Source organism: Malus domestica, chromosome 10 (assembly GCF_042453785.1).
Source record: "Malus domestica chromosome 10, GDT2T_hap1".
NCBI lineage: Eukaryota > Viridiplantae > Streptophyta > Magnoliopsida > Rosales > Rosaceae > Malus > Malus domestica.
This window is the reverse complement of record NC_091670.1, coordinates 3,692,497-3,764,585: the sequence shown is the minus strand read 5'-3', so window position 1 is coordinate 3,764,585 and position 72,089 is coordinate 3,692,497. Positions and strand designations below refer to the sequence as shown.

General features: G+C 38.4%; 5 protein-coding genes and 1 non-coding gene across 6 annotated transcripts; 3 read left to right on the top strand and 3 right to left on the bottom strand.

Moving 5' to 3' along the window:
- Positions 1-35,699: 35,699 nt before the first annotated feature.
- Positions 35,700-35,771, bottom strand: TRNAH-GUG (transfer RNA histidin (anticodon GUG)). The gene has a single exon. It is a non-coding gene; the product is annotated as a tRNA-His (tRNA).
- An 891-nt stretch (positions 35,772-36,662) lies between these two features.
- On the top strand, positions 36,663-37,241 carry LOC103444705 (egg cell-secreted protein 1.1-like). Its single transcript, XM_008383658.4, has one exon. The coding sequence runs from the start codon at positions 36,694-36,696 to the stop codon at positions 37,153-37,155; it is 462 nt and encodes a 153-aa protein (XP_008381880.1). The 5' UTR covers positions 36,663-36,693; the 3' UTR covers positions 37,156-37,241.
- Positions 37,242-39,974: 2,733 nt separating this feature from the next.
- LOC139188501 (putative pentatricopeptide repeat-containing protein At3g01580) lies at positions 39,975-40,573 on the top strand. The gene is made up of 2 exons (XM_070806080.1): positions 39,975-40,145; positions 40,190-40,573. Exons 1-2 carry the CDS (start codon positions 39,975-39,977, stop codon positions 40,571-40,573), a joined length of 555 nt encoding a protein of 184 aa, XP_070662181.1.
- Positions 40,574-48,630: 8,057 nt separating this feature from the next.
- Positions 48,631-50,261, top strand: LOC103444660 (small ribosomal subunit protein uS11m). Its single transcript, XM_070806054.1, has 3 exons — positions 48,631-48,712; positions 49,048-49,183; positions 49,461-50,261. Exons 2-3 carry the CDS (start codon positions 49,063-49,065, stop codon positions 49,979-49,981), a joined length of 642 nt encoding a protein of 213 aa, XP_070662155.1. The 5' UTR covers positions 48,631-48,712; positions 49,048-49,062; the 3' UTR covers positions 49,982-50,261.
- A 926-nt stretch (positions 50,262-51,187) lies between these two features.
- Positions 51,188-59,220, bottom strand: LOC139188878 (cell wall protein DAN4-like). Its single transcript, XM_070806913.1, has 2 exons — positions 52,655-59,220; positions 51,188-52,098 (listed from the first exon to the last, which is right to left on the bottom strand). The coding sequence occupies exon 1, from the start codon at positions 58,471-58,473 to the stop codon at positions 56,734-56,736; it is 1,740 nt and encodes a 579-aa protein (XP_070663014.1). The 5' UTR covers positions 58,474-59,220; the 3' UTR covers positions 51,188-52,098; positions 52,655-56,733.
- Positions 59,221-60,199: 979 nt separating this feature from the next.
- Positions 60,200-61,155, bottom strand: LOC103444703 (uncharacterized). The gene has a single exon (XM_029109362.2). It carries the CDS (start codon positions 61,051-61,053, stop codon positions 60,412-60,414), a length of 642 nt encoding a protein of 213 aa, XP_028965195.1. The 5' UTR covers positions 61,054-61,155; the 3' UTR covers positions 60,200-60,411.
- Between the last annotated feature and the right edge of the window lie 10,934 nt (positions 61,156-72,089).

Below are 72,089 nucleotides of genomic sequence, written 5' to 3'. Positions count from 1 at the left end.
CTTATTCTTCAATTTCCACCTATGATTGATGGGTTTTTTACCTTATGTTTCACAAGAACACCCACGTAGGCTCCGAGGGGTGCACGATGATGAATCTGCCATTCTTGCAATGATTTCTTTCAATTGTTACCACCAATAGCCCTCCATTGAGCTCAGGAACAATACACAATCATTGGTTGGAGCGTTGGAGTTGATTTGAGGATAAATCAAGATCACCCAAATTCTAGGGTTCCAAAAGGTTCTTGGTGATTTGGAGCTTTTCCCGGCCACAAGTATAAAACTTGCTCTACTTGTTAAGATCTTCATTTTTATGAAGTTTGAGAATTTTTAGAAATAGTTGATTTTTCCGGCAAGTCGGGACGACCGACCAGCCATGTACGGTGACACGTGGGCCAAGGCATCCCCTGACCTTCCTAGGCTAAATTTGATTCTCCAATTTCGTATGTGAAGTATGACTGATAAATTTTCATCGTTTGAACCTAGTTCCATTAAGGTCTGCAGGTAAGTTCAGGTGAGTTATTATGTGATTGAAATGGTTGAATTATATAAGCATGCATATATACATTTAGAGCTCATCATTGTTGTACCCTTGTGTTAGTGCTCCCGGCCCGGGCCAGAGGCACAGCCTTCACGTGATTGTTCATCTCCTGCACCGCACGCTCGCCTTGGATCCAAGTTAGGTAATAGCCTGTTGTACAGGTCACATTAGGCGACTCCGACTCGTAAGTGACCCGATTAAGTGACTCTGATTCGTGTGCTAGCATAGACTGATGGGCAATAGGTCCCGTCGTACAGGTAACATCAGGTGACTTCGACTGGCATGTTAGTTTATACTGATTTCACACCTGGCTTACATTTATTATTATTGAGATATTGTGGCATGGCATGCTTCCATTTTTACTGCATCTATGCATTCATTTTTCGTACCTATGTAGTATTATTTTTTGGAAACTATACAGGTTTTATGGTAAGAGGTTATAACATTTTTAAAAGGTTTTTATTAAAACTTTATTTTCAGGCCCACTCATCCTTGTTTTTCTCGCTTCCAGGTTCTAGTAGTAGAGTTTTCGTACCTACAATGATTATCGACAATTCTTGGGGTAGACGATTATCATCAATGGTATAATTCTCACCTTATTTTACTGTACTGTACTTATGCTATGTCATCACGTGTGAAATGGGTTCATACTCACTCGCTGCGCACTCTTGTACTTAGGCACTTTTAGGTTTAAATTTATAGGGTTTTAGATCTTATACCCTTCGATTTGGAGAGCAACTCTAATGATTAGTCACGAATGAAGCTTTTCGCAATATGTGTTCGTCTCTACGTATATTTCCATTGTTTCATTGCAGGGTCTTATTATTATGGGAACGTGGACGTCGAAACACTTCTAGCAGCTGGTTTGGTGCGTTGTAGGATTGTACGGTATCGCGATCGAGGCATGAATCGGACGATCTAGGCATATTCGCACATGATGAGCAAAACGATGTTTTGGTATCTTCGGGCTCACTAGCTTATTGAGACAATGATGAGTTATCGGAATTACAATAGACTGTAATATCGATGACTTAATTGTTGGGTTCACTAATCAAGTGAGCAAGACAGCTCATCTACGACAACACTTACTAGTTAGCTATGGTTCAGAGTCATTCTCGAAGTTAGTGACACAACGACTATTTGGCGAGGTCCATTTTCATTTTGGGTTTTGATATGGGTATTTCTGCCATTACAAATTTTTGGTGAGTTATTTCACTCTTGGTTTTAAACTCAATACAAGTATTTGAATCATAATATATATATATATATATATCTATTTTTGATATTTTATTATATGTATATTCTTTTTTCCTTATGTTTTGCGTAATAATTGGTGTTTTCAACTTACGGTTTATATGGGTATTATACTACTATATTATCGAGGAAGGAAGAAGGTATGAGCTTGGAGGCATGAAAGATGAATAATTGCAATCCGATCGCGACGGAATGACATTCTCTTTTATGTAGCCGCTCTAACTCAATTTATTCCTTGTGTATGTATTTATATACATATGTTCTCCCTATTTTCGATTATTTTACATTTAGCAAGTTATTTTAAATTTCAGGGACAAAATTTTCTTAAGGAGGTAGATTGTAATGACCCGTCCCTAAAAATTAGTCTTTATAATTTTTAAATGTGAATTTATGTAAATGCCCTTCGAGACAAAGACGTTGACTTTTGTTGACCATCTTGTCATGTCACATAAGGTTCGTTTTCTTGGTGTATCCTCATAGTACTCGTCGCTACGAACGTGTGGGCGCAAACGAAATGTAATTTGGAGTTATAACGAAGGAGTTATTAACAAATGAAGTCGAGGGAAAAATTGTAAATTTATTATTTTCTGGAATGCTCCAGATTTTTGGAGCAAAATCTGGAAAACCACGTGTGTGGCCTAGATTGAAGGGAAGAAAAGTTGGGCGGTGGAGATGAAAGATAAAAGAGAGGAAGGAGGATGGGCGCTACCTAATCGGGAAAAGAGAGAGAAGTGAGTGACCAATGGAAAAGGGATGAAAGGAAGAAAAAGAAAAGAGTGATGGAGCATCAGATCACCCTTGACCAAGTTCCTCCCCGCCGACCCGACCAGTTCCGCTACCATTCCGACGATTTTTCATCGATTTTTCCGCCAAATTGCAATCATTCACCACCTGGGAACTTCTCACCAGCCCTTCTTCTTCAATTTCCACCCATGATTGACGAGTTTTTGACCCTAGTTTGACAATAACACCTACGTCGGCTCCAAGGGATGCATGACGGTGAATCCGCCATTCCTGCAATGATTTCTTTCAATTGTCACCACTAATAGCCCTCCCTTGAACTCAGGAACAATACCCAATCATTGCTTAAAGCATCAGAGTTGATTTGAGAACAAATCAAGAACACCCAAATTTTAGGGCTCCGGCAGGTTCGTGGCGATTTGAAGCTTTTCCCGACCAAATTGGACTTAGCCATAGGTATAAAACTTGCTCTACTCATTGAGATCTTCATTTCTATGAAGTTTGAGAATTTTTAGAAATAGTTGATTTTTCCGGAGAGTCGAGGCGGCCGACCGCCGTGTACAGCGGCGCATGGGCCGAGGCATCCCTTGACCTTCCTAAGCTAAATTTGATTCTCCAATTCTGTACTTGAAGTCTGATTGACGAATTTCCATCGTTTGAACCTAGTTCCATTAAGGTTCACCACTTGATTATTATAGCAATCGACGATCCAACTGTTAGATCGTCACCAAACTTTGATACAATATAGTATGTAATATTTAAGGATATTAAAAACTTACGGATCAGGAATCTGACTTACGGATCTTCCCGCATAGGATATGTAAGTTACGTATTCTATTGATAAAAATTCTGAGACGTGATTTGATAATTATTCTAGACGCCGATCATTCATGACGCCTCAATATTTGTGCTAGGGAGTTGTAGCGCAGACCTCAGGTGAGTGGGTCTTTTTCCTTTTTATAGTACACACACACACACACACACCTCACGGTTTTCCAAAAATGTTTTAAATTGATTATGTATAGCATGCCATGATTTAAATGTGTTATATTCAAATATAGCATTGTGATGAGATTTGTGGTTATGCCAAATGATCCTACGGAAGCGCAGGTAAGTTCAGGTAAGTTATTATGTGATTGAAATGGTTGAATTATATGAGCATGCATATATTCATTTAGAGCTCATCATTGTTGCACCTCGATGTTAGTGCTCCCGCCCCGGGCCAGGGCACAGCCTTCACGTGATTGTTAACCTTTCGCACCGCACACTTGCCTTGGATCCAAGTTAGGTGCTAGCCTGTTGTACAGGTCACATTAGGCGACTCCGACTCGTAGGTGACCCGCTCATAATGCTAGCTTTCACGTGATCGTAGCACTAGAGCGTACATATTTACACCCAGCCTGTCGTACAGGTCACACTAGGTGACTCCTACTCGTGTGCTAGCATATACTGATGAGCAATAGGTCCAATCACATCAGGTGACTTCGATTGGCATGTTAGTTTAGACTGATCTCACACATGGCATACATTTATTATTGCTAATATATTGTGGCTTGGCATGCTTCTGTTTTTACTGCACTTGTGCATTCATTTTTCATACCTATGTAGTATTATTTTCTAGAAACTATACAGGTTTTACGGCTAGGATAACGCTTTCAAAAGGTTTTTATTAAAACTTTGCTTTCAGGCCCACTCACCCATATTTTTCACCCTTCTAGGTTCTAGTAGTAGAGTTTTCATACCGACGAGGATTATTGGCAATTCTTGGAGTAGACAATTACCATCGATGGTATAATTATCACCCTATTTTATTGTACTGTACTTATGCTCTGTCATCACGTGTGAAATGGGTTCATTGTTGGAAATGTGCCCTAAAGCCAATCATGTGATGATACTTTACGGACATTTCACATGTTAAACTAATCTAGTTTAACATATAAAGGGCATAGATTATTGTTTGAGCCGTCTCATATAAATGTTATATGCTTAAACAATAAAGTCCAAGGAATATGTGATTGGGAGAATGTAATCTAATGAAGTTAGATTCTTGAGACCATTCTTTCGTAGACACATCCTAAACGTTCCTGATCATAGGATTGCCAATTGGGCATTGATAGTCCGTCAAGATCGGTACGTACTATGTCTTCTCTCAGGGAGAGTGATTAGTCTCGAATCATTGGTGTGTGTGACATCAAGACAAGTGCGGTAGGTGCTCAATAGAGAATGAGTTCACTGAACGCGATCAACGAAGAGTTCTCATATTCCATGTCACATGAGAACTCATGGTTGGGATAATGCAAAGTAGTCCTTTGACCTGAGGCATCATAGTTGTCTTGTGGTTAAGACCTTGATCTTTGATTATGTCAAAGTCACTCCATCAGGAGGGTGTCCACGGCATCGTTGGGGTCAAGCCGCTTAGCTATGGAGACAAGTGAATGCGCAACAAGGGATCTCTAACCTTCAAACTGTTTGAGGGAGAATACTCTCTGATATGATTTGAATCTCTGGCCAGAGTATGAATGAGATTAGGGAATGCGTTCCGAATCACATTCAAGGTAATCATATAAACACAAGACACACATTGGATAGTAGACATGAGAAAATAAACTATCAAACCAAACAATGTGGTCAAGAGTATTAGATTAGAGAAAGACCGTATTGCATTTGTAATCTCGAACTGAATAGGTTCTCCACCTCTTCTGATTAGCTTAGGTAACCATGACATGCTGCTAGGTGTCACTCATGGTTTGTGGAAGCCCTAAACGTGTGTAATCACTAAAGGGAGAATTGAAAATAGTTTCAATTCACAATCGATGTAAAATGGTTTTAATCGCCCACTACCTCGCTAAAAGGAACCTAATGGATCGCACACCATAAAAGGTAGAGATTGGAGATTAAACGGAAATGAGTAAGAATGATTAAATGGTTTAATCATTTATTTATGGCAAGGATTAATTAATATGTTAATTAATCAAACGAATAAGTTCGTTAAAGACTTCGGGATAGTTTTGGACCTTAAGGCCCAATGGGCTTCGAACGTCAAGCCCATTAACTTAAGTTGTATGACAATTTAATGAATAAAGATTCATTAAAGCCCAAAAGCCCAAAAATCCCAATATGGCCGGCCATAGTGTATGAATTAGGGTTTTGGTTATTTAGGTCACTTAAAGAAGTGACTATATAAATGACTTTATAGCCAAATATTCATTAAGTGATAAAAGGGTTTATTTTGGGGAAAATTGGTGAGAATTGTCTCTCCATTTTCTCTCTAAAGAGGCCAACACCTTGGAAGGTACATCTAGCAATCCTACTACTCCAAGGTCACTCATTTCTTCTACAATCTAACCTTGGTGAAGAGACTTAGAGGTTCTCAATTTTGGGAACTTGGAGAACCTATTCTTCCATCCAAATCCATGGATCTAAGAAGCAAGGAATGAAGCCCTATCTCTTTGGGTGATTAGCCTTTGCTTATGCAAAGAGGAATCTACAAAGGTATTAATTTCAACTCACTTTGTTTTGAGTTGATTATTGGTTCACCAATCTACTAGGCTTTGAATTTCATGGTAATGTTAGATATTTGTATAAATGATGATTGAAATAATTGTGATTGAATTATTTCATAAACTTATCTTACATACACTTGCATGATTAATTTTGACAAAACTCACAAATCAACACACACACCAATCTTATCCTTCCAAAACCGGCCACCCCTTCAAGTGGGGTACTTTTGGGCCTTTTATGCAATTACATAAAGTTTTGATACTTTTGTGTATTTGCATTTTGGCCCAAAAGTTTACGTTTTTACGTTTAGGTCCAAAAACGCTAAAGGACAAATTGTTTTGTTCCTTTAATGAAGTTTTTGCATTATTAAAAGTTTGGGTTCTAGTTGTATTTACATGAAGTTGTGACTTTTGTGTATTGTACAAGGTGACCCCAAAAGTTTTTGTTATTGCAATATGGCCCAAAAGTTGAGGTTAATTGCATGATGGCCCAAATAGGATGAGAACAAAATTGTTTTGTCTCTTTAAATGAGAATTGGATTTTCATTTTGTTTAGCTCCATTTAAATCAATTTTATGGATACAAAAACCAAATGAAAATGTTGCATTCAATTTAATTAGTTAAAGTGTTAATTAATTAAAGGGTGATTATGAACCTAAGCCTAATATAATTGAGCTATGTGAAAGGCGTTTCAAATTTGTTTGAACCATGGGAATGTGTAGATTAGATTTTGGTTGTAATTTGATTTGATCAAATGTTGTAAAAGGGCTTAAGCTCTTCTTTACTTTAAAGTAATTTGTTATATGCAAATGTTGTAATGAGCATAAGCTCACCTTTACTTTGAAGTACTTCTTTCTTGCTTTATATGATATGCATGAAAATGAAGTAGTTGGGTCCAACGCCCATAAGACAACACGCCTTAATGTGATTAAACGCGTAACTAAAATCAATCACCATTCCTAGACCGAGATTCAACACAAGGCTCGTGTTGAATCTAAACAAAGGTTCATAATCATCCTTAGGCCCTAAGGCAACTATGTAGTCCATCAAATGAATGCAAAGTTTATGTTAGTAGTATCATATACTCTTGCTTTAAAAATCGTTTTAAAAGCATAGTGGGAGTATTATGTACAACTAAAACAAAGAGATGGACCAATAGTTGTAAGAGGACCAAAATTGTTTTAATAGAGATTAAAATGTATGTTTATATGTGATGAGACCTAAAACCCTCAACCAAACCAATATTAAGTTGATAAGCGAGAGATGTTTAGAATATCTATTCGTGGCCTTCCACCGTGGTGGGATCCAATCGTTTATGACTTGTACACCGGCTTCACCCTATCATGGGGGAGTACAAAGTGCATGCTTATACTCAGGAGGAATCCATATACATATGATGAGGTGAGTGTAGGCAACGAGGATAGCTATACATCGTATCATCGTGAGGCTATTCTTGAACCCCTTCACGCACTAAGCATGGTGGGAATGAATTAACTAAGTGAAATGGAGCCAACATCATATCATTGTGAGGTGACATTCTCTAGAGGCCAAATAAGATGGGTACTTGCATTAGTTGCAAATGAGTAAGCGTACTCTCTCATTATTATTGTTGCTAGCCATATATCGTATCATCGTGAGGTGGGCTTGGTAATAGTGAGCCTCCCATAACCTACTAGGAGTTTCATCCAAAACTCTCGAATTCCTATGAGGGATATGGAATTTGCCAAAAATAGTGGGTGGTGCTATTTTGATTTAAAGACCCGAATCAAATGGCTTAAAATCAATCAATCTATATTCGTTATGTATTTGTTTACCAATATATTTGCATACGATATCCAACACTTGACAAAACCGAATGTTTTAGTTTCCGGACATAGGTACCACAATCCCAAAGAATGTCTTAAAAGGGTTGCATATGTATCTAAGTAGTCTCATCCTCACAATCGTTCTAATGATAATGTATCATTGGAAGAACATGTTAGAAAGGTCTATCATAAAGAGGACAACACTTTTAAATGTCATAATTCTTCAATTACAAATTGTTGTATGAAGAAATAGGAGTTACTTTGAACAACTCTTAGTCAATACAAACACTTAGTGCTTGTTTCTTTGTTACATGAACAAAGAACTTGAGAAGAAAGCACAAAGGCATGAACACTTTATGTGCCATGATTCTTCACTTACAAATTGTTGTATGAAGAAATGAGAGTTGCCTTGTACAACTCTTGAAGGTTTGTAATTATGTTTAGAACATAATGGTTGGTTGACAAAAATAGTCCATTAACATGGACTTATGATGATTTTGAATCATGAAGTGTTGAAGTGTTAAAACCACTTAACGAGACGGAAACTAGGCAAGGACTTCACCTTTGTGTCCCTATCCTAATGGTTCACTAAGTTTATTGTAAACTATATAGTGAACAATAACCACATGCTCTCCAAAATGTTTGATGTGTATAACACAATTGAAAAAGGTTTCAAGAGAGATAGTGGGAGTTTAGGGACCATGACTAATGTAGTCAAAGGTGAAAGTCAAATAAAGAAGATAAATAACTCCAAGGGAACAAACTTTCTTTATGAAAGGATGGACATTGGAAGGGGTATTTGCAAGAAATGTCTTGCAAGTGTCAAGGACACACCTTTCGAAGGTGTTGTAAATTGTTCTTGAATAGTTCAAAACAGTTGGTTCTTCTAATTGAATGCATGATTCCGTATTAGTGACTATGTTTTACAATCGTTGTAAAAGTGTGACTAATAAGAAGTAGAAGATTAATGAGAGAAGAGAAAGTACTTCACATTCGAAGCGTGAATCAAATGTAGATCTCTGCGAAAGCAGATGGTACTTACTTCCTCATATGAACTACCAAAGAAATTGGAAAAATATAGATTGTCTTTATATTCCAATTTTAAGGAACTAAATTCCGTCACTATGTGAAATGGATATATGTTTTGTTTGACAAAACAATGTTCTTTATTAATCAATGATTGGATTATGGTAATCTAATTAATTATCTCTATAGTAGAGATAATATGGTGGTGTTAACTGTTTAGAAAATAATGATGCTTAAAACCCAAAAGGTTGCAAGGTAGTGACTAATCCCAACTAAAGTTGTGATACCTCTAAAACATAAATTACGAGTTGGTCATAGATGGACGCTTTGGATCGTTAGATCCAGATCCAATACCTTCTTGTTAAAATTGTATAGAGGCGAAATGTTCGAATCTTTATTCTTTTGGAAAGAAGAAAGAATCACAAAGTTGTTGAGGTTAATTCACTTAGATGTTAGTGGCACTTGTCCACAAACATAATACTACTCATGTTGGATAACATTCACCGAAGATCACTCTCGGTTGGACTATAGTTTATTTTGAATAAACACAAGTCCGAATACTTTGCAAAATGTTTCAAAGAATTCAAGTAATGTAAGTTGATGAGTAAGACATCTAAAGTATTTACCTCCTTAGATTTGATCCAAGGAAAGGTAACACTTTAGATAAGTTTCCTTGAAAGATATCAAGGAAAATAGCATCATAAGATAATATATTTCTCCATTAGGAGAAGAACGAACTTGAATAAGATTTAGTTCGTTAGATGTTATCTATTACCCATATATAGGATATATACTTCTAAAAACAATATGATTGTCAATGAGAAGATCTTCCAATATTTTCATGACTCCATAAGATGTAGTTGGAAAGAAAGACAAATCTTAAGCATGTTAAAGATTTGGGGTTGTGTGCTAACAAGCAATATTTGTTTGATAACAATCTTGTAGGATATCCTTAAAATAACTTTTGGATATCGCTTCTATAAACCAACTAACAAATGTTGTTTTGTTGGGTAGTTCATTGTAATTCTACAATGTGATTTGCCTAAAAGCAAATGAACGAGAGATAGAACTCGAAGAATGGGTTCTTTGAGAGACAAGAAAGTAATCAACAAATATAACAACCTAGTTCCTATACCACAAGCTCCAAGGTAGTCGATAAGGATTTTTAAACCGTCTCAGTTGAATGGTTTTGAACTTTATGACTACATTGAGTGCATATACGATATATACTCAAGGAAATGGTAAAGTACCATTTGACTCGAAATAATGAAACCTTCAAAGCTAATTGGTAGCTTAAGGTGACTACAATCAAATAGAATGATTGACTTTAAAGGAACCATTTTTGACGTAGTCTTAGTTTCAATAAATTCGAAGATTGCTAGCTACAACTAAATGGTGATCAATGTTTGAACATAATATGGGTTTCCGAAACCATTATTAAGATAGTCTTGATAATATATGTCTAAAACTATAAATCACAAGACATATAAGTTGTAGAGACCCATCCATCATGGATCTTAGCAAGTTAGTGGGAGCTATTTGCATTTTATGAGAAAAAGGATCAAATCGTTTGATTTCTCATAAAGATGTAAATGAATCTTTTGTTTACTAGTTTTACAAAAGATTAGTGGGAGTTAATCATGTTCCTAAAAATTTAAATATATATGATATATTAATTTTGGAAATGAAAAGAATACTTCTTCGTTAAAGTTATGACTTTAATACATTATATGAAGATAGAATGTATATGGGAGATATAGTCTATATACATGGGATGGAAATCTATAATGATATATTTCATGATATAATTGGATTATATGAATCCCTAATAATAGACAATGGATGCTAGGAAGTTTCTCATATGATGATAAACTTCAATAAGAAGGACGATTCTAGTGAGACTAGCAAGTTGCCCTTCTCAAAGGGAACGTACCTTTTGACTCCCAAAGAAATAATGCGTAAATTGAATCCTTTATGCATACGCAGAAAGGTGATTTATGTATTTCATATTGTATGAAAAACATTGATATGAGTTGTACCTAGAACGGTACAAGATGATATCAGTGCAAGCCCAGAATCAGAACCATGGCAACTGTCAAGTGAGTCCTTAAGTATTTAAGAAATACTAAAGGATAAACTCCTCAAAGATCGAGGAAGAATCAAAGTGACGTAATGGAAGCATAAATGTATTAGATTATGAATCTAATCCATCATTGGATGTTTCTTCATTATGAATGAAGAGATAAACAGATATCTCTTTATTGTGACTAAAGAGATATTTGGATGGAAACATTAAAGTAATGACTTTAGTGTGTTTCATTATGAATGCAAGATATATTGCCATATAGAAGTTTACAACAATGTTGTTTGGATGGGAAAGTTCATTTATGAACTCTCTATTCGATTCCAACCAGAAAGTGTATGACACTAATGGGGCGATAGCTCAAGCCTGGGAATCAAGGTCTCATCAAGATCCGAACTCAAATGAGAGACTGAACCACATGATTGAGAATCATGTATAATGGTGACGTCGTTATTCTCAAGGTTGCTTATGTGGATAACACATATAGATGTCCACTATCTAGGCCTACTATTCAGCCATTTATGAAATGACTACAGAAGAGGTATCATCAAGATGACCAAGCTGATTGGCTCTAGTGCAAGTGGGAGATTGTTGGAAATGTGCCCTAAAGCCAATCATGTGATGATACTTTACGGACATTTCACATGTTAAACTAATCTAGTTTAACATATAAAGGGCATAGATTATTGTTTGAGCCGTCTCATATAAATGTTATATGCTTAAACAATAAAGTCCAAGGAATATGTGATTGGGAGAATGTAATCTAATGAAGTTAGATTCTTGAGACCATTCTTTCGTAGACACATCCTAAACGTTCCTGATCATAGGATTGCCAATTGGGCATTGACAGTCCGTTAAGATCGGTACGTACTATGTCTTCTCTCAGGGAGAGTGATTAGTCTCGAATCATTGGTGTGTGTGACATCAAGACAAGTGCGGTAGGTGCTCAATAGAGAATGAGTTCACTGAACGCGATCAACGAAGAGTTCTCATATTCCATGTCACATGAGAACTCATGGTTGGGATAATGCAAAGTAGTCCTTTGACCTGAGGCATCATAGTTGTCTTGTGGTTAAGACCTTGATCTTTGATTATGTCAAAGTCACTCCATCAGGAGGGTGTCCACGGCATCGTTGGGGTCAAGCCGCTTAGCTATGGAGACAAGTGAATGCGCAACAAGGGATCTCTAACCTTCAAACCGTTTGAGGGAGAATACTCTCTGATATGATTTGAATCTCTGGCCAGAGTATGAATGAGATTAGGGAATGCGTTCCGAATCACATTCAAGGTAATCATATAAACACAAGACACACATTGGATAGTAGACATGAGAAAATAAACTATCAAACCAAACAATGTGGTCAAGAGTATTAGATTAGAGAAAGACCGTATTGCATTTGTAATCTCGAACTGAATAGGTTCTCCACCTCTTCTGATTAGCTTGGGTAACCATGATATGCTGCTAGGTGTCACTCATGGTTTGTGGAAGCCCTAAACGTGTGTAATCACTAAAGGGAGAATTGAAAATAGTTTCAATTCACAATCGATGTAAAATGGTTTTAATCGCCCACTACCTCGCTAAAAGGAACCTAATGGATCGCACACCATAAAAGGTAGAGATTGGAGATTAAACGGAAATGAGTAAGAATGATTAAATGGTTTAATCATTTATTTATGGCAAGGATTAATTAATATGTTAATTAATCAAACGAATAAGTTCGTTAAAGACTTCGGGATAGTTTTGGACCTTAAGGCCCAATGGGCTTCGAACGTCAAGCACATTAACTTAAGTTGTATGACAATTTAATGAATAAAGATTCATTAAAGCCCAAAAGCCCAAAAATCCCAATATGGCCGGCCATAGTGTATGAATTAGGGTTTTGGTTATTTAGGTCACTTAAAGAAGTGACTATATAAATGACTTTATAGCCAAATATTCATTAAGTGATAAAAGGGTTTATTTTGGGGAAAATTGGTGAGAATTGTCTCTCCATTTTCTCTCTAAAGAGGCCAACACCTTGGAGGGTACATCTAGCAATCCTACTACTCCAAGGTCACTCATTTCTTCTACAATCTAACCTTGGTGAAGAGACTTAGAGGTTCTCAATTTTGGGAACTTGGAGAACCTATTCTTCCATCCAAATCCATGGATCTAAGAAGCAAGGAATGAAGCCCCTATCTCTTTGGGTGATTAGCCTTTGCTTATGCAAAGAGGAATCTACAAAGGTATTAATTTCAACTCACTTTGTTTTGAGTTGATTATTGGTTCACCAATCTACTAGGCTTTGAATTTCATGGTAATGTTTTGTTTTTGAGTGCATACAAGCATGATTCCGCCTTTAATTGTTAATTGCATGCTATATGATGTTGCTCAAATGAACATGTTTTAACAAAATAATTCCTTCATTCATACCCGCTCACCGTGCACTCTTGTACTTAGGCACTTTTAGGTTTAAATTTATTTACATCTTCCACATCAATACACGTCACCTTCCAGGTGTCAGCCAACACAACTTGATTCGGAGTCCTTGTAGACATCCCGGGTCGGGGTGTGTTATATGTTCTTAAAAGGTATGGTATAAGATCCTACTAAAGCGTTACATTTTTTTTTCTTGTGATAAAGGGAGACAACTGGTGGTAAGCCAATGTTATCCACCCCTTTCGAGCCCGGCGAAGCTATGAGGAATTTCACCCTGCCCGTGGCCACAATTACACAGATTCACCAACTCGGAGAGACTATGGAAAATGTACATGTGAATGTCAATCAACATGTTCTTATTATACGTTACTATTTTTGTATGTAAATTCAATTTACGACCTTCTCTAATAAAATTAAAAACAAAACGTCACTAGACAAATATCATTCACATTATATATTATCAACTATGTGTGCTATTAATTAAAAAAGTTTTTCACATATAAGCTTTTGATAACATCAAACTTTTAGGGAAAAAAAAACAATTCAAATTTAATGATTAAGAGAGAAAAATCAATTTCTTTATGATCAAAATAATTGACACGATGAAAGTTATAGATAAAGAGATCGCAAACGGCTGCCCTTGGATTAAGTTTCGAAACACTAGAGAATTGAGAAAAACTCTCAACTTTATTGATAATGGAATGAAAAGATATGATTCAAATAAAACCCCAAAAATAGAGTATAAAGTTTCACGAAACTTAATAACAAAAAGAAAAAAACGGGAAGAAAAATAAAACAAGATTAGCCGAAATAGTTCAAATTTGTTTTTGACCTATTAAACTACCCCAAACACCCGAAATCCATCTTAGGTTGTGGCCAGGCCATGAGCTTGATCCATCTCGCCGTTTCATTTTCGAGAAAGTATCTTAAACAGATCGAATGGGAAAGTACATTCCACGAAACCCTAATAGCAAACATCAATAAAATGACAAAGTATAAGAATAGCTAAAACGGTTGAAATATATTTTTGACCCATAAACGACCTCAAATACTAGAAATCCATCATGGGTCGCGGCAATGCGATGAGTTTCTTTACCGGAAAGAAAGATATTTGAAACTGAAAACGGATTCAAAAAACTCTAAAAGTACTTTTCAAGTTAAAAATTACTAGTCACGTTAGAATTCGCCAATTTGAGATGTTCTTTACGGTTTGAATGATAAATTGTATGTCACTTATTCATGTTTCTGATGTGGGACTCATTATTCAACATTTTTCTCTAATTGAGCTCTTGAAATGATTTTTTCATGACCTCTATTTGTCGACGTATTATGTTTCTATCTAATTTACTATAATTAAAACAAGTCGCATCTCCTTGGACCAATTCTACTTTAGAATAGTAGTTAATTTCATCGCTACATAGTTAATGAATAGTAAATTGAAAAAAAAACAAAATTCAGAAAGCAGCTGCCTTTTACTTCAGTATAATTATCTTTTGCTATGCAAGCATCAATAGTGAAATACATAGTATAGAAGAAAAGGGTAAAGAAAAAGAGTAAAAAAAAGGCAAAAGCTAGTAACCAATAATTGTTGCAAAGAAATTGTAATAGTATTTTATTTGATGGAGGGGACTGATGGAATGGCATGGTACGCATTAGCTTTCTTTTGAGCAACTCAACCCAATGAAAAGCAATACAAATACAATGCAGTGTCCAAATTGTCCCACTCTTTTTGCAGGGTAGGTGCATGAGTAAATCACTAGATGAGCTTTGTCATAACGGAAATGTTACTCTTTTATACTTGAAAAATCACAGATTTAAGTAATGAAAATAGCCTATTTGCAAAGAAAAAGTAAGCATATGTACAATAGACGTTCCCCTCCCCCTCCCTCTCCCCCTCCCCCTCCCTGCAACCCTCGTAAAACGAAAAACCTTATTGGCCAGAGATGACCTTTTCGCGCATGAGCAAAACAACTCAGGCTTGGGATGGTTTCTATTAACTCTACGGAATCAATGAAATCTTGAGACTAAAGAAAACGAAGAACAAGTAGTAAGAAAGAGAGAGATAGACGTTTCTGTTTTCAATGAATATTAGAAAGCTTTATGATTACATGATACTGCTCTAAGTCTCTAAACAAGGCTTATATAGAAACTATACTAAGCATATTTACACTTTTACCCTTTCAACAAATTCTAACTTTAACTGTTTTTCAACAAACTCAATGTAATCCAAATGTAACAAACTCAATCTAATCCAAATGTAACAAACTCAATCTAATCCAAATCTATATGGTTAATACTCCCCCCTCAAACAGAATTGGGATCTCCCGAATTGTGTTTGTAGCATGGAAATAGATGATCATGACAATGAGGAGGAGTTGACATGGATAGGATCTTGATCTGCTACTGTCGGCACTTGCAATAGTTGAGAACATTGTGGATTAGTGTCAGGCACGCCAATATGAAGATTGGCACAGTGGTGAAGAAACACTGGACTATGCAAACCTTTTGTGAACACATCGGCGACCTGCTCATTTGTTGATATGTACTGAACAGCAAGATCTCCTTTTTGTACTTTCTCTCGGACAAAGTGATAGTCCGTATCAAGATGTTTAATCTTCGAATGAAACACTGGATTAGAACATAAAGCTAGAGCAGAAAGATTATCACAATGTAAAGTAGGAGGTAGTGTAAGAACTTGATCGACATCCTTCAGAATAGAGCGAATCCAGAATACATCAGCAGCACAATGTGCCAAGGCTTTGTACTCTGCCTCTGTGGAACTTCGAGAGACCGTTGCCTGTTTCTTTGACTGCCATGAAACCGGATTAGAACCTAAGTAAACCACATAGCCTGTAATGGATCGTCTTGTATTAATATCTGCTGCCCAGTCAGAATCAGAGTATGCATGTATCTGAAAATCAGAAGAGTGAGTGTATCGGATACCACAGGTTGCTGTACCTTGCAGATACCGTATGATTCGTTTGACCAGATGCAGATGTAACTCAGTAGGATTAGTCATATATTGGCATACGACATTGACAGAGTGTGCTATATCAGGCCTAGTGAAAGTCAGATATTGTAGGGCTCCAACCAAGCTTCTATAGTGTGTAGGATCAGACAATGGAATCCCTTCGGTTGTAAGTAATTGAGAGTGTGGTTTTGAAGGTGTTGAGGTTGGCTTACAATGCTCCATTCCAGCCTTTTTCACTAATTCCTTCGTATACTTTGACTGATTCACAAACAAAGAACCATCTGCATTATAGTGAATCTGAAGGCCCAGAAAATATGTCAACTGACCCATATCTTTTAAATCAAACACATCTGCAAGATTGTGAATCACAGCTTGAATCTTCACAGGATTGGATCCGGTCAGAATTATGTCATCAACATATAACAGGAGCAAAATAACATCACTCCCATCAGCTTTCACAAACAAACTTGTATCAGACATCGAAGTTTTGAATCCGAGAGCAGGTAAAAAACTAGTAAACTTGGAATTCCAAGCTCTTTGAGCTTGTTTCAAGCCATATAAAGACTTGACTAATCTGCACACATGATTTGGACAGTTTGGATCCACAAACCCTTGAGGTTGTTTCATATACACTTCTTCTTCAAGTTCGCCATGTAAAAAGGCATTTTTAATATCTAACTGCCTTAAACTCCAGTGAAATTGTGCTGCCAATGCCAAGATAAGTCGTACAGTTGAATGTCGAACCACAGGGCTAAAAGTTTCTGAATAATCTACCCCATGCTCTTGACTAAAACCTTGAGCCACCAATCGAGCTTTGTATCTTGACACTGTCCCATCAGGATTCCTTTTTACCTTATATACCCACTTACACCCTATCACTGTTCTATCACTTGGAGGAAGAACAAGGTTCCACGTACCCTGAGATTTGAGCGCATCATACTCCTCCAGGATTACTATCCAGAAACTGAAGAGAGTCTAGTTGAGGTAATGAAGCCAGAAATGATGTGTAATCTCTCCGCACAATAGCACCAGTCTTAAGTCAAGTTTGAATAACATTGTCCTGGGACGGTGATTGAGAGTGTGTATGTGATGGAGGCAAAGAAAGAATTACCTGAAGCTGAGCAGGATCAAGGACAGGAAGCAAGGGACCTGCATGTGGAGATGAGGAAAGAGTTTGTGAAACTGCCTGTGTTTCAAATCCCCGTGTGATAGGACTACTTATGGTTGAAGAAGACGGTATATCATGATGAACTGCAGTAGATGATGAAGAAGATGCTTCTTGACCATGTTGAGAACTTGAAGTCCCCTGATTTGAAGATCTCTGAACTACTGGAATTGGGACCACTACTCTGCTAAACTGAGAATGAATTGGAACATTATCTTGAACCAAGGATTTTAACAATGCATAAGGAAAGACACTTTCATAAAAAACAACATGTCTGGAGATGAAACATTTCTTAGTCTGAACATGATAACAAATCACACCTTTATAGCCAATAGAATATCCTAAGAACACACATTGGGCAGATCGAGGTTGTAACTTATGAACAGAGTAGGGTCTTAACCAAGGGTATACTGCTGACCCAAACACCTTCAAACTTTTTAACTCTGGGATCTTGGCAAACAATTTCTTATAAGGTGACTCCATAGAAACCCTTTACATGGCATTCTATTGATCAAGAATACAGCATGTGCATAAGCATAGTACCAAAACTCAATTGGCAATGCAGCCTGAACAAGAAGAGTTATGGCAGTTTCTACTATATGTCTATGTTTTCTTTCAACAACTCCATTCTGTTGAGGAGTGTATGGGTAGGAAATCAAGTGTTCAACACCTTTTGCATCAAGAAAGACTTTAAAAGAATGACCTGTGTACTCTCCCCCCCATCAGTTTGTAGACACTTAATGACACCACCAAACTGTGTAAGAACAAGATTATAGAATTTCAGAAAAATGCTATACACATCTGATTTGTTATACATTGGAAAAATCCAAGTATATTTGGTATATTGATCAACAAAAGTTACATAGTATCTATACCCTTCTACTGTTTTGACTGGAGCAGGACCCCATACATTTGAATGCACCTTTTCAAATGGAAAACAATACCGATCACTGCTAGGAGAAAAAGGTAGTCTACACATCTTTCCTTGAATACAATGAGTACATATACTATGACTTGCATCTAAATCAACTAATATGTTTGACTGTCTTAACATGATTGACATTATTTCATTAGTCGGATGACCAAACCGTTGATGCCACAAGTTGGATTTGACTAACTGCCCAAGAAAAACAGAAGGTTCCTGAACCACAGATTGTGCTCCTCTTGAATGCTTGACAACAGGGATTTGAAACAATTGGCCGACTCTACTCTTTCCTCGGTGCAGGATGGCCCTTGTCTTCTTGTCCTGCACAAAAAATTGATTCTCATCACAGATAAACCAACTATGATTGTCAGCACATAATTTTTTAACAGAGAGTAAACTTCGGGCTATCTTTGGCACATGTAAAACATTGTTAAGAACAAGATTATGAGAATTGGTTTTAATTGTAGTTGCACCAGTATTTGCAATAGATAAACCTGTCCCATTGCCAATTGTAATTGTATCAGAACCTTGAAATGGTGTGACTTGACTCAGTGTGTTGACATCAGCAGTGATATGGTGAGATGCACCAGTATCAACAATCCAAGCATCCTGAGGAATAGGTTGTTCAGTTTGCTGTGCTGCCATTGCTGTTAAATTGGAAGAAGGTTGTTGTCCTTGGAAAACATAATTGCCCCTGTGATAACAGTCAAGTGCAGAGTGACCACGTCTCCCACAAATTTGACACTCCATGTGAAACCCAGTACTTGGACCCTGACCATTCATGTGAAAACAATTAACCGCAGTAGGTCCTCTTTTGTTACAAATCTGACATTCAATCACTGTAGTAGACCTGTTCTCAGTATTCCCATGCCACCCACTCGAACCATATTGTCTGGAAGCACCAGAAGAATATCCAGAAGAAGAACTGGTATTGTAACCCTTACCTTTAAAACCAGTGTTAGACTTATAACCAGAATTACCCTTATAATTTGGCTTCTGCATAAATGGAGGTTTGGGACCAGAATTTGGAGCATTACCCATATAACCAAAACCATAAGGAATAGAAGAATGAACTGGAGGATGAAACTGTTGAAGAATTAATGGTTGTGGATATTGCTGTGGGAGGACAAATGGGGATGAATATTGGTGCATATAGGGATCAGCAGAATAAGGGTATGGACAAAAGGTAAGAACACCTCCCGTTGTTTCTGGTAAATGACTATGCCCTGCAGGATTAGAACCCGAAGCTGATGAAGCACCTGGAGTAGACTGAGACCCTTGAACATATAATGCAGAAAGATTGTTAGACACACCACTAGATTCACCTTCAATCTCTTTTTCTGCCCCAAGCAACAAAGCCCTAAATTCTTTCAAAGAAATAGAAGACTCTCTAGCTAATATGACTGTTCGGATGATGGCAAATTCTTTTGGTAATCCAGCTAACCCAGCAATTATCACATCATTATCAGAAATGAGTTCTCCAGCAGCAGTTAACTGTTCCCTTATATTTTTCAACCTTAACATATATCTATCAATCGAATCACCCCCTTTCTGAATTGTATGCAGTTCAGTCTTTAGATGATTGACTCTAGATTTAGACACTGAAGCAAATCGATCCACAAGATTTGACCAAGCTTCACATGCAGTGACACACCCAAGAACATATTCAATAGCCTCATCAGACAAAGTAGCTAATAAAAGACTCAACAATGCCATATCTGTGGATTCCCAGTCAACATACGCATCAGTAAGGGCAGAAGTAACACCTCTCTCAGGATGAATGACAAATTTGGGTGGACATACAAGAGTCCCATCAAAATGCCCAAACAATTTATACCCTTTCAACACAGACTTAAACTGAAATGCCCACTTTGCAAAATTATCTTCCTTCAATTTGATAGTTATCATGCCCAACAGATTTTCAACTTTCACACTAGGATTAGTCATGACTTCTCAATGCAAGAAAACAGAACCGTTCAACAAGAAAGAAAGAAAATGAGAGACTGAAACTCCCGCAGTAATCAAGAAAGACTAAAACTTTCTTAGGAATCAAGAGAGAATGAAACTCCCGTAGTAATCAAGAAAGACTGAAACTTTCTTATGAATCAAGAGAGAATGAAACTCCCGTAGTAGGCAAACACAAGAATTCAGAAACAAACACACAACATTCGGAAATCTTTGAACAGTTAATCAGGACTGAAACCCAATCACCCAGCAGAAAAACAGACACAATATCACCTGAATCGACGCTTGTGATGAAGAACACCCCAAATCTTCAAAACTTCACTTCACGGCAAAATCCTCAGCGACGCTTCGATTGTGAATTGCAGCAGCGGAAAACCTAGGATCGACAACGGCAGTGAGCCAATGCCGGCTCTGATACCATATTAACTCTACGGAATCAATGAAATCTTGAGACTAAAGAAAACGAAGAACAAGTAGTAAGAAAGAGAGAGATAGACGTTTCTGTTTTCAATGAATATTAGAAAGCTTTATGATTACATGATACTGCTCTAAGTCTCTAAACAAGGCTTATATAGAAACTATACTGAGCAGATTTACACTTTTACCCTTTCAACAAATTCTAACTTTAACTGTTTTTCAACAAACTCAATCTAATCCAAATGTAACAAACTCAATCTAATCCAAATCTATATGGTTAATAGTTTCCACCTCAAGGGAAACAGTCCTATTGGGGGATGGACAAAGTTACTTTGCTTCTTGTTTTAATGGCCAATGACTATGTATCTTTCAGTTATGCTCGTGCCAAACCTGTATTCTATTTGTGTGAGTCATCAATTGGCATTCTTCCATGCTGCATTTCTAAGTCATTTTATTTTGTAATTATACTTGATCATCTCCCAAACAATCCATGTTAAATCAGATGATTATAAAATCCCAAACAATCCATGTTACCAATCAGATGATAAGATGTTGTTTCATTTTAGTTTTAGTGGTGTGCTATCCACACACCTATTTTTACTTTATACACACCATTTTAATTTGTGGCCGTCAAACCAACTGAATTAATGAATATCAAATGACATAAATTAATAAGGAATGTATGAGAAGTAAAAAAATATGTGTAGATAGCACAATCCTGTTTTTATTGACAAAATCAACACTAAACCGCATGACGTTTCAATCATCACAAATATATAAATACGAACAAACATACGGAGGGAAAAGGATAATCGTAAACATTTTTTAGCAACGCGTGGTAAAAATAGTGATAAGTGATTAGAGTATAAAAGCCCTCACTCGGCAGTCACTTGATCAAGCATTTTACAAAATTGACACTGATTTTCCCAAAGGTTTATAAATTATACGCTAGAATATTATGCAACTCCCCGGCTAGCATTTATATATGACGTCAAACACATTATTTCTAGCTTAACCTAGTCAATTAAACTTGGTTACCTGTGAAACAACAATTTGACTTAGGGTTTGACAATTAATCCTACTAAGTACTAACCTTAGCTAAAGCTGGATTAGTAATAATTAACTTTGCAAATAGCACCCAGATTTTGACTGCTAAAATCTGCAACACATAACACATAGCTTTGCAAATTGCAAGTAGATTTGAATTCTTTGCATTGGTGGCTATCATTGGCCGATCAAAACACGTGCAAAATACCATTGGCTATGTGTGGCAGCTTCTTATATTTTAAGAAAAACTAATGAAAATGATTCGAAATTTTAAGTTTTAACTATAAAAACAAAATAAAGGATAAAGTAAATAGTATCATAATTGATTTTTTTTAGTGTAAAAATGTAGTTTTTCGTTAAAATAAACAGTACCGTGAACTTTTCATTAAAGCTCCCCATTTTTTCATCTTTTTTCATTCTTTTCGTCTTTAATTTTTTTTATTTTTGTTTTTTGTGATTTTGCATCTCAGTTTTTCTATCTTAGTTATTCTTAATTATCGTTTAGTATTTGGGAGTTAGCTCTATACTTTGCCGCAAATCTCTTGCCCTCACATCAATTCTCTCTTTGTTGTTGAATTCCTTACGATGGATTCCTTCTTTCTCAACTCTCCGAGTCATATCTTGGCGGGCTGCGATTTTTTTTGCGACTATGCCTCTTGTTGGTCGATTGAAGATGTACATGACGGTGCCTCAATCTTCGCATGACCACATTCTCGTGTGTCTTTTGACACGTTTCTTCTGTTCGCTTTTTGGTTGTGAAGTTCTCGACAACAGCCGTTGTTTGGATATTCAGATTATTGTTGCAACGGTATTTTATACCTTTCTTCGTTGAATGTGTGTAAGTTTTGGTGAGCTGATATATATAGTCCTTATGCTCGAGAAATTTTTAGTTGTGACGGGAACACAAATGATATACCACTTGTTTTAATAAGAATGGTGATAAATTTTATTTTTTAAGTTATTAGCTTTTTAGCACACATATCCCATCATTTGTTTAGTGATACATATCCCACCATTTGTTTAGTGACACTAGATGACTCCGATTCGTGTGCTAGCATAGACTGATGAGCAATAGGTCCAGACGAACAGGTCACATCAGGTGACTCCGACTGATCTTACACCTGTTTTGCATTTATAATTATTAAGATATTGTGGCATGGCATGCTTCTGTTTTTACTACACTTGTGCATTCATTTTCCGTACCTATGTAGTATTATTTTCTGGAAACTATATTGGTTTTATGGCGAGGGGTTATAACACTTTCAAAAGGTTTTTATTAAAACTTTATTTTCAGACTCACTCACCCTTATTTTTCACCCCTCCAAGTTCTAGTAGCAAAGTTTTCATACCGACAAGGATTATCGGCAATTCTTAGGGTAGACAATTACCATCGATGATATAATTCTCACCATATTTTACTGTACTATACTTATGCTCTGTCATCACGTGTGAATGAGTTCATACCCGCTCATCGGGCACTCTTGTACTTAGGCAGTTTTAGATTTAAATTTATTCACATCTTCCACATTAATACACTTTATGGCTTTGTCACCTTCCAGGTGTCGGCCAACACAGTCTGATTCGGAGTTCTAGTGAACATCCAGGGTCGGGGTGTGTCAGTGGACATCCCGGGTCGGAGTGTGTCAGTGGACATCCCGGGTCGGGGTGTATCATATGTTCTTAAAAGGTATGGTATAAGATCCTACTAAAGCGTTACATTTTTTTTCTTGTGATAAAAGAAGACAACTGGTGGTAAGTCAATGTTATCCACCCTTTCCGAGCCCAAAGAGGCTATGAGGAATTTCACCCTGCATGTTGCCACAATCAAACAGATTCACCAGCTTGAAGAGACTATGGAGAATGTACATGTGAATGTCAATCAACATGTTCTTATTATACGTTACTATTTTTGTATGTAAATTCAATTTACGACCTTCTTAATAAAATTAAAAACAAAACGTCACTAAACAAATATCATTCACATTATATATTATCAACTATGTGTGCTAATAATTAAAAAAGTTTTTCACATGTAAGCTTTTGATAACATCAAACTTTTAGGGGAAAAAAATAATTCAAATTTAATAATTAAGAGAGAAAAATCAATTTCTTTATGATCAAAATAATTGACATGAAGAAAGTTATAGATAAAGAGATCCCAAATGGTCGCAATTGGATTAAGTTTCGGAACACTAGAGAATTAAGAGAAGCTCTCAACTTTATTGATAATGGAATGAAAAGATATGATTGAAATAAGACCCCAAAAATAGAGTATAAAGTTTCACGAAACTTAATAACAAAAAGAAATAAAACGGGAAGAAGAAAAAAACAAGATTAGCCGAAATAGTTCAAATCTGTTTTTGACCTATTAAACTACTCCAAACGCTCGAAATCCATCTTAGGTTGTGGCCAGGCCATGAGCTTGATCCATCTCGCCGTTTCATTTTCGAGAAAGTATCTTAAACAGAAAAATGACATCGAATGGGAAAGTATATTCCACGAAACCCTAATAGCAAACATCAATAAAATGACAAAGTATAAGAATAGCTAAAACGGTTGAAATATATTTTTGATCCATAAACGACCTCAAATACTAGAAATCCATCATGGGTCGCGGCAATGCGATCAGTTTCTTTGTCTCGTTGTTTCTTTACCTTAAAGATATCTGAAACTGAAAACGGATTTAAAAAACTATAAAAGTACTTTTCAAGTCAAAAATTACTATTCACGTTAGAATTCGCCAATTTGAGATGCTCTTTAAAGTTTGAATGATAAAGTGTATGTCACTTATTCATATTTCTGATGTGAGACTCATTATTCAACATTTTTCTCTAATTGAGCTCTTGAAATGATTTTTTCATGACCTCTGGTTGTCGACGTATTATGTTTCTTTCTAATTTACTATAATTAAAACAACTCACATCTCCTTGGACCAATTCTAATTTAGACTAGTTGTTAATTTCATCGCTACGTAGTTAATGAATAGTAAAAAAAGGTCGTACCCAGTGCACAAGGCTCCCGCTTTACGCAGGGTCTGAGAGAGGTGAATGTTGGCTAGCCTTACCCCCATTTTATGGAGAGGCTGCTCCCAAGTCTCGAACCAAGACCTACCGCTCATGGACGAAGGCACTTGCCATCACACCAAGTTATTGAATAGTAAATTGAAAAAAAAAACTCAGAAAGTAGCCGCCTTATAATTATTTTTTGCTATGCAAGCATCAATAATGAAATACTTGGTATAGAAGAAAGGGGTAAAGAAAAAGAGTAAAAAAAAAAAGGCAAAAGCTAGTAACCAATAATTGTTGCAAAGAAATTGTAATAGTATTTTATTTGATGGAGGGGACTGATGGAATGGCCTGTTAGGCTTTAACTTTCTTTTGAGCAACTCTACCCAATGAAATGCAGTACAAATACAATGCAGTGTCCAAATTGTCCCACTCTTTTTGCAGGGTGGGTGCATGAGTAAATCAGTAGATGAGCTTTGGCACAACGGAAATGTTACTCTTCTGTAATTGAAAAATCACAAATTTAAGTAATGAAAGTAGCCTATTTGTAAAGAAAAAGTAAGCATCCGTACAATAGACATTCTCTTCCCCTCCCCCTCCCCCTTTCCCTCCCAGCGTTCCTCGTAAAACGAAAAGCCTTATTGGCCAGAGATGACCTTTTTGTGCATGAGCAAAACAACTCAGGCTTGGGATGGTTTCCACTTCAAGGGAAACAATCCTATTGGGGGATGGACAAAGTTACTTTGCTTCTTGTTTTAATGGCCAATGACTATGTATCTTTCAATTATGCTCGTGCCAAACCCCCCTCCCTTTGTGTTTATTCTATTTGTGTGAGTCATCAATTGGCATTCTTCCATGTGCATTTCTAAGTCATTTTATTTTGGGTAATTACGTGATCATCTCCCAAACAATCCATGTAACGCCCCACTTCGTCTAACGAAGTGATCCTTAAATGTATATTTTCATCCTTACCTAGCACGAGGCCTTTTGATAGCTCATTGGCTTCGGGTTCTGTCGAAACTCCGAAGTTAAGCGAGAAGGTGACCAGAGCACTCCTATGATGGGTGACCTACTGGGGAAGTTGCTCGTGAGTTCCCAGAAACAAAACCGTGATGGCGTGATCATGGCCCAAAGCGGACAATATCGTGCTACAATGGTGGAGCGTGCCTGGGAAGTAATTCGTCCCTGGTCGGGATGTGACAATCCATGTTAAATCAGATGATTTTAAAATACATAACAAGTCACCAATCAAATGATAAGATGTTGTTTCATTTTTACTTGCTATCCACACATTCATTTTTACTTCAAACACATCTTATTAATTTGCGACTGTCGGATCAACTGAATTAATGAATATCAAATGACAAAAATGAACAAGAAATGTATGAGAAGTAAAAAAATATGTGTAAATAGCACACTCCTATTTTATTGACAAAATCAACACTTAACCACCTAACGTTTCAATCGTCACAAGTATATAAATACGAACAAACATACAGAGGGAAAAGGATATTCGTAAACGTTTTTTTAGCAACGCGTGGTAAAAATAGTTATAAGTGATTAGATTATAAAAGCCCTCACTCGGCAGTCACTTGATCAAGCATTTTACAAAATTGACACTGATTTTCCCAAAGGTTTATAAATTATACGTTAGAATATTATGCAACTCCCCAGCTAGCATTTATATACGACGTCAAACACATTATTTCTAACTTAACCTAGTCAATTAAACTTGGTTACCTGTGAAACAACAATTTGACTTAGGGTTTGACAATTAATCCTACTAACCCTAGCTAAAGCTGGATTAGTAATAATTAACCTTGCAAATATCACCCAGATTTTGACTGCTAAAATCTGCAACACATAACACATAGCTTTGCAAATTGCAAGTGGATTTAAAGTCTTTGAATCGGATTCTTAATACTTTTCATCTGTTGTCGGTAGCTATCATTGGCCGATCAAAACACGTGCCAAATACCATTAGCTATTCGTGGCAGCCTCTTATTTTTTAAGAAAAATTAATGAAAATGATTCGAAAATTTTGAGTTTTAACTATAAAAATAAAATAAATAGTAACATAATTGATTTTTGGGAACTTTAACGAAAAGCACCCGGTACTGTTCACTTTAACGAAAAACCACATTTTTACACTAAAAAGTCAATCCTGGTACTATTCACTTTACCCTTTATTTTGTCCTTATTATTAAAACTCAAAGTTTTCAAGCCTTTTTCATTAGTTTTCCTTTGATTTTTTAGTGTAAAAATATATTTTTTCATTAAAATGAACATTACCACAGACTTTTTGTTAAAACTTCCCATTTTTTCTAATCATTTTTCATTCTTTACGTCTTTAATTTTTTGTTTTTTGTTTTTTGTGATTTAGCATCTCAGTTTTTCTGAGTTTTTATCTTAGTTATTCTTAATTCTCGTTTAGTATTTGGGAGTTAGGTCTATCATCTTCCGCAAATCTCTTGCCCTCACGTCAATTCTCTCTTTGTTGTTGAATTCCTTACGATGGATTCCTTCTTTCTCAACTCTCCGAGTCATATCTTGGCGGGCTGCCATTTTTTTTGTGACCATGCCTCTTGTTGGTCGATTGAAGATGTACATGATGGTGCCTCAATCTTCGCATGACCACGTTCTCGTGTGTCTTTTGACACGTTTCTTCTGTTGGCTTTTTGGTTGTGAAGTTCTCGACAACAGCTGTTGTTTGGATTTTCAGATTACTGTTGCAATGGTATTTTGTACCATTCTTCGTTAAATGTGTGTAAGTTTTGGTGAGCTGATATATCTAGTCCTTATGCTCGAGAAATTTTTAGTTGTAACGGAAATATAAGTGGTATACCACTTATTTTAGTAGGAATTGTGGAAAATTTTATTTTTTAAGTTATTAACTTTTTAGCACACATATTCCATCATTTATTTAGTGACATATGATGTACCATTCCGTGTACCGATTGCACTGAAAAATCTCTTCTCATGCTCAAGCGAAAAAGAAGGATGACGAGAAGGTTCAGATAACGAGAAGTGCTAAATTGACCAATAGAAAAATCCAAGTTGTAGGCTTTAAGTTGAGGTGATTACTATCTTTCACCAAAATATAAAAATAATAAAGTAATTCACAATCATGGGTTTTGATGATTGATTACTACAGTCGATAAACAAAAGTTTTGTTGAAATCACATTCAAGCCACACAACAACACGTATAATGTGGGTCCCGCAATCACGATCATATTGGTGGGTCCCTTCCCCTGAGGAGAAACTTTTCTGATTGTTGATGGACACAGCTGGCTGTTCCTTCTTTATGTCTGGTGGCGATTGCAAAGCAAAAGCAATGAGAAAAACCCCAAAAACAAAATATGAAAAGTGAAAAATCGTGTGTTTATTGGAAAGACATCGTTTCCGTATCTCTCCTCTAAATCCTAAGCATTAAGTAATTTAAGTTTTTGAAATTTAATTTAATGATAAAAAATTATTATAATTTTTTAAATATTTTACTAACTTCTCTATTTTTAACTATTAGATCAAATTTTAAAAATCTGAATCACTTAATTCTTAAACTTTTAACGAAGAAATTTGGAATCCAGATAGTTGAAGATCGAACAGTGCCAGATTTGCCACGTGTATTCAGACCCGTAGACTGGCAGCGGAATTGATTTCGTATCTGTAGCTTTCAGTAGCTGTGAGAGCTATTAGTGGACCCAAAAAAATAATATTTTTTCTAAAATAATAATTTTGAAATAAAAAAAAAAGAAGAAATTGTTCTCTTCGGGTTGAGAGCTTGCTCCGTTGCTTCATGTGAAATGCTATTTTGTCGGTGGAAAAAAACTGTTGGAAAAAGCTCGCCCCTATTTTCGAGCGAAAATTAAACGCGGGTGCTTTCAATTTATGTGAAAAATAAAAGAGAGATGCTACGCAGAATTTATAAAAGGAGATATTTTATGAATTATCTACTATCTACAAATATTATAAAATATTATATTAAATATGACGTGCGGAGAATTCATGAAAAAATTCGAATATGTTTGATATCATATTTGAAATTTTTTATCATTTCTCAAAACATTTCTTAAAAGTAATTTTCTTTAAAACTAAAAAACTTGATTGATTTGTGATTTAAAATTTTTAAATTTTACGACTTAAACTAAACAAAGAGATCTAAAAAGAGGGGGTCGCAGTAGAGGGAGAAAGAGGAGAGATGATGAAAGAAAATAAGAGATGATTAAAGGAAAGAGAAAGAAAATAGAGGATCGGACGAGATAGAGAGGAAGATGAGTGAGATAAAGAACCGCGAGAATGAAGACAGCGGATTGGAGGAGAGACGAAAAAGGTAAAAAAAAAAAAAAAGAGGAGAGATAAAGAAGAAGAGAGAGGGAGAAAGATTTGGAGTAAGAGGGGAGGGGGAAGAGAAAAGAAATGAGTAAGTTTAAAAACTTTAAAAACTCACTTTTTATGTTTTTAGAGAATATACTATATTTTGGAGTTAGTTTTGAGTTCAGTTTTTTAAAATAGTCCTACTAAATAAGTTTTTAAAGCTTAAAACTTGAAAATTGTTTTTGAGATTAAAAAGTGGGATTCAAGTAGAATATCAAACAGACGCTTATCCTTTTGGAGGTTTTCATTACATTTCTCAAATAAAATCCTTGATCTGGAGATAAACTTAATAATTTTCGTAAAAAAAATGATATGATCAAATGTCTGGATGTTTTGGAACCCGTCTCATGTACGAAAGAGGTTTAGTTCCTTTTATATCTTGTAGGCTTTTTATGATACGACCAAACGTCTACGCGTTTTGGATTCAACTGACATCTAAATCAGTGATTACTTACCGAGAAAACAATATCTTTGACCCAATGGAAAATTAGCAATAAAATAAGAACGTGAAGTACTCATTTTTGGTGAGGTTGATGATGAAAATGAATTCACATGTTGCTTGAAACGTTGAATTCTCTAAGCTCATGTGATATGATGAGGTCGATGATGTAAAGGATACTACCTTTTGAATTTTATACGTTTGGTGATTTATCAAGTACTTATTAACTAGTTTGTTAAGCTTAATCATATGATGCTAATCATGTTTTAGTGATGAAATTATTAGTGGACTAAGCCCAACCAAGCCCAAAATTAAAACTTGCATGTAGAGAGCCCTATATACTCAAAGCCCAGTAGTTCATCCCTCCAACAATATTTGTTGCTAAACTGTTCGATAATTAATTACCGACACACGAAAGAATAAAGTTGTCAATAGTTCCGTTACAGTATAATATAAAAAGATAAAGTTCCATTTAAATTAAAATGTAACGGAAACTTTTCAATGCACTGTATATTGAAAAGACCGTGACTTGTGACTTGTGAGCCACAATGTTAATTAAGTCGAATTATTTTTCATGGCATTATTATTATGATATACGGATTTTTTTTGAGTAAATTGTAACAATAATTTTAATTTAATTGGAGTAATGATTCCTCAACTAAAAATTTATTACTATTGGTCTCTTAACTCATCAAAACGTGCAACTATGGTCTCTCAACTAATCATTACCATTGGTCCCTCAATTTTAATCCAACTAGATAAATGGTTCCTCAACTTTAACTCAATTGGAGCAATGGTCCTTTAACTTTAACTCAATTGATAAGTTGAGGACCAATAATAATGAATTTTTAGTTAAGAGATCATTGCTCTAATTTGATTAAAGTTGAGGAACCATTGCTATAATTTATTTATTTATTTTTTATACTCACTTGTGAATACATAAGTGTTATACTATGCATGCTAGTAATTTTGATACTCACTTGATACACAATTATGATATATGGAATATTTTTTTTATTTTATTTCATGAACTCTAAAAGCGGACATATCAAACTTCAATTTTAATATTTTATGCATATTACACACATGAAATGATAAAGTTCCATAATAGTGTTTGTAGTACATATCAACATCAGGTTGACTCTAATTCTTTGATCTTTTTTCGTGAAAAGTAATTTAGAATTGTGATAATTCATGGTGTCGGTTGATTATCTATAATCTATAATCTCCATAAAGCTCTAGCTGTGAGAAAGACTTGCACGCACAAGTACACTACTATATTGACGCTCTACTATGTCTATAAAATAAAGATATATATATATATATAAGTATTTATACACATATTTGTATTCAATTGGCACATGTAAGTTGTTATCTTAAGATGTATTGACATTGTGACAACCCGTCCCTAGTTCTAGAATTTTATAAATTTTAAAGGTGTGAATTTACGAAAATGCCCTTAGAGGCGAGGGTATTGACTTACATTGACCAACGTATAGTGAGACGTATGAAATATTCCTTTAGCATATTTCTGTAGTATTCGACAATACGGCTGCGTAGACGCAAGTAGAAGCGGATTGGGGTATTGATATTACCATTTATTATTATTATTATTTTTTAAGTACCATTACATTATTTTAAGAGTAACTTTGGTAAGAATTGAGGGAAGAGGAAGAGAAAGAAGAAGGGGGAACGGGAGAGAGAAGAAAGAAGGGCTGCTGCCCAATCAGAGGAGAGGAAGAGAGGAGACTAACCAACCAGAGAGAAAAGAAAGGAGGGAAAGGAGGGAAGGTGAGAAGGAGGGAGAAATCGGGTCTCTTCCTTAACCCGTGCGACCCGACCGAGTATCAAGGCAAAATCCGTGCATTTTCTCCCCAATTCCCGGTGAATTGTGTTGAATCATTACCTGGAAATACTACCCTAACCCTCTCCCTTCCATTTTCATCCCAAAATTAGAAGAATTTGGTGATATTTTGAAGGAAAAACAAACGGTGGGCCGTGTGGGTGTATGACGACAATCCGTAAAAATTGAAGCTAACCCAACCAATTACCACCACCCATAGACTCCCCTCAACCTCAGAAACAAAGCCCAAACACTTGTGGAGGCGTCGGAGTGAGCATGGAGGTCGAATCAAAGCACACCCTCTTTAGGGTTTCCGACAGATTTATGTAAAATTGAGGTATTTCTCGGCCAAATTGGCCTTGGTCACATGTACAAAACTTACTCTACTCATTGAGATCTTCATGCTTGTAAATTTTGGTAATTTTTGGAAATAGTTGGATTTTCCGGCGAATCGGGGCGGCCGACTGCCACCCACGACGGCGCGTGGCCAAGGGACTGTCGATGCTACTCTTAGGTTAAATTAGATGCCTTGAGTTCAGTTTTGGTAATTGTATAACGTAGGTTGATCATTTGAACCTAAATCCCTTATGATACGCTACTTGGTAAAATGTGAATCGACGATCCGACCGTTGGATTGTCACCAAGCTTTAATATATTATAGTACATAATATTTAAGGACCATAGAGACTTACGGATCGGGAATCTAACGTACGGATCTTCCCGAATTGGATTTGTAAGTTCATAAAATAAAATGTTGGCCGCCACTTGGTTTTTGGCAATTGGCGGAGATCTGACCGTTGGATCGTAATGAAATTTTAGGATGTTGTTCTAGAAGCATAATGTGAATCTTTGGAAGTAACGGATCGGAAATCCGTGATGCAGATCTTCCGGATCGAATCTTAGGGGTGTGTTTTATGTAAATTATGTATTCTATCGATAAGAATTCTGAAATGTGATTTGATAATTATTCTAGGCGCCGATCGTTCGTGACACCTTTATGTGTGTGCTAGGGAGTTGTAGCGTAAACTCCAGGTGAGTGAGTCTTTTCCTTTCTATCGTGTGTGTGTATATATATAAATATATATAATTGATAATTCCATAAATGTTTATAAATTGATTATTGCTTACGATTACTGTGAATGTTTTGAAGTAATTATTGTGAACTACGAATGGCTTGATCCTTATTTAGGGTACATAGGTAGTCTAACGAGACGTTAGATGAGCCATACAATAAATGAGACTAAATAATTGAGACAATAACCTTGTTTAGGGGATTGAGTAATGTGAGGGACATTGGTGGAAAATGTGAGATTTAACCTTATGAATTAGTGGTTAAATGTTTGTCATAAATCAATGTGTGAAGAATCAAGAATTTGAAGTACGGAAACGTAATTAATGATAGTTAATTAAACTAGTGTCTAGTTAAGCTTGTCATCGATAATTATTCCCGAAAATAAATAGTTCGGGAGTAGGGCGTTACAGCTTATGCATTTTATGCCATTATATATATATATGTATATAATTGAAAATGCTATAACATGGTTGAGTATTAGAGTGCATCATGATTTATTTATATGTATATTACCTGCACATAATTATTGTGAATGCTTGAAGTGTAAAGGTGAACACAGGACACCCATGTAAGTTCATGTGAGTTTATGGTATTAGTTGAAATGATGGAGTTATGGCATGACTATATAATGTTTTAAGCAACTCCGACACTATCATACAGGTTGGCCACGAATCGTACATGTTATATTGAGATGCATTGAGAGCTCATAAACCTGCACTTCGGTGTTAGTGCTCCCGCCCGTGGCCAAGGCACAATCCTTCACATGATGTTCACCTCCCGCACCTTACGCTCACCTTGGATCCAAGGTAGGTGCACAGTCTTGTCGTACAAACCACTTTAGGTGGTTCTGACTTGTAGGTGACCCGTGATTATTTGCACAGTCTTCACGTGATCGTAGCACTTAAGCGTATTTATTTACACCCAGTCCTGTCATACAGACCACTTTAGGTGATTCCGACTCGTGTGCAGGTATACTTATTGAGCTATAGATTCAGTCGTACAAGTCACAAGAGGTGACTCTGACTAATGAGCTAGCAGATGTGATGAGATATGGACAAGTCGTACAGGTCACAAGAGGTGACTCCGACTTATGAGCTAGCATATAGGATGAGATATGGATAAGTCGTACATGTCACTATAGGTGACTCCGACTTATGAGCTAGCATTGATTGATAAGATATGGTTGTAGTCGTACAGGTCACCATAGGTGACTCCGACTTATGTACTAGCATGGATTATTAAGCATATGATTATTTATATTGCTGTTGAGCTGCTATGTTGTGCTATACTTCTGGATTTAATGTTAGGTTACATTTAATATCATACTTATACATGGTGAATTCTCAGAAATTATACGATTTTACAAAGAGGGGTTATTACAAAGATAATTTTGGTTTCAAACATTTTGTTTTTACCCACTCACATCTTCTATTTTGCACCCCTCCAGGTTTTAATTGCTGAATGTTCATATTAACGAGGATTCTTGGCAATCTTAGGATATAAGGCTACTTCTTAGGGTATAATCCTTATTTGTTCTACTATACTTACTTATGTTCTAACGTCACGTGTGAAGTGGGTTCATTCCCGCTCACCAGCGCACTCTAGTATTTAAGCACTCTTAGGTTCAAATTTATTCATATTTTTCCACATTTTTACACTTTATGGCTTTGTCACCTTCCAAGTGTTGGCCATCACAGCTCGATTCGGAGTCCTTGTGAACATTCCGGATCGGAGTGTATTAGCCATCCTAGTAACGTTCACACTAACAAGAAGAAGAAAATAACATAAAATATGGACCGACAATGACATATTAACATGGCTTTTGATTAATTTTTGTGCACTCTAATTTGGTTTATGATAAATATAACATCTCAACGGTTCATAATATAGAGTCGTGACTCTTTAATTTGACTTTTTGCTTCCTAAAAATCTTTATGATTTGGAAGCTGAACTGTTGTATCAACAAGATAAGGGAGGCTTCATTACCATAAAAATCAAAATCAGAAAATGACATGTCACTCAATCCTCACTATTTATCCTTTTTATTTATTTGAACAATAAAATCAATCACATGTTCTTATAATAAAAATTTATTTAATTGAACAAACAGAAATGGATGCGCGCATAGGTTTAGGACAAATTTTAGGATTGTGTTCCACACAACATATATTGAGTTTGATTTTTCATACTAGTAGATTACACGATAGTGGCGAAAAGATGCTGAAATACCTCTATGAGTTTTCCTGACCCCGAAAAAGGTGGATTGTGGTGACAAATCCATTAACTGGTTCCATTTTTAAAAGGAAAAATGAATGCATTAGTAGCGGTGGTTTGCCTTGATAAATATGATATTCTTTTTTAAAATTTGCGTCTTAGGTTCAAACTCTTCCCATTTTTAGTGTAAATTAAAACAGTAGTATCGCTTTTAATAAAAAAAAATATTTTTATTGCACAAGAAGAAAAAGTAATTTTCACCACATTAATGACTACATCTCTAACATTTATATAAAGATGTGACAAATAAAGCTAAACATCTAAATCAACTATCTGACAAATGGGTTTATAATTGGTCCAAATTTATTTTTGTCAATTTGGGTCCTTCAGTGAGAAAATATCTACAGCAAAACTTGCAATTTTGGCAAAGCTATAGCCACTACTAACATCTACAAGTAGATATTAGTGAATGTGGTCACCTAATACAGTCTATGTCTTGCCACTTAGTACTACGGTCTAGTGATATTTCTCTTTAATTGTAAGTGAGAGGTCTTAAATTCGATTCTTACTAAAGGCGAATTTGAACCACACTATTGCTAGTACATTGTGAGGCTTAGCCCACTTCCCAACCTATTTAATGTAAATAATATCGTTTATAAAAAAAAATCTACTTCTTTTTGATAGGTCACACCTAATACAACTACAAAATGACTAGTTACAATATCTACGTATTAAAAAAATATTTATTTTATATGTATTTTTTGTTTTTGGAGTGCCAATAACACTTCATTTTTATATAACTTCACAAATGTAGTAGTTAATTTACTCTAATTTATTGTTCAAAAAGGAATGCGGAAAAGGCAGGAACAATTTAGCTAAAAGGAGGGGATAGTGTGGCTGCTGGGATTCGAGCCCAGGTCTCCACGGCCACAACGTGGAATTCTTACCACTAAACTACAGCCACAATTGTTGATAACATATGTTATATTGTATTTTTATAACGTCACTCTTTTCGTTCAAAAATTTGGTCTTGTGCTTTATTAGAACTTAGGTCTTGTGTTTTTCATTCGTTTTTACATGTCCAAAACCTCTGAGATTTTATTCATGATGGTTATTTCCACCATTGTCCTATCAACATGCTACAACAATCTATATATTACACATGTGATTTAAACGTTGCATGTTTGTAAATTGTAGTTTTGTAGTATCTATAACGTACGCAAACAATGCATATGTTTGTGGCCCAAGTGCTTAAGACCATATATTCATCCACTCGATGTTTTAGTGTTTGATTTCTCGTCCCCAATATCACTTATACATGAAAAAACTTTTTTATTTTTATTTTTATTTTTATATAACGATACACACACATTTATAGGTGAGGGTATAAATTGGTATCGAATATTTTATTCACAAGTTTTAAATTAAAAAGTTTATTTATAAATGAAATGAAATATTACTAGACTGTAAGTGATGTACATGAAAAACTTGAGGAAACAATAAAAATAAAAAAATCAAACATAAACGGAACAAGGGAAGTCCAATCTATATAACCATAAGAAAAAGGCCGTCAAGAAAGAAGCCCAAGAGACAAATTAAACTCCAGCTAAACGCCTCTGGCAAACCAACGATCACAAAACCGTCGACTAATTTATCTAAGGATTCCTGGGAAATAACTTTAATCAATTTAATTAGTCTTAATTGGCCGCTAATCTGGTAATAATGTATGCATAATCATTGACATTTCTCAGGAGGCTCTTCACTTCCCCAAGCAAGTAGCGTCTGTTTCCAGTCCCTCTATATAAACCCTTTCGCTTTTTCTTCATTCTTCAAACATCGAATATCTCACTCATCATCCACAAATTAATCGATCAAAATCTTGAAAAATGGCAGCTCACACTATTTCCTTCCTCTTCCTTCTCACAGCTCTTCTAGCCCTGGCCATGCCGTTCATAGCCAGTGCGGCTCGACCTTTGAGTCGTTACTCAATTGGGTCAAGCATGAACCTCGCAGCGAGGTTGAAGTTGGACGAAGAATCAGCAAACTGCTGGGAATCTTTGTTTCAGCTGCAGGCCTGTTCCGGCGAGGTTGTCATGTTTTTCTTGAATGGTGAGACGTACATAGGGCACGGGTGTTGCGAAGCCATTCGGACCATTGAACACCAGTGTTGGCCTGCCTTGCTTGGCACGCTAGGGTTTACCACTGAAGAGACTGATGTACTCAAGGGTTACTGTGACGAAGCCGACCATATTGAGTCCCCTCCTTCTTCCACGACACCATCACCACCGTCGATCAGTAAGCCTGCTACTAAACCAGTTGCTACTGGTTGGGAGAAGTTGGTTCCTTAAAGAATTTCTTTTTGGGCACTCATATTGACAAAATGTTGCATGCACGTATTGCTAATTTTAATAAAGAATAATTAGTTTTGGGTTAATTTGTTCTATGTTCTGTTTTAGCGTCTATGTGCTGTATCTTGATTGCTTTAGCCACTATGTTTTTGTTATCGCTTTATGTCAGCCTCAAAACATATGCAGCATTAGCAATGAACGAAAACTTAATTGTCTCGCTAAGGAGAGGCTAAAGCTAACCAATCCATCTGCAACAGCGTTCATTTTCCGGTTAACGGTGTATACATTTAGAGGCTGACATACAAATGGCTTCGCTTGACCTGATCGAGCGTCTTCCTTGTAGTTATGATTATGCCACCATATGTGGATTATTTATGTTACATGTGCAAACTCAAAAACAACGCTTCCGACCATAACGACGCAACAGGTTCCTTGTGGAGTAAGATGAATCCCCCTCAGCTTGCTCTGCATTTACAGCGTACGGCCTATACAGAACTACTGTTTTATTAAAGTTCAGATCACATTTCTAATCTTCTAACAGTTAAAATCCTAACAAGTGTAAAAGGTCATTGCCGGCATTTTGTAGCGCGCTTGATGAAATTAAATTCAACAGAATGGATTCGTAGTAGCTATATACATGTTTTCAGATCAGACGGTTGAAAACTTATGAGCAAAACAATGCGACTACTCAATACTCATGATCTCGAGTTTAGCTGTTCGGTATTTACTACAAGGATACCACCCTACGATTTCCACGCACAAGGGAAGGATCTAGTCATCCAGAGAGTAGACTTCGATTCAGTGTGCGAAGGGAGTAACAACTGAAACAAAGATCCGGACAGCTAAACTTGAACTTTCTTCGGATGGAAGCAATATAATTTTTTTACGTCAAGGAAATAAATAGACATAAATTAACAATTGCAAAAGCATTTAGTAGAAGAAACAGGTGCACGAATTCAAGCTGCAAAAACCAATTCAATTTGTAACTAGATTAGTCCATACGTAGTTTCCATCCAAGATTTTCAAAAGCTTGATCGGTTTACAGCGGTCGAATACCTACTCGAGAAAATACAACAGCACTAAGAAATAAAGTTCCAACCCAAACCAAAAAAACTAAAAGACTTGGGCAGTTCAGGCAGGTCCAAACAAAGGGCGTTACTGCACTACAAAACCTGCAGGAAAAGAAAACACCGGAAAACAACAGAAACCACTATATTAGTAAATGGTTTTTTCTCATATTATAACTCGCGGCAGGAGTTAAAATGTAAATTACCCTTCAATCTTTACAAAGAAGATCATCAGCATTCACAGTTACAAGGAGAGCCTTCAGCAGACAGTAATTTGGAAGAGTGATTTGGTCGATGAATATGATTCTTCTCTCAATGAAAGCACCAATTGTTGGAACCAAATTCGTACACCGCCTCAGGCGGAAAGAGCTACACAAGTCCGGCTACCTGTAAGAAAGCAACACCCATAGTCAGACCTCGGGTACCAATGGGGTACTAGCCAGAGGTTCTCCGATGGTCAAGTTAGTAAGCAATATTAAGACTCCGGCTACCTGCAAGTATAGGCTAGAGAATAACCAAAGAGCATGCCTGGATTGTGTAATATGCGTTATGCAAGTGAATTGCATTACCAGAGTTATGCCCTAGATGAGGATATTTACACTAGCTGCGAGAGACCTTTTATGATACGAAATTCGTGGTAAAGCAAGAGAATCAAACATGATGTCTAGGATTAGATATTGTTTCCTTTTAGGAGTGTGTTACTTGCGGAGCACGCCAATCATTAAATTGTAGGAATCTCCAAGAAAATAGAAAACTCGTCTGATCCACAATCAGATCAAGTTTCCGTGTCTTGCCTAAAAAAGAATCGTGCCTACCTTTCAGCGGTATAGCATGATGTGATGGCATCGCTGGTTCGTTTGAGCTACTCAATCCGATCGGAGTTGTTGAGCCCATCAGCTCTACCCCCAAACCCCAAATTCCAATTATTTGAACATTAGGTGAACCTCCAGTGTCTAAGTATTCAGTATTGAATTCTTGCACGAGAAAAACTATTTCAACTGAGTGCTTGGTTTCTTCTAAGTATGTGGTTTTCAATACTCTCTAGACGCCCCCAAATTTTTTTTCGATTAACACTCCGTCACGCCTGATAGTAGGAATGTCAATTATTCAAAAGAGATGCCTTGTTCATCATGAGTAGATATTTGCAAATTGAAATAGATTCGAACAAATTCATTGATCCATGTGATTAATTGATGAGCTGAATTCAACCACCTATCAAAAACTAATCATCGATTATAACGTGAATAGATTAGATCATTGGTCGTTGGAGTATCACGCAATTGTAGCTTTCTGTCATAAAAAACTAAGCATGTAACTTGCGTTTCACTTGTTTGATTTCGACGTGAACTCTTATGCAAATGCTCTACATTTTATAAAATTCATAAATTTTTATTTAATGGCCAAACTTACATTTCTATTATACTTCAGGAACCAACAGATATGTTTATAATATTCTAATTTACAAGAGACTACACATGGTAATTATACAATCTAAGAAACCCTAATACAAAGTTAACTAGGAAATACAATTGGGCTGGGCTGCTAATGCTCAAGTTACACTCTCATTCAATTTGGTGCATAGATATCATCATGCCTAACTTGTCAAGCGAGCTATGGTAAACTCTGCTACGTACAGCTTTTAGAAGACATGCGCCAATTGATCTTCAGATTTAACAACTGGTATACAAATTAAGCCAGCCTCCAACTTCTCTTTGATGAAGTGTGCCATCCACTTCAACATTATTTGAAGGGATGAGGGACAGGGATGTTTTTATCTGGAGCTCGATGATTGCAGGATTTGGAGTTAATGGACAAGGAGGAGAAGCTTTAAAAGTATTTGATCGGATGGTTAAGCACTCAGCTGTCAAGCCTGATGATGTAGCATTTCTCTTGATTTATTCTGCCTGTAGCAATTCGGGTTTGGTATCGAGATATTCAACATGATGTTGCACGAATACTAACTGAAGCCCGGACCTAAGCACTACGGGATACTTGTTGATCTTTTTGGCCGGGCAGGAGAGCTGGAAAAGGCCTTGGAAATTGTTGAGCGCTTGCCAAATCCTGCTGCGCCCAATGTTTGGGGAGCCTTGCTTGGTGCTTGCCGGATCCATAACAAAGCAAAGCTTGGAGAGGTTGCAGCGAAGAATCTTATCCGGTTAGATCCCAAACATGAGGGGCATTACATTTTGCTCTCGAATATATACGCCATTGACAATAATTGGGAAAATATGGCAAATCTCAGAAATTTGATAAAGGAGAAGGGGTTAAAGGCGATGTCAGGGCAGAGCATGGTTGAGGCGGCAGTTGAGGCAGTTGCTATTAAAATTGATAGTTCCGGCGGGCGCGAATGAAGCTGGGGTTTTTGATAATTTATTTCCATGTCCTTCACACAGAGGTGCATCTTATCAAATATGTAACGGGTAATCTAAATAAGATATTGTTTTCGATGTCCTGTGCAAAAGAGTCGATCATTGATTTCAAATTTTAAATTGCTTGCTGCAATTGCAATACAGACACAGTACACTCAGTCAAACCAATGCACATCCAAAAGGAATACAAACTTAGGGGGTGTATTCAATTAGGATTTTGAGGGATTTTAATTCTTTTAATGAATCTAGGGGTATTCAATCAGGAATTTAAGTTATTCTCTGAAATTCAATGTGTATTCAATCAGGATTTTAAGATAGTTTATGAAAATCCTTAGAAATCCGGGTGTATTCAATTAGAATTTTAAAGAAGTTTATAACATTCCATGTGTATTTAATTGGAATTTGATTTTAAAGAATTTGAGAAAGTTGAGGAATTAGAGGGAATTGGAGAGATTTAGTAGTGTATTTTGAGCATCCACAAATCTCACCTCTCCCCAAGAGATTTCGAGGGAATTAAATCAAAATTTTACATAGAATCTCTACAAATCAATTAAACTCCATAAAAATCCATGGATTTATAAATCCATTAAAATCTCTCAAATTCTCAATTGAATACACCCTCCTTAGCAAAAACGTAGAAAGAAAAAATTCTGATAATGAGGAGCAACATTGTGTTTTGGGCTCAAACCCTCTTGCTCTCTTAACTTAGATTAGTAATATCGCTTGTAATTAAAAGAACAAACCCAGAAAAAAGTAAAAGTTGTGGGAAGCTCACAATGTCTGGTGATGCTGATGATCCGAAGAATGGAGCCGTGGGAGTGCCTCGCTCTTCTGCTGCGTAAGAGAAGACGAGTGAAGAAAAAAAGAAGGCTACTTGAATCCAGCCAATTATGTTCCGTTTTCAACTCAATTTTGGTGAACTGGAAAGACTGACAACTCCGCCGTGACTGTTATTGGGCATACTACTGATGTACAACTCGTACTGCTGATTAAAAGGAGTGGCGTGCTTCTTGTCCAGTCCAGTTTCAGCTGAAATTTACAACCTCATGCTATCTAGTTCAGTTCTAACAGCCTAGTTCTTACTCAAACTTTGGATCATGTTTTACTTTACCGTTCCAACTCCAACTTAATTTCAAGCTCCTAAAACTTTCAGTTCATGCAGAGTGTTACATTTTGCTCTAAAATACGTATACGCCATGAACAATAAATGGGAAAATATGATAAATCTTAGAACTTCGATAAAGGAGAAGGGTTTAAATACGATGCTCGCGCAGAGCGTGATCGAGGCGGGGAGTGACATCCGTAGTGTTGTTGCCGGAGATAGATGATTCTGATCAGATTTACGGATTGCTGGGAAAATTAAGGTCGAGGAAGGTTATGTTCACAATGTTGATTTCGTGCTACATGAGACGGACGGACGATGCTTTGTAGATTTCAATGTGCCGTGCTAGTTTGTGATTTACAGTTAAAGGATGATTGATTTGTTAGTTGTAATGAGGAATGATTCCGTTACTGCAAGAAGCTATAAAGTTTGTCGTACCCAAATGCAAATTATCTGCTTACATTAAGAACACAAATAGATCACAACAATGTAAATGGTAAATAGTATAAAAATTTCTAGGGTGCGTCAGAGTAGGGATTGTCACACATGCGTTGTGAAACCTTGTCACTGTATTTTTGTTTTCATTTTTTGGCTAAGAAACAAAATTTGCCCAACAAATTTTCCGTTGGCCAAAAAGTAGACAACGGAACCTTATTTTGCTCAACACAGAAATTTCGTTGAAAAGGGGTTTTTTTATTTTTTTTTAATTTTTTTAATTTTTAATTTTTAATTTTATTTATTATTTTTTTTTTGTAGAGAAAGCTTTGTACAGGATAAAGGAACATTTAACATGGTTAATACCACATTATGTTCGTTTAATTTAATTATCGGGTTAAAGCTATTATCTAAACTGAGTTCCTTGATTCATTTAAAAGAACCAGAAAGTCTTGTTATTGATAATGTAAATGACCCGATAACCAGAGCTGGCCCTGAGGGTGTGCAAAAGATGCCACCGCACAAAGCCCCCGATTCGGAAGGGCTCCAAACTTTCATTACATGCATACAAATGCATATAAAATAGGTTAGATGCAAAAGATAATACCATTTGTGGTCCTAGTGCTAGTGGTTTAGCTCTTCTACCATATTGCCTCTGGGCTGGGTTCAAATCCTTGGGATATTGCTTTACTATTTTTAGCTTTTGCAAATTTATAAACTTAAAAAGAAGATAACAAAGACACATCTAACGAGCATCGAACTCAGGACCTTTGAAGGTAAGGAAAAAAACTGGCCAATCTAACAACTTATTTTTGTTGCAAGAACTTATAATATTTTAATTTTATAGATAATAAAATTGAGGAACAAAAATAATAAAGAAATATAACATTAAAAAAAGGAAGGGCCTCCATCTAAGTTTTGCACAGGCCCCCTAAATACTCAGGGCCGGCCATGCCAATAATCACCTGATTCGTTAACAGATCGTGTCGTTTGGTGTCAGGTGAACGAGTCATATAAGATATTGTCATACGTAATGTATCGATATGGCCAACGATATCTTATCGGATTCTTAAAATGGTGACTCGATAACAACCCAACTCGTTAATAGGTTAGTTTGAAACTTGTTATTTTCGTGTTGAATTGACGAGTCGTGCAAGAAATTCCAGCTGTATAATTGACATAAAATGGAATATGTTGTCATATCATCTGTTTGGATTAATTACCATATTTGAAGTTTGTAACTGATTTATGCATGTGTATCTTTCACGTGAAACTTTTTTAGCTGATATATGGATTTGTAAATTTCTCTTTCATTTCACGTTGAAACTTCTGTAACTGATATATGCATATGTAATTTCCACTCTCATTTCACGTGAAACTCACAAACACTTTCTCTCATTTCATGTGAAACTTATGAACATTTTGTATGTGGCTAAACCAACTTTACTCCGACCATCAATTTTATCGCCCAAGTTTTCTATAAAATACCTCATAAACCTTCAACATAATATACGAAGTAAATCATGTATTCTTCACACTTTTTGCGCACCTCAATCTTAAAAACACTTACTATATTGTAGAAATGGGTGTCATGGGAGAAACGACGCACAAGAGAGCCTCGTGATGCTGCTGAAAGAACCCTCGGCCTCAAAAAGCTTGTTCTTTCGACATTGAGAGACATTTAGCACTTCCTAATCCTCAATTCCATGCAATATATAAATCAAAGTTTTCTCGTGAACAAGCTTTTTGAAAACTTTGATTGTATATTGAGTGGAATTGAGGATTTGGAAGTGCTGAATGTCTCTCACTGCACCTTTATAGAGGACTCTGAGCATCTGGCTACTCTTATATATGCGAACAACTTGGCGAGTCAATCATTGCACAAGCCTCACCGATCTAGAAGTTTTTTCTGTGTCCAGATTGATGTGTGATATGTGCGAGGGTGGACCGGTGGAGTAAATATAAGTTGGCCTGCGTTTTGGTAGACATTTTGAGCGGCAGACCATGCTTGCATGGTTCAACTAGTTAATGTGATTCTAAAAATGTATGACAGTATGAGCAATTTGCTTCTATATAGAGTTTGATGAATTTTTATATTATTATGAATATATGGATTTTGAAAGAGTTTACTTAAGTGATTCATAACATGAAAGGTTCTAATAAGTAAAAATCTTTGTCATTCGAACATGAAGAGTTTTGAGTAAGAACTCCTACAACTCTTTGAGTAGTAAAACATTCTTCAAAGTTTTGGGGTCGAACAGAATAAGAAAAAGATGTTGGTTAGAAAGTAAATAAATAAACTATCCTTGAAGGCGGAAAGAAATGCACGCACTCGTCTCGACACTCAGTCTGCAGCAGAAAGATGGAGCCGTGGGAGTGCCTCGCTCTTCTGCTGCGTTAGAGAAGACGAGTGAAGAAAAAAAGACGAAGGCTGCTTGAATCCAGCCAATTATGTTCCGTTTTCAACTCAACTTTGATGACCTGGAAAGACTGATAACTCTGCCGTGACCTGTATTGGGAGTACTACTGATGTGCAACTCGTACTGCTGATTAAAAGGAGTGGCGTGCTTATTGTCCAGTCCAGTTTCCCCTGAAATCTACAACCTCATGCTGTCTTCAGTTCTAACAGCCTAGTTCTTACTCAAATTTGGATCATGTATGACTTTACCCTTCGAACTCCAATTTAGTTTTAAGCTCCTAAAGCTTTCATTTTATGCAGGGTGTTACATTTTGCTCTCAAATATATACGCCATGAACAATACATGGGAAAATATGACAAATCTTAGAACTTTGATAAAGGAGAAGGGGCTAAAGATGATGCCCGCAGAGGGTGATTGAGGCGAGGAGTGATATCCGTGGTTTTGTTGCCGGAGATAGATGATTCTGATCAGATTTATGGATTGCTGGGAAAATTAGAGTCGAAAATGAGAGAGGAAGGTTATGTTCACAATGTTGATTTCGTGCTACATGAGACGGACAATGTTTTGTAGATTCCAATGGTTCGTGTTAGTTTGTGATTTACAGTTAAGGATGATTGATTTGTTAGCTGTAAGCAGGAATGATTCCTTTACTGCAAGAAGCTATAAAGTTTGTAGTACCCAAATGCAAATTATTTGCTTACATTAAGAACATAGATAGATTACAACAATGTAAATGGTAAATAGTAACACACTCAAAATTTCTAGGGTTCCTTGGAGTAGGGACTATCACACACGCGTTTTGTGAAACCTTGTCATTGTATTTTTATTTTCATTTTTCGGCTAAGAAACAAAATTTGTCCGACAAATTTCCGTCGGCCAGAAAAGTAGACGACTAAACCTTATTTTGTTCGACGAATAAATTTCGTTTGAAAATGGCTTTTTGGTAGTGAAAGCTTTGCACAGGAGATTGGAACATTTAACGTGGTTAATATCGCATTATTTGCCACTTAGTACTACTAGTGGTGTTCCTTCTCATTGATAAGTGAGAGGTCTTAAGTTCGATTCTCGCCAAAGGCAAATTTGAAGTACCTTATTGCTAACTCATTGGTTTAGCCCACTTCCCTACCCCCTTAGACCATCTCCAATCATTGGGTTAAAACCTATAGTTTTTAGAGTAAATTGTAGTAATGATCTCTTAACTTTAATCAAATTGGAGCAATGGTCCATTAACTAAAAATCAATTACCATTGGTCCCTCAATTCATCAAAATGTATAGCTATGGTCTTTTTCGTCAACTTCGTCATAATTTTGTTAAAATGAGTTATGCTGGAAGAACCCTTGCTACAATTGGGGTCCCTCAATTGATCAAAACGTGTAGCTATAGTTCTTTTCGTCAACTTCGTCATAATTTTGTCAAAATGAGTTATGTTGGAAGGACCATTGCTGTAATTGGGTTAAAGTTGAGGGACCATTTCTCCAATTGTTAAATTTGAGGGACAATTTCTCCAGTTAGATAAGAGTTGAGGGACTAATGGTATTGCACATTTTGATGAGTTGAAGGACCAATGGTAATGGATTTTTAGTTGAGGGACCATTGCTCCAATTGGGTTAAAGTTAAGGGACAATTGTTACAATTTACTCTAATTTTTAACCCATAAAATTTAGGTTTTAACCTAGAAACATGTTTTCTGCTCCAACCCTTCTAGGTTAAGTTCTTAGTTGGAAATTATTAAAAATGAATTTAGGATTCTTAAAGTAACTAATTTAAAAAAAAAATGTAGACTATCATAATTTAATTTTATGAACATTTAAACCCAAAAATATTTAGATTCTGATTAATATTGAAAAATCACCAAACCAACATCGTGAAACTCATGAAACACTATGAAAGAATATGAAACACATGAAAGAATTTTTTTTATTATTGTAGCTGTTCAAATTAAATTTGGACCATTAGATTTTTTTTACTAGTATATTTGATCATATTAGATCTTAGCAATTGGATTCAATGAATTTATAAATATAAAACGAAAAAAAAATAGAAATAGATGGTGGGCCAACCCTCTAACCCAGGGGGAAATTATGAGCTAAATTTGCCCAAAAAATGAGTTTTCGGTTAAAACTCATATTTGACCCAAGGGTTGGAGCAAGTTGGGGTATGTTTAGAATCTAAGGTGTATTTAATTGAGAATTTGAGGTATTTTAATTCTTTTAATGAATTTAAGGGTATTCATTCAATTAGGATTTTAAGTGATTATCTAAAATTCCATGTGCATTCAATTAAAATTTTAAGAGAGTTTATTAAATCCTTAGAAATTCAGGTGTATTTAATTAGGACTTTATAACATTCTAGATGTATTCAATTAGGAATTTATTTTAAAAGATTTTTAAAAGTTAAGGAATTTGAGGGAATTTGAGAGATTTCGTAGTGCAATTTAAGCATTCACAAATTTCTCATCTCCCCCTGAGATTTCAAGGGAATTTAATCAAGATTTTTCATGGAATCTCTACAAATCAATTAAACTTCCTTAAACTCCATGAATTTATAAATCCATTAAAATTTCTCAATTTCTCAATTGAATACACCCCCCTAAAATTTGAGTTTTACTCCAAGGGTTGAAGTTGGTCTTAGTGTAGAGAATATCGTTTGTTCAGAAAAAAAAAATCGCATTATTTTGGTTTAATTTAATTATCGGGTTAAAGATATTATCTAAACTGAGTTCCTTGATTCATTTAAATGAACCAGAAAGTCTTGTTATTCATAATGTTAGGACCCGATAACAACTTGATTCATTAACGGATCGTGTTGTTTTGTGTTGGGTTAACGGATGACATAAGAAATTGTCATACGTAATGTATAGATATGACAAACGATATCTTATTGGGTTATTAACGGGTGACTCAATAACGACCTAACTCGTTAATAGGTTGACTTGAAACCTATTATTTTTGTGTTCTTTGTGTTGGGTTAGCAGTTCGTACAAGAAATTGGCAAGCTTATAAATGACATAAAATGGAATATGTTGTCATATCATCTGTTTGGATTAATTACCATATTTGAAATTTGTAACTGATATATGCATGTGTAACTTTCACGTGAAACTTCTTTAATTGATATATGGTTGTCTAAATTCCTCTCTCATTTCACATTGAAATTTCTGTAACTGATATATGCATATGTAATTTCCACTCTCATTTCATGTGAAACTGACAAACAGTTCCTCTCATTTCATGTGAAACTTCTGCAACTAATATATGTATGTGTAACTTCCTATGTTATTTCATGTGAACCTTATGGACATGTTGTATGTGGCTAAACCAACTTTACTACGACCATCAATTTTATCGCCCAAGTTTTCTATAAAATACCTCACAAACCTTCAACATAATATATGAATTAAATCATGTATTCTTCACACTTATTTGCACACCCCAATCTTAAAAACACTTACTGTATTGTAGAAATGGGCGTCATGGGAGAAACAACGCACAAGAGCCCATGTATTCTTCACACCTGTAACCCAGTTACAAAGACTGGGATTTGAAACAACTAACAGGAATTGGATAGGACTTGAGTCATTGGTTGTTGCATGTTTTGATTTTCCTTTTCGTCAAACCATGAGCTGGTTGGATAGGACCGATGGAGTAATTATAAGTTGGCATGCGTTTTGATAGACCTTTTGAGGGCACACCATGCTTGCATGGTTCAACTAGTTAGTGAGATTCTAAAGATGTATGAGCAGTTTGCTTTTATAGAAAAATTACCTTTTCATGCTGTAGCTAGTAGCTTGTGATTAGTTTGAATATTTTCCATCCGAATGAATTAAGGATGTATTATATATATAGTTTGATGAATTTTTTTTTATAAAATTATGAATATATGGAATTTGAAATTGATAATATAAATGGTTCTAATAAGTAAAAATCTTTGTGATTCAAACACGAAAAAATTTGAGCATGAACTCCTACAAATCCTTGAGTAGTAAAGCATTCTTCAAAGTTTTGGGGTCGAAAAGTAAATAAGAAAAATATGTTGGTCAGAAAGTAAATAAATAAACTATCCTTAAAGGCCGGAAAGACTACAGCAGTGTTGTTCTTCGCACTCAGTTGGCCCCTTCCGTCTTTTCGTTCCTGCTCTCCAGCCAGCTCTCTGGTCGCCCTTGGATATCGCTCTCTCTCTCTCTTAGTTCTGAGTGGGTAGGTATCGGATATGAACATCGATGATGGTTTAATGAGATTATTATCATGCGTTGATTTTGTGCTTCTCCTTAGGGTTTGTTGGTTTTTAATTTATTTGGGTTTCAATTCGTTTGAATGATTGGGTTTTCTTATGGGTTCGATTTTCTTCTCTCAAAATTTTACGATTTAGGGTTTGTTCGATTTCCTCTTTGTAGTTGGTGGCTTGTTTCTCTTTCACACACTCCAATAGCTGAGGCAATTGGAAATGCTATTCAATTTCTATTCAGATTACCTATTAAGTGTTTGTTTAATTTCCTCAGGAAATCATACATGCGATGTATTCTTCTCTTTCTCGACTGTCTTCCTCTCTGATTCACCGGCTGGCTAGAACCCAATGCCCGGGTCACGTCGAGCTCATCACTTCAAGGTCTTTCTCCGACTCTAGGATGCCGCCAGGCAAGTTCTTCTTCCTGCCTCCTCCTTTTCTATTTCGTCCATGAATTTGATTACATTGATGAGTGAATTTGATTACATTGGGTTCCTGTTTTTGTTGCCTATGAATAATGATAAGTTAATTTTTTTGGGTTTTGAATTGCATTTTGAATACGGTTGCTTGTGGAATTAGTTTGCTAAGATAAATGGCGAGTCAAGAGGTTTGATGGGAAGGGAAATCAATTCTTCATAAGTGGTAATTTCTTGCTAATGATTGAAATATATACTGTGGGATTTACAGGCCACCAAGAAAATTTTCGAAATGGTATCAATGCTTCTGAGAATGGAGAGAGGAATTCCAGGTCTATCAACTTTGTGAGGGGAGTAGTGGAGGAGGATGGAAGGAGCAACTTTTGGGGTTCTCAGTTTCCTCGATATAATATAGAGCAAAATGCTGATATTGTCCACGTAAAGCTGATGAAAAACAATACCTTTGTTACTGTGACGGACTCGAAGGGCAACAAGAAACTTGGGGCCTCAGCTGGTTCCATACCAGATATGAAAGGAGGACCAAAATTGGCTAAGTATGCGGCTGAAGCAACTGCAGAACACGTTGGACGCATGTCAAGAAATTTCGGCTTAAAATCAGTTGTGATGAAGGTGAAAGGGTTTACTTATTTTAAGAAGAAAAGGCAAGCTATCATGAGCTGGAAAGAGGGCTTCTCTAGTTCCCGAGTGGGTCACAGTCCAATTGTATACATTGAAGATACAACCAGAAAGCCCCACAATGGTTGTAGACTCCCAAAGCAGCGTCGTATCTAAACCACAGTGCAGGTTATCCTTGAGTGGGTATAATTTTACTTGGCTAGGGAGAAGTATTCGGTGAAATAATGAGCTTGACCTAGTTGTTTTTTTTTTTCTAAAAAAATTGAATTTCTGTCATATTGTGATGCTAATGTAGTCTATTTGAAGGTCACCTTACTATGTTTTGAAGATGGTTGTTTATTATGATAAAGTAGTTGGTTAAAGAACTTATTCAATAACATTCGTGTGGAAAGTTTGGCTTTTTCTTAGTACTGGTAAAGAACTCGTGTTGAAGATAGTCTGTTTATCAAGTGTGAAAGACATTCGGATATTGCTTACATGTACGGGTATTTTAGGTTACTAATGACTCAAGTTTAGGAAAACGTAGTTCAGACGAGTGCTATAAAGAGGTCATTGTATGTTGGAAGCTGGTCATACTTTGAATCAATTTCTGTGTTTCTCTTATGTTTTATGACTGAAATGTTTTAGGTTTGAGCTGAACTACATAAACACAACCAGTATTATTATGTCATGAAAGTTTAAGGCATAAAATGTGGAATGCCTATGTATGTGGGTTTCTGGCTAGGGTATGGTTATATTTTCATTGTAGTGCACCCTAAGTCTTGGTCAGTATTGCTTTGTTATCAAGAGGGCCAGTTTACTCGACAAGATCAACGCAGTTTTGTAGTGAGGTGATTATAGCGCCGAGGGAAGAACCTTGCACGTCTAGCTCATTGTTCTTCTCTTCTTTGCCAGATTTTGTTCTTTAAAAGCCTGTTCCATTGATGAGTGAATGATTGAAGATAGTTTTTCAAATGTTAGTTATTGTTCTTTTACGAGCTAAATGATTTTGGCTTCTCTTTGAGGTTTGGGCTCTGTTCTTAGCTTCCGGGTTCCTGTATGGAATCACTGCAGGGCTCTTGCCTTAGTGTTTGTTTCGTCGATTTCTGTGATTTGTGTTCTCTGCAGCTCTCCAAATTGATCGGTAAACACTCTCACGCAATAGTCAATGATCCAAACATGTCTTTTTTGTGCCCTTACACACGTGGCACTCAGTGGTCGAAACGATTGGAATGCCCAAAGTGCGTAGGTAGAGCCGGACTAGGCTCACATGACTAGACTTAGGTCGAAATGAATGGAATACTGTAAAAATGTTAATAACTTGTTCATTCCAACCCCGATTTAGGCATCGTTTGAGTCTATGCGTTCATGGACTCGAGCTCTATCTAATTGGTAAAGACTCATTTGAAAACCGAAAGTGATATTTAAAATAACGAAATCACCCCTCAACTTCGTTTTCTCAATGCCATAAAATTATAACTCAATAAATTACAAATAAATTTTGAAATCCAAAATGCGATAAATGAACTGTAAATCTGGGAAAAAGATTTCATATGTTTTCTTATTCTCTAGTGGTGTACGAGAAGAAATACCTTAGTCATGATGGTCACATGACTAAACTAAAAAGAAAAGTCTTCAGTATAACTGGTGTGGTTAGTGGAATTTAGAGAAATGCTAAGGATAATGTCTCAAAGTCAAATTCTCTATAGATTCTCTCTCCCCTCATCCTTTTAGCACTATGTTTTATAATGTTGGCACGAGAACTGTGCCAAGAACATGAGATGACAAAGAATCCATAAAAAATCTCATTTTCGAAAGAGTCTCATTAGCATTTCTCTAGAATTTATCATCCCCTCTATCAATACCATAAAGAAAAAAAATACTCGAGAAATTTTGTTCAATTAGCACCAAGTAAACTATTCTATATTTTTATTAACAATGAAATACATGGTGCGCTAAACAAAACCAAATAACACCAACATGATTAATAATTAAATGCTTAACATGCATTAATTCAATCTGGGAGATGAACAGTTTTTTGGATCGTAACCATACAAAATAGCTGAATTAAACATGATGCAGAATTAAGAAATTGTTAATTGATCATTATTTTGGTTTAAATTTTGAAGAAATGTTTCTTTTCTAGTCTCTTCCTCTTTTCTCGTTTGACTTAATTTTGTTCTTCTTTGCCTCGTGCTTTTTGAGAGGTTTTTCAGTGTAACCGGTGCACGAGATGATACACCAAGTGTTGTGGATGCAAATTTTCTCCTCTTCGATCTTGGACGATTTTGCACCTACAAAACAACTAGCACCTTAGGTTAAGGCCAAGAGCCTCACGCGCTCACGATGAATGGGGGGGGCTTTGGCCGAAGAACCTCCGATGCCAAAGTTAGAATTTTAGAGAGAAATAGTGTTTAGAATATTTGGGATTTTTTGTAAGAGAATTGGAGCTAGTGTTTTGTGAAAATGGGACCCAATTTATAGGAGAGGAAAGGGTGATTTATTTTGGGGGGTTATGGAGATAATGGGCTAGTTATTTTGGGGAGTTATGGAAATAATTGGCTAGTTAATTAGCAAATAGTAATAACCTAATTAACTAGCTATTTGAATGTCATAAAAAGGGGGAGAAAATGGCAGCAACAAACAGAAAGTAAAGGGCATGGCTGGCCCTAGTGGGTTTTTGGTTATAATTTGGAGGTTTAGTTGATAATTAAGGGATTGATTAGGTAATTAATCCCTTAATTAGTCAATTTTAGGAAATATGAAAGGAATAAGTATATTATTTAGCTAATTGATTAGCTAAATAATGAAATGGGAAATATATGAATAAATTAGGTTTTAAGTTGATACCTATTTTGGGCACTTTTGACTTGGTTGAAGGATAATTGTCTGCTGATTGCACGTAGGAATCCCAATATACCTCAAGGGTAGTTTTGTCTTTTTTTGTCAAAAATCCACGTGTCGCCTTGTGATTATTTTTGGCTCCACAAATGCCCCCACACCTGTTGGGCTACTTGTAGGAAAGGGCAACAGGTGTAGAGATTTTCTTGCTTTAGGAAACTTAAGACTGCTTCCTATTTTGATGTTGATTCTCTCTTTAAATGGAAATTAGATCCTTCTAGGAAAGGGAAATAAATTTCTCTCAAAGCCTATTTAATTCCACCTTAAGTGGGTTATTAAATCAACTTTGGAGAGCGATTTACAAGAGAGAGAAAGTTAGAGGATATTTGTTCCCCCTCCTCTAGCAATCTTCTACATCTTGCCCGTGCAAAGGACCGTCTTTCGTTGATTTCTTCGTCTTCTTCGTGCCGCTCCGATGTAAGAAAAATTTAATTTTTCTTGCCTTCTTCTTGGATAGTGCTATTGCAGGGCAGCCGTCGGGGTGGTGCGACACGTCGGCTGGCAGGGGCCAGGAGTTGGCTTGGCATGGGCCGAGGAGATGTCGTGGCAGAGACCACTGCTTGGGTAGATTGGCTTGGCTTGAGCCAAGGGCAGCTTGTGCAGCTGGGGTCGAGGATTGTGGCACTGGGGCGCAGTGCTAGGCGAGCCGCATGGCTCATGTCCTTTGGGCTCTTGGACCTGACTCGGGCCAGGCTGGCGATTGAGAGAAATAAGGAGATTGCGGGTCTCATGGGCTGCTGGAATGTTGGGCATGCAGGCCTCATGCCTGCTGGAATGCTGGGTTGAGCTCCCCTGCTAAGTACCATGAATGTCGTTGGCTGCTTAGTCATTTTTGCTGAAAGAAATGTGAGCTGCTCCAAAAAGATGAGGTAAAGAGGATCAAGGCGGATGCATTGGCTCGTCTGATCGCTGTCGTGGAGCTTACTATGAATGAAGATGGAAAGAAGAGATCTTCCCCGCCTGCTCATGAGATGCCAGTTAAGAAAAAACTAAAGACTTCTTCTGCTGCTCATGAGGATCCGCTTGCTACCGAGAGGTATGTGATTGACATGACTTCTTCCAATGGGAAGAAAAGTAAGGCTGCTAGATCTGAGCATGTGGCGTCTTCCATGTTGAGAATGGCTAGTACAATTGTGGATAAGATTGCTCAGCGTAAAGGTTTTATCATGCCCCCAGTGCCGAAGTCTGTACCAGGACGTTCTTTAGGAGCCAAGTCCGGTTCACTTTTGTAGAGACTTGCTATTATGAAGAGTGGTAAGGTGGACTCTGCTGCTAAAGTGGCGTCAAAGCCTGCTCCATTTGCTGTTGAGATTGATTCGCCTCAGATTCAAAATCTTAAGCTTGCAATTTCTGAGCTTTGTTTTGCTGCTTATGCTAAGAAGGGAGTGGATGAGCTTCTCTATTTCTCCAGAAGACTTGCTTGCTTTTATTTTTAAGGCTTTCATTGGTGAAGTAGTTGGAGAAGTTAGTGCCCAGACTGGGGCAGCCGAGGGTGAAGCGCCGGATGATGCCGCTGCTAAGAACGTTACGACTGTTGAAGGTGTGGCGACCGAGTAGTCGTGGGATGTCCAAGCTGCTGTAGTGTAGTATTTTAGGTAGCCTTTAGGATTTTCTTTGTTTTTCCTTGTAGCTCTTGTTTTGCTTGAACTCCTTCGGCCTTTGCTAGTTGTTTATAAACATGTTTTCCTTCGTTTTTCTTCATCTTCACTTCTTTTGTTCATGCCCTAACCTTTAGACTTGATAGACCAGTGGCAGGCATGCTACTTTTTTATAAGCAGACAAGCTCGCGTAGCCTATGCAGCCGTAGGTGTTGGTGTAGAACTTTGCAAAGTTGTTAGCCATAGGGTTGGTAGCCGGATGCCTTACTTACAGAAGCAGACAAATCCGCGTAACCACTAGGTTGTTAACCTTGACTTCCTTCAGTTTCGTAGGTTGCGTAGCAAGTATCACAGCACTTTAGGACTTGGTGTAGGTTGTTCCGCGCTTGGCAAAGGTGAAGCTTATCGACTACGTAGCATGTCGGCAGTGGATAAAACTTCGTATATACGCGCTAGCTTGTTTAACCTTTCACAAGAATGTGCGGTTGCATAAGTCTAGCGCGGCTTTACTGCTTGAAGGGCAAGCCGTAGGCAGTCTTCCGGAATCCAAAGGCTACCTTAGTGCACTCGGTAGCAGCTTTAGGGTTCCAGGGCAGCCGTTTGTAGGGCGTACTGCATAATGTGCCCCCTCCGTATCTAGGGCCCGGTTTCCCACGGATTAGGCCAAGAGACCCAAAATCCTTCAGTTAGCTAAGCCTTGAAAAAGACCATTGTGGCTACTTCTAGGAATCCCAGCGCAAGCCATCGTGCTTCTAGTTATACTAGGGCAGCCAGGCTCATCCACGTCTGGATATTCGGAGTATAAAGTTTATCCTCCCATCTTGGAGAGCTAACCCATATGGGTGTCGGGGAATTGGTTTACCCTCTCGCACTGGAGAGCATGGTTGGTCCCTCGGGGGGCGCAATTCCTGCGATGAGTCTCTAAGAAGGGCGCTGTCTTCTTTTGAAGTGCAGGAGTGATTAGTTGTTGTAAGCATACAGCCAAGCCAAGTTGTGATTACTTCTAAATTCCTCATTGAAAAACGAGTGAAACGAACGAGAACTTTAGCTGTAAGGTAGGAACTGCATAACAACTGGATAATTTTCAGCTTGTGAGGTGGTGCCCGTCGAGCTTCTTGAGTCTTCGGGTTTTGATGTAGCGGGAGGTCACACATGGTACTTCCTCAGATTGTAGGCCATCCACTGCTTTTCGATCTTTTTGCCGTTTCATGGTGGCGAGGATGTAATTACTCTTGCCGCCTACTCTGCTGATCTTGTACAGACCTTCCCAGATGAGAATCGTCTTTTTGGATCCTTCTCTGCAGGCAATGATGAGGGCTTTTCTGCGCCGTCGACATGCAAATGCCAGAAGTCTCCATCGGGTGGAGTAGGCGCTGCTAGAGTGTGCTCGGCTACTTCTGAGGCATCGTTGGGCCGCTCTGTTGCGTCACCTAGGCTCGGCGTGAAGGCGCAGTAGGGAGCTGTGGAGATGGGGCCATGTCATACGCAGCAGGAGATGCTCAACTGCTGGTATTGGGCCACTCTAGAGTTGAATCATTGAGTAAGGGTCGGCTAGGGCCGTGTGGTGCGCAGCAAGAAGTGGTACTCAACTGCCGGTACATGTTGCTCTTATGTAGAATCTTTTAGGGTGACGAGGACAAAACTTGCTTCTGAGTGTGTCCTTCCAGTGTTGCGTTCGTCAGAAAACTTCACATCCGCCGGGGTCTATGCCTTTATCGTCGCGCGTCTGGATTGGGCAGAATAGTATGTCATGAGGATGATTGCATGCGTTTGAAAGTAAAACTTGTGCTTCTGGGTTGCAACAACTATCGCCAAAGTTAGCTTTTGAATTTTTAATAGCATCGAGGAAAGCTTTTGAACTGTAGAATACAGGTAGTCGGGCCTCTAGCTCTTCTCACATGATGGTATAGCTTATTGCTACTTTAGAAACCGTCAAACATGCGAATAGGTCCTCCGCTGCTTCTAGGGAGGTGATGTCGGGTACTTCTTCAAGTCTTTAAATGTGCATTGGCGAGCCTCATCCCAAAGTGCATGCTTCTCTGCCAAAGCAAAAGAGTCTGCCAGAGTTAGATCTTATTTCATGATCAATTTTCCGAATAGCGGGTGGTCTGCCGGAAGTCCTTTTTGGAAGGCTGCTCTAGCTATCGAGTCGTTGCATCTGACTATTTTTGCCTTCTCTACTTTGAACCTCCTCACATAGTCGCGAAGCGACTCCTTTGGGTTCTTCTTGACGTCGAACAAATGGTCAGACTTCTTTTTGATCGAGCGATATGATGAATATTCTTTGGTGAAAACCAAAGAAAGTTCGTAGAAATTCCGGATGGATTGTGGCGGCAGGGTGTAGAACCAATTTTGCGCCTCGCCTTGTAGAGTAGTGGCGAATATCTTGCACATGAGATCATCATTATTTCGATAAAGGATCATTGCGCTTCAGTAGCGCTTTAAGTGTCTCTCCGGGTCTTCATCCCCTTTGAAAAATGTGAAATGTAGCATGCTGAACTCGCGTAGAGGCTCTGCCTGCTCGATCTCGTCCGTGAAGGGTGACCTGCTTATGTTGGTCATGTTCCGTCGTAGTGCCTCGTCGGTGACCTCGTTGCGTTGGAAATCATGCAATCGCTTGGTCAAGAGTCTTTCTACTTCTTCCTGAATTTGCCTTTGTTGGGGTAGCGGATCTCTCGGTTGCCCCCAGCCATGACTTGCTGGTCTAGGCTGCTCTTCCATGAGTTTGGCTCGTCTATGCCGCAGATGCAGTGCATGTGGTGCGTTCCTAGCAGGCGAACGAGTTCTTCGCAGGCTGCTGGTTGAACTTGAGCTGGATTGAGTGACTGCTTCTCTCCGTCCGTCGTGCTGCCTACTCTGATGTGAGGTGGAGGATGCTCCTTGTAGGCTTAGCCACGAATGGACACTTTGCCCGGAAGGTTGCTCATGTTGACTATCGGAGTATGACCCCAACCGTGAATGCATGCTCATCCGTGGGCCTAGTCGAGAGTGCATGCTCCTCTGCGCGCTAAGACGGGAATATACACTGCCCAAACGTTCGGCTCGTGACTGGTCGAGTGGCTGCTTACCGGGATGCTGCTGAAAAGGTCTGTCTTCCCTTGTTCTACTTCGGGATACCTCGTCCGAGGCACGTTGGATCCCGATGCGTTGCAAAAGTTGATTCACCAAGGTTGTCTGTTGTGCAAGGGCGCTCGTCAACTCTATGACTTGTCGAGACAAGTGTTGTTCGCTATTTGGATTGGAAGAGCTTGGAAGGAATGCGCCTCCTTGGGCAGTGAAAGGGTGGTAGACTTCGGGCACGAGATTTGAGTTGGGAAATGTCAAACCTGCGAAAAAATATGGTGAGAATGCCCCCGGTTCGATGGTAGGTCCGGATGGTTGAGATAGTCTTAGGCCGACTTGGGCTGCTTGGAAAGCCACTGGAGCAGGATAGGCGGTGAGAGTGGGCTGCTCGATGGAAGCAGGCTGGACCACGGGAGTGGGCTGCTCGTCGGGAGCAGGCTGGGTCATGAAAGCAGGTTGCTTGGCAGGAGCAAGCTGGGCCACGGGAATGGGCTGCTCGACGAAAGCAGGTTGGGCCACGTAAGTGGGTTGCTTGACGGAAGCAGGCTGGACCACGGGAGTGGGCTGCTCGTTGGGAGCAGGTTGGGTCACGAGAGCAGGCTGCTTGGCAAGAGCAGGCTGGGCCACGGGAGTGGGCTGCTCGACGGAAGCAGGCTGGACCACGGGAGTGGGCTGCTCGTCGGGAGCAAGTTGGGTCATGAGAGCAGGCTGTTTGGCACGAGCAGGCTGGGCTGCGAGAGCAGGTTGCTTGGCGGGAGCAGGCTGGGCCATGGGAATGGGCTGTTCGACGGAAGCAGGCTGGACCCCGGGAGTGGGCTGCTTGTCGGAAGTAGGCTGGACCACGGGAGTGGGCTGCTCGTCGGGAGCAGGTTGGGTCACGAGAGCACGCTGGGCCACGAGAGTGGGCTGCTCGACGGAAGTAGGCTGCTCAATGCGCGGTGCATGTGAATGCGAGGCTTGAGCTTGGGTCCACGTAAACTTGGATGGCACGGCTTGGGTCGTGGTCTTGGTACCGTGAGCCTTGGATGGCACGGCTCGGGCCGTGGTGAAAGCTCCATGGACCTCGCCACGAATGGCTACCGAAGTAGCCACCGCGGTGGTTCCCATGGTGGCCGTGGTGAAGGCACCGCTGTGGTTCCCATGGTGGAAACTCGTGGTGGTGATGCCACTCCCCTTATTGTCGCATTTTGCCTCACGGATCTCCGCAATCCCATTTCTTGTATATTAGAATTTTCACTTATGGAATTTTCTAAATTTCTAGCCATTATATTTTGCTTATACGTTTTATCAAAGAACCTTTGCAAGTAAAAAATTCTAATAATAAGAACGTATGAAAAATATTCAAATGGACTAGAAAATAAAGAAAAAACCTTTTTGTGTGAGAGTCTTCTACGAGTATGGATTTCAACTCTCAATGAAAGCACCAATTTGTGGATGCAAATTTTCTCCTCTTCGATCTTGGACGATTTTGCACCTACAAAACAACTAGCACCTTAGGTTAAGGCCAAGAGCCTCACGCGCCCACGATAAATGGGGGGGCTTTGGCCGAAGAACCTCCGATGCCAAAGTTAGAATTTTAGAGAGAAATAGTGTTTAGAATATTTGGGATTTTTTGTAAGAGAATTGGAGCTAGTGTTTTGTGAAAATGGGACCCAATTTATAGGAGAGGAAAGGGTGATTTATTTTGGGGGGTTATGGAGATAATGGGCTAGTTATTTTGGGGAGTTATGGAAATAATTGGCTAGTTAATTAGCAAATAGTAATAACCTAATTAACTAGCTATTTGAATGTCATAAAAAGGGGGAGAAAATGGCAGCAACAAACAGAAAGTAAAGGGCATGGCCGGCCCTAGTGGGTTTTTGGTTATAATTTGGAGGTTTAGTTGATAATTAAGGGATTGATTAGGTAATTAATCCCTTAATTAGTCAATTTTAGGAAATATGAAAGGAATAAGTATATTATTTAGCTAATTGATTAGCTAAATAATGAAATGGGAAATAAATGAATAAATTAGGTTTTAAGTTGATACCTATTTTGGGCACTTTTGACTTGGTTGAAGGATAATTGTCTGCTGATTGCACGTAGGAATCCCGGTATACCTCAAGGGTAGTTTTGTCTTTTTTTGTCAAAAATCCACGTGTCGCCTTGTGATTATTTTTGGCTCCACAAGTGTCATTATACAAATGGTGGGATATGTGTGCTAAAAAGTTAATAACTTAAAAAATAAAATTTTCCACAACTTCTATTAAAACACGTGGTTTATCACTTATATTTCCGTCACAATTAAAAATTTCTCGTGCTTCTCATGCTTCAGCAAAAACAAGAAACAAGAAACGAGGGATGCGGGTCTGCTATCCCGAAAATGGTGTATCCTCTATGTCTCCTTGTTTATTTTTTTGACACGTGTCATGCCACTAACAGATGAAAAATTATTAAATAAAACTATTTTATATTCTTCTGATGAATTTCAGACAGCAGAAAACTATGGATTAATTCAATAAGACATTTTGGTGAGATTTGGCCTCACGACCTCAAGTATATAATGTAGTCACTCAGATTATTGATCTATTAAAATAATTTGTTAGCTATAGAAAATTTAATCTCTCCAATTTTTTTTTTAATTTTTTATTTATAACAAATATGGTGATGCTCAAAAGTCAAATCGTAACATTTCTACTATTAAATTATTTAAGGGGAGAGAAATGTTAGAACTTGAATGCAGTGGGTTGAAGAGTCTTAACCACCAAAATAATTAATTTAATATAAGGGTAATTCTTAATCCGTTTCTCTTTAGCGTGCGTACTAATTGTAAAAATATATCCAACTCATACAATTTTAAAAGCACGTAGTTAATTAAAATTATGAAAATAATTAGGGGTTGACATATTGATATTGTTACGTACCAAGGACTAAGGCATAAGCACCAGTACGTAGCAGCAGCAAACCAATTAAGTTCCTCAATAGTCACTCGACTCATTGGTTTCACTCCTCTTGCTGTACCGTCCTCTGACACGCCCTCCGTGCCCTTCTTCCGAGTCATCATCATCAGATTTTTTTGTACTCGCGACGCCCTCCGTGTCCTTCCTCCGAGTCATCATCATCAGATTTTTGGTACCCGCGACGCCCTCCGTGTCCTTCCTCCGAGTAATCATCAGTGCTTACCACACCATAGCCACCTCCGCCGCTAGTACGACGTCTTTCACCAGAGTAATCAGTGTTATCGCTGTAGCCACTGCCGCCAGTACGACATCCTTCACCAGAGAAAGCAGTGGTCTCGGTAGCACGGCCTCCGTGTCCTTCTTCCGAGTAACTATCAGTGTTGCTGGCCCCGCCGTAGCCACCTCCACCAGTACGACGTCCTTCGCTAGAGTAAGCAGTGGTCTCGCTGTACACGGCACGGCTTCCGTGTCCTTCTTCCGAGTAATCATCAGTTTTGCCTTCTTCATAGCTGCCTCCGCCAGTAAGGCGTTCTTCACCAGAGTAATCAGTGCTGTCGCGGTAGCAGCTGCCGCTGCGGGCCCCGGTACGTCCTTGGGAAGAGTAACCAGTAGTGGAGTCGCCGTAGCCACCACCAGACCGGGCTCCGTAACCAGACTGAGACTGAGAGTAGGATGAGATTTTTTCTTCTTCCTCTTCGTCCCTTTGGCTGGACAAGAGGCCAAGGCTGTGCTGCTCCTGATCAACCATAGTGGGTTAGGGGTATTTTGGGAATTGTAGGAAAATGCGAGAATGAAGGAACGTTATGAGGAGGAAAGGTGGCGACTGAGTTTTGTGATGTTGTCTGAGTGCATGGTGCCGTTGGAGGGTTCTTATATAAGTGTTGGGCGTCCTAAAAATAACTCTCTGCAGGAGGCTTTGCCTATTCTCCATCACAAGCTCATACGTAAAATATCCACCGAAGGTGGGACACTAGTGCTTTTGCCACTTGCATGGCTACCTATCCAAGCCTTGGTCGACGGTCACCATTCCTCTCTCTCTTCTCTCTCTCTCTCTCTCTTTCTCTCTCTCTCTCCAACGTGAATAGATAGGGTCATAGGGTTGATATCCTTCTAAAGGGCACTATGAAAAACGACGTTTCTTTGTTTTTCTTTTTGAAAGTGTATGGGAAACATAACTTTGGACTACATATTTTTTTGTTTGAGACAGATCTAGATATATGTTTTATTTTGGCTATATCAATGTGGTAATCAAATTTTATCAACTCTAGAGGGGACGCTATATGTATTAAAGCATACTTTTAGTTAATAGAATTGTCGAGTTTCACCAACACTTAATCTTCGCGTGGGTTCAACATCAAATGCAAGAGGGAATATCTCCACATAAATCACACCAAACAGAGGAGATACCTCTCTCAGGCCAGCTTGCTCTCCATACATCATGTGATGGATTCATGTAAACTAAGGCACCACCTCCGTTAGCAGAGTTAATGGGATCAACATTCCAAGTGAGGGTCAACGAAGATTCGACAAGCCAAGAAGTGACCGCAGATGAGATCAGCCCAAAAGGGTCTCCCAAGGCAAGATCTAGATGGATCTTCAAGCGATAATGACCTCATATAATCATGGCCATAGTCCATGAACATGTATGTTAACAGTGATCTTTAAACATGACTCTTGATTGGTGCCCTCATCACGCCTCTCATAGTCAACCGTTGTTGGCTAAAAGGGCGAGATAACCTGGGGTTCAAATCAACCACTTAGGTAGTGCACACGTGCCCTAATGAATCATCCTAAGCTCAAGCCAAACTCTACATCAAGACATGTCCGCTTTCCTGTGAAGGTAATGTTGAAATTTAGGATTATTTTATTGTTTGAATTTGGGCTTAGCCCATTAGTATTAGGGTTTCATTTTCTTGCTTATTAGGGTTATGTTAGTTCTCTATATTTGTAGCTCATAGAATAATAAGTTAGTCACAATATAGCCTTTAGGGTTTTGTAGACGTTTCAGCATTCTCGTTTGTTTAATAATATTCTTATTTTGTTAGTCTTGTTCGTTGCGCAATCTAATATTCAACTTGGTATCAGAGCAAGTTCGATCTTTAGGGTTCAATCCGTTCTCGTTGGTATCAATTTGTTTGCCTTTGTCGTCGTTCGTTTTAGATTTGTTAGTTGGTATTGATTGTTTGCAAGGAAAAGAAAGATGAAAAAAAAATTGAATTAGATGATCGTGAGGAAAGCCTGAAGTTCGTATACTGCAGTGCACTGAATCAAGAACCTCGGTCAAACCAGCCTTCAACCTGCTGCCTGTCTGCTAACGAGGCCTTGATCCGAGAACCACAACTTGGATCAAGTTCATCTTCGCTACACCTACCCCATCTGAATTCGCCGCCAAACCTGCATCTGCTGTGCTGCATCATGCGACTCGAACCCACCATCACCTGCATGATTCACTGCTGCTGCAACAACTTGCATCTTCGCATCATACCATGCCTCATAATCAACCCGCACTCGACCCGCACCAGCACTGAAGGAACCTGCAACCCAGATCCCAGCCCGCGCTACTGCTGCCTGTAACCCCAATCTGACCTGCCGATCTGACTGATCCACCACACCACTACTACACCTCTGTCCATCACCGCTGCTATACCCGCTGCCTTAGAACCACTATCTTGTTGTTGTTTGTTCGCACAGTTGCTACACCAATGCGCCACAAACTTCCAGTTTGATTTAAGAAAGGTAAAAGGGAAGGAGAAAAGAAATCCAAAGAAAATAAAAGGAAAAAAAAGGACAAAAGAAAAAAAGAAAAAAGGAGAAAAAAAATGGAGCTTGTCTTGTCGTGTCTGCCTAACGGAGCTTGTCTTGTCCTGTCCGCCTAACGGAGCTTGTCTTGTCCTGTCCGCCTAACAGAGCTTGTCTTGTCCTGTCCGCCTAACGGAGCTTGTATCCACATCTGCTTGTTGGCAAACTCATGACGTGTACCGCTATGAGTTTGATGCGGGGTGTTGGAATTTATGATTATTTTATTGTTTGAATTTGGGTTTAGCCCATTAGTATTAGGGTTTCGTTTTCTTGCTTATTAGGGTTAGGTTAGTTCTCTATATATATGATGCTTTGTAACTTGTAGAATAATAAGTCAGTCACAATGTAGCCTTTAGGGTTTTGTAGTGGTTTCAGCATTCTCGTTTGTTTAATACTATTCTTATTTTATTAGTCTTGTTCGTTGCGCACTCTGGTATTCAACTGGTAATTGTTTCTTTAGGCAGAAATTCATAGCTTATGGTTCATTTTCCTACAATTAAATTTAACTTAGGCATTAAAGGATCTTTGGCTCACAACCCATCAATCTGACAAGGTCTCACTTGTCTTACTATCTTGGTTGTAGGGGTACATAAGAGTATTTCTACACTTGTGTAAAATTTGTTCCACACAAATTAGTGTTTTTATTAAGAACCTGTTCATATTCATAGTAGTCTCTCAATTCTGAGTCTTGGAACTTTTCGGAAGAACCATTTATTTCTAACTCGTAGAAACGTCCTTATATATGGAATGCACTTGCCGTAATAACAACCTAGGGCAAAGCTCCAACCTTTTGCTCAACAGTAAGAAGAAAACCGAGCCCCTCTTCCAAACTCAAATCCTATTGTGGAAGAGTAGGCTGTCAATCAGGATTTACCTCCTAGGCTCCTACTATGGAGGATTGGATGGATCTTAAGGAAATTAAAGTTCCTCGATCGAGTTATTCAGGAACTTAATGTCCCTCAGAAAGAATGATTTAGAAAGATAACTTCTTAACGTTAACTCTTGCATGCAGAGATAAGAGGAGGTCATACAAACTATGATTAACCAGATCCATGTCATGGATGTCTAGTAGGATCGAAACAACGATCTTGCAACACCGTGAATCATCGCACCGCACCTTTGTCAAGGGTAGAGGAGAATCGAGAACCATGCAGGAGGCCAAGAAAAAAGTTAAACTTGAGACTTTCTAATAAAAGTAGAGAAAAATATTAGGGATACTTTGGATGCGGTCCCTAGTCCCTAACATTCTTTGACTAAAACCTTAATGGTATTCAAAGTTTGATCAAAGTCCTTTGACTTTGTAATTCAAACATTTTGATTGAATAAATGGATAAAAACTATGTAACAAAATGTATCCATAGTGTTAAAAGAATTGGTACATTTTACAAAAATAATTGGTACATTTCACATATAACAAAGTGGTACATTAATAAAGAATAATAGGTACTGACACTCTCCGACCAAGATCAAGGCATGCTGGCCGTCACGTGAGAGTGATGTAGCCATGTGCACAGTGCGGAAGCCATAATGATAGGAATTATACGAATAATTAAAAACCAAATTACTAGAGTGCACTACTAAACAGGAAGTGATAGGAGTTAGTTACAAAAGTAAATACTCCTAATGAGAGCATAATAAGTCTAGGTGCAGTCCAGTAGGACAAGTACTAGTTACACAGTACCAAGAAAGTCCTACTATTATTTAGATAGGTCAGAACTGCCGACGTCCTCAAGCCACCAACAGCTAGTTTACTTAGAACCTGGAGGGGCGCAAAACAGAAAACGTGAGTGGGCAAAAACAAATGTTTTACAAAACCATTTCATTTATCAACATATCTAACCCCTCGCTGTAAAACATATATAATTTTTCTCAGTATCAAGATATAAGCAACAACAACAACAACAACAACAAAGCCTTTTCCCACTAAGTGGGGTCGGCTATATGAATCCTAGAACGCCATTGCGCTCGGTTTTGTGTCATGTCCTCCGTTAGATCCAAGTACTCAAGTCTTTTCTTAGGGTCTCTTCCAAAGTTTTCCTAGGTCTTCCTCTACCCCTTCGGCCCTGAACCTCTGTCCCGTAGTCACTTTCGAACCGGAGCGTCAGTAGGCCTTCTTTGCACATGTCCAAACCACCGGAACCGATTTTCTCTCATATTTCCTTCAATTTTGGCTACTCCTACTTTACCTCAGATAACCTCATTCCCAATCTTATCCTTTCTCGTGTGCCCATACATCCCACGAAGCATCCTCATCTCCGCTACACCCATTTTGTGTACGTTGATGCTTCACTGCCCAACATTCTGTGCCATACAACATCGCTGGCCTTATTGCCGTCCTATAAAATTTTCCCTTGAACTTCAGTGGCCTACGACGGTCACACAACACGCCGGATGCACTCTTACACTTCATCCATCCAGCTTGTATTCTATGGTTGAGATTTCCATTTAATTCTCCGTTCTCTTGCAAGATAGATCCTAGGTAGCGAAAACGGTCACTTTTTGTGATCTTCGCTAGATTGCTCCGGTCATTAGTGTGGATAAGTATATAAATGGATAGAGATAGGAAAGCAAACACAAGATGTACGTGGTTCACCCAGATTGGCTATGTCCACGGAATAGAGGAGTTCTCATTAATTGTGAAGGGTTTACACAAGTACATAGGTTCAAGCTCTCCTTTAGTGAGTACAAGTGAATGATTTAGTACAAATGACATTAGGAAATATTGTGGGAGAATGATCTCGTAGCCACGAAACTTCTAAGTACCGGAGTGTGGTATCGTCTTGACTTGCCTTATCTGTCTTATAGGTAGATGTGGCATCTTCTCTGGAAGTACTCTTCCTCCATCCAGGGGTGGTATCTGTAACTGGTGGAGATGCACAAGGTAATGTATCAATTTCACTTGAAGCTTACTTGTAGTTTCATGCTTGGTCAAGCGCGATACAAACCATGTAGTAGGAGTCCCCCAAGTCGCCGAGCTAGGGGATCTGCTGAAAGAGGTGACAGACAAGGTAAGCAATCAGAGCTCCGGCTGATTGTTCACATTCTCCCTATCTTGCAGGCAGCATGAAGGATAAAGAGAAGAAAAATGAGGAGAGATGATATGGGATACTTTTGCTTTTGAAGAAGTAACTTTCCACAGGCTTATTCTTGAACTGGGCTGGAGGGTTTTCTGGTTTCCTCCAGAGTATAAGGCCGACTGAAGAATTTGAGGGTCAAAACAAGTCCATCAAATCTAGAGTACGTTCGACCCTGCTGATATGAGATACTTTTGCTTTTGACAGAGTAGTGGATGTATCGGCACGTGTGCTGTTACGCTTGTCTCCACATGCTTCCTTGTATCCTTCTCACTTGCCCTATTTGTTCCTCAGGCAGATGGGGTATCTTCCCTGGAAGCATAAGATGTTGAAGATGAGTACTCGAGAGCAATGCCAGGTAAGTAATCAGGTAAGGGGTTCCAGGCAGTCAGTTCCTGGCTGGAAGCTTGATTCCAAGTGCTGACTGATTGCTCTCTTTCTCATTGTCTTGCAGGTAAGAACAAGGCCAAAGGAAAAGACAGGGAAAAAGCATGATATGGGATACTCTTGCTTTTAACCCTGATGATATGAGATATTCTTGCTCTAGTATAGCTTGTTTACAGAGGTATTATCGGGGGGAAAGAAAGCTGAATATTTCGAAAGGCTTCGTTGGGAGTGCCCTCTCAGATAAGAGAAATGGTTGAGCATTTTTGCAGGTCTGCCTGTCCGTTAGGGATGGAGGTCGACATATATAGGAGTCTCCCTAACATCAAGTAATAATGCTATTCCTTTACCCTGCTTGGTTATAGCACGGTAGTGGGAGCTGCCAGCTTCACATGTTTTAACCCTGTCAGAGCACTTTGAAAAAGGGGTATGTGGTATCTGGAAAGCTGATGTTGCGTGTGAAGATTACAGACAAGCTTTATCCAAGGAGATCCAGCTCTTGAAGTTGGGAAAGTGGTGCCTTTTCGATTTTCGAACAAGCAATCCTGTCGGGGATCTGGCTCTCGAGATTCGGAGAACGATGCCTCTTCAATTTTTGAGAAAGCAATCCTGCTGGGGGTCTGGCTCTCGAGATTCGGAGAGCGGTGTCTCTTCGATTTTTGAGAAAGTAATCATGTTGGGAGTCTGGCTCTCGAGATTCGGAGGGCGGTGCCTCTTCGATTTTGGAGCAAGCAATCTTGTTGGGAGTGTTTTCTCGAATGTGAGTAAAGGTTGGACGTGTTTGCTAGTCTACCTTGCCACGAAGCACAGAGGTTGACACACAGGGACTTTCCAATTATCCAGCAGTGGTACTGTTCCTTTACCCTCTCTTCGATTTTTGAGAAAGTAATCATGTTGGGAGTCTGGCTCTCGAGATTCGGAGGGCGGTGCCTCTTCGATTTTGGAGCAAGCAATCTTGTTGGGAGTGTTTTCTCGAATGTGAGTAAAGGTTGGGCATGTTTGCTAGTCTACCTTGCCACGAAGCACAAAGGTTGACACACAGGGACTTTCCAATTATCCAGCAGTGGTACTGTTCCTTTACCCTCTCTTCGATTTTGAGAAAGTAATCATGTTGGGAGTCTGGCTCTCGAGATTCGGAGGGCGGTGCCTCTTCGATTTTGGAGCAAGCAATCTTGTTGGGAGTGTTTTCTCGAATGTGAGTACAGGTTGGGCATGTTTGCTAGTCTACCTTGCCACGAAGCACAGAGGTTGACACACCGGGACTTTCCAATTATCCAGCAGTGGTACTGTTCCTTTACCCTTGTGGGTAATAATATGGTAGCTAGACCTTCAAAATTTATGTGTTTAAACTTTGTTAGTGTTGTTTCTTTGCAATTCTTTTACCCTTCTTGGTCAGAGCGATGTAGTGAGAGCTGCAAGCTTCACGTGTCTCAACTTTGTCAGAGAACTTTGGCAAAGTTATCTGTGGTACCCTTGAGCTACTGTTGCGTGTGGGAAGTGGGTGATTGAACAATACGATTCATGTGCTTTCTACTTCGTCAGAAATCTTCGACAAAATGCCCATAATTTCCGCAAAGCTGAGTGTGCGTGTGACAGGTGCTGACAAGGCTGGAAAAGTAGGTGCCTCTTCGATTTCTGAGATCGGCCCTCGTGGTCTCTGAGCATCCCAGCTTTTGAGAAAGCAAGCCTCTTCGATTTTTGAGATCGGCCTTCGTGGTCTTTGAGAAGCCCAGCTTTTGAGAAAGCAAACGCCTTTTCGATTTCTGAGATCGACCCTCGTGGTCTCTGAGCAGCCCAGCTTTTGAGAAAGCAAACGCCTCTTCGATTTCTGAGCAGGCGCCTCTTCGATTTCTGAAGCTTCGTCGAGTGCAGATTTTTATAGGGGCTGACATTAAGTTCCAAAGCACACTTGAATATCCACCAGTAGAAGCTCCATTCTTGCACTTCTAAGATCTTGATTTGTCCGACCTCTTCTCTCTTCAACACCTTTGAAAATGTCTGGCCCCTCCGACCGTCGTTTTGACTTGAACCTTGTTGAAGAGGCAGCCCCGCCTTCTCCAGACAACATATGGCGCCCATCCTTCGTCTCCCCTACTGGTCCTCTTACCGTTGGGGATTCCGTGATGAAGAATGATATGGCCGCTGCGGTAGTGGCCAGGAACCTTCTCACTCCCAAAGATAACAGACTACTTTCCAAACGGTCTGATGAGTTGGCTGTTAAGGATTCTCTGGCTCTCAGTGTTCAGTGTGCAGGTTCTGTGTCTAATATGGCCCAACGCCTATTTGCTCGAACCCGCCAAGTTGAATCATTGGCGGCTGAAGTGATGAGTCTCAAACAGGAGATTAGAGGGCTCAAGCATGAAAATAAACAGTTGCACCGGCTCGCACATGACTATGCTACAAACATGAAGAGGAAGCTTGACCAGATGAAGGAATCTGATGGTCAGGTTTTACTTGATCATCAGAGATTTGTGGGTTTGTTCCAAAGGCATTTATTGCCTTCGTCTTCTGGGGCTGTACCGCGTAATGAAGCTCCAAATGATCAACCTCTGATGCCTCCTCCTTCAAGGGTTTTGTCCAGTACTGAGGCTCCGAATGATCCTCCTCCGGTGCCTTCTCTTTCTGGGGCTCTACCGCCTGCTGAGACTTCTCCTAAGCAACCTTTGTGAAGGCTCCCTCTTGTTTGTTTATTTGACTCAAGTATATGTACATATTTGTAACTTATCGGGGATATCAATAAATAAGCTTTCCTTCATTTCAACGTATTGTGTTAAATACACCAAAGCCTTCTTCGCTAAGTTCTTTGAATTTTCTTTTGTTGAAGCTTGTATGTTGAAGCTTTGTGAGTGGAGCATATAGGTTGAGGTAGTGTTCCCTTAATTTCCCGAGTGAGGAAAACTTCTTGGTTGGAGACTTGGAAAATCCAAGTCACTGAGTGGGATCGGCTATATGAATCTTAGAACGCCATTGTGTTCTGTCCTGTGTCATGTCCTCCGTTAGATCCAAGTACTCTAAGTCTTTTCTTAGGGTCTCTTCCAAAGTTTTCCTAGGTCTTCCTCTGCCCCTTCGGCCCTGAACCTCTGTCCCATAGTCGCATCTTCTAATCGGAGCGTCAATATGCCTTCTTTGCACATGTCCAAACCACCGTAACCGATTTTCTCTCATATTTCCTTCAATTTCGGCTACTCCTACTTTACCCCGGATATCCTCATTCCTAATCTTATCCTTTCTCGTGTGCCCACACATCCAACGAAGCATCCTCATCTCCGCTACACCCATTTTGTGTACGTGTTGATGCTTCACCGCCCAACATTCTGTGCCATACAGCATCGCCGGCCTTATTGCCGTCCTATAAAATTTTCCCTTGAGCTTCAGTGGCATACGGCGGTCACACAACACGCTGGATGCACTCTTCCACTTCATCCATCCAGCTTGTATTCTATGGTTGAGATCTCCATCTAATTCTCCGTTCTTTTGCAAGATAGATCCTAGGTAACGAAAACGGTCGCTCTTTGGTATTTCTTGATCTCCGATCTTCACCCCTAACTCGTTTTGGCCTCCATTTGCACTGAACTTGCACTCCATATATTCTGTCTTTGATCGGCTTAGGCGAAGACCTTTAGATTCCAACACTTCTCTCCAAAGGTTAAGCTTTGCATTTACCCCTTCCTGAGTTTCATCTATCAACACTATATCGTCTGCGAAAAGCATACACCAAGGAATATCACCTTGAATATGTCCTGTTAACTCATCCATTACCAACGCAAAAAGGTAAGGACTTAAGGATGAGCCTTGATGTAATCCTACAGTTATGGGAAAGCTTTCGGTTTGTCCTTCATGAGTTCTTACGGCAGTCTTTGCTCCTTCATACATATCCTGTATAGCTTGGATATATGCTACTCGTACTCCTTTCTTCTCTAAAATCCTCCAAAGAATGTCTCTTGGGACCCTATCATACGCTTTTTCCAAATCTATAAAGACCATGTGTAAATCCTTTTTCCCATCTCTATATCTTTCCATCAATCTTCGTAAGAGATAGATTGCCTCCATGGTTGAGCGCCCTGGCATGAACCCGAATTGGTTGTCCGAAACCCGTGTCTCTTGCCTCAATCTATGCTCAATGACTCTCTCCCAGAGCTTCATTGTATGACTCATTAGCTTAATACCCCTATAGTTCATGCAATTTTGTACATCGCCCTTATTCTTGTAGATAGGCACCAAAGTGCTCATTCGCCACTCATTTGGCATCTTCTTCGTTTTCAAAATCCTATTGAAAAGGTTAGTGAGCCATGTTATACCTGTCTCTCCCAAAACTTTCCACACTTCGATTGGTATATCGTCTGGGCCTACTGCTTTTCTATGCTTCATCTTCTTCAAAGCTACACCCACTTCTTCCTTCCGGATTCTACGATAAAAAGAGTAGTTTCTACACTCTTCTGAGTTACTCAACTCCCCTAAAGAAGCACTCCTTTCATGTCCTTCATTGAAAAGATTATGAAAATAACCTTTCCATCTGTCTTTAACCGCGTTCTCTGTAGCAAGAACCTTTCCATCCTCATCCTTGATGCACCTCACTTGGTTTAGGTCCCTTGTCTTCTTGTCCCTTGCTCTAGCTAGTTTATAGATATCCAACTCTCCTTCTTTGGTATCTAGTCGCTTATACATATCGTCATAAGCCGCTAACTTAGCTTCTCTCACAGCTTTCTTCGCCTCTTGCTTCGCTTTTCTATACCTTTCACCATTTTCATCGGTCCTATCCTTGTATAAGGCTTTACAACATTCCTTCTTAGCCTTCACCTTTGCTTGTACCTCCTCATTCCACCACCAAGATTCCTTTTGGTGTGGGGCAAAGCCCTTGGACTCTCCTAATACCTCTTTTGCTACTTTTCGGATACAACTAGCCATGGAATCCCACATTTGGTTAGCTTCCCCCTCTCTATCCCACACACACTGGGTGATTACTTTCTCTTTGAAAATGGCTTGTTTTTCTTCTTTTAGATTCCACCATCTAGTCCTTGGGCACTTCCAAGTCTTGTTCTTTTTTCTCACTCTTTTGATATGTACATCCATCACCAACAAGCGATGTTGATTAGCCACGCTCTCTCCTGGTATAACTTTGCAATCCTTACAAGTTATACGATCCCCTTTCCTCATTAGAAGAAAATCTATTTGTGTTTTTGACGACCCACTCTTGTAGGTGATCACATGTTCTTCTCTCTTCTTAAAGAAGGTGTTGGCTAAGAAGAGATCATATGCCATTGCAAAATCCAAGATAGCTTCCCCATCCTCGTTTCTCTCCCCAAAACCATGGCCACCATGAAAACCTCCATAGTTGCCTGTCTCCCTGCCCACGTGTCCATTTAAATCTCCTCCTATAAATAACTTCTCTGTCTGAGCAATTCCTTGCACCAAGTCTCCAAGGTCTTCCCAAAATTTCTCCTTCGAACTCGTATCCAACCCTACTTGAGGTGCGTACGCACTAATCACATTGATAAGTTCTTGTCCTATTACAATCTTGATTGCCATG

Excerpts from the sequence above, each read along its gene's own strand:
- LOC103444705 (XM_008383658.4), top strand. The coding sequence starts at position 36,694 with ATGGCAGCTCACACTATTTCCTTCCTCTTCCTTCTCACAGCTCTTCTA.
- LOC139188501 (XM_070806080.1), top strand. The coding sequence starts at position 39,975 with ATGAGGGACAGGGATGTTTTTATCTGGAGCTCGATGATTGCAGGATTT. Across the intron at positions 40,146-40,189 it reads CCTGTAGCAATTCGGGTTTG|CCCGGACCTAAGCACTACGG; the intron begins GTATCGAGATAT and ends TACTAACTGAAG.
- LOC103444660 (XM_070806054.1), top strand. The coding sequence starts at position 49,063 with ATGTATTCTTCTCTTTCTCGACTGTCTTCCTCTCTGATTCACCGGCTG. Across the intron at positions 49,184-49,460 it reads CGACTCTAGGATGCCGCCAG|GCCACCAAGAAAATTTTCGA; the intron begins GCAAGTTCTTCT and ends TGGGATTTACAG.
- LOC139188878 (XM_070806913.1), bottom strand. The coding sequence starts at position 58,473 with ATGGGAACCACCGCGGTGGCTACTTCGGTAGCCATTCGTGGCGAGGTC.
- LOC103444703 (XM_029109362.2), bottom strand. The coding sequence starts at position 61,053 with ATGGTTGATCAGGAGCAGCACAGCCTTGGCCTCTTGTCCAGCCAAAGG.